This window comes from Zea mays, chromosome 3, assembly GCF_902167145.1.
Source record: "Zea mays cultivar B73 chromosome 3, Zm-B73-REFERENCE-NAM-5.0, whole genome shotgun sequence".
NCBI lineage: Eukaryota > Viridiplantae > Streptophyta > Magnoliopsida > Poales > Poaceae > Zea > Zea mays.
In genome coordinates, this window is record NC_050098.1 from 215,467,350 (window position 1) to 215,539,438 (window position 72,089).

The 72,089-nt window shown below is 45.7% G+C and overlaps 2 protein-coding genes across 2 annotated transcripts; both read right to left on the reverse strand.

Annotated features, from left to right (window-relative positions):
• Positions 1–25,129: 25,129 nt before the first annotated feature.
• Positions 25,130–34,046, reverse strand: LOC103651371 (terminal nucleotidyltransferase 4B). Its single transcript, XM_008676996.3, has 13 exons — positions 33,425–34,046; positions 32,152–32,264; positions 32,013–32,069; positions 30,684–30,779; positions 28,290–28,360; positions 28,159–28,201; positions 27,929–28,009; positions 27,787–27,846; positions 27,382–27,450; positions 27,100–27,197; positions 26,673–26,721; positions 26,545–26,589; positions 25,130–25,948 (listed from the first exon to the last, which is right to left on the reverse strand). The coding sequence occupies exons 1-13, from the start codon at positions 33,939–33,941 to the stop codon at positions 25,454–25,456; spliced, it is 1,794 nt and encodes a 597-aa protein (XP_008675218.1). The 5' UTR covers positions 33,942–34,046; the 3' UTR covers positions 25,130–25,453.
• Positions 34,047–40,043: 5,997 nt separating this feature from the next.
• On the reverse strand, positions 40,044–43,629 carry LOC118476824 (common plant regulatory factor 1-like). The gene is made up of 9 exons (XM_035966599.1): positions 43,314–43,629; positions 43,041–43,118; positions 42,791–42,916; positions 42,577–42,693; positions 42,043–42,106; positions 41,890–41,903; positions 41,547–41,619; positions 40,733–40,818; positions 40,044–40,055 (listed from the first exon to the last, which is right to left on the reverse strand). Exons 1-9 carry the CDS (start codon positions 43,533–43,535, stop codon positions 40,044–40,046), a joined length of 792 nt encoding a protein of 263 aa, XP_035822492.1. The 5' UTR covers positions 43,536–43,629.
• Between the last annotated feature and the right edge of the window lie 28,460 nt (positions 43,630–72,089).

Consider the following 72,089-nt stretch of genomic DNA (forward strand, 5'->3'; position numbering starts at 1 on the left):
GAAGAGAACGGCTCTGATACCAATTGAGAGCACCTAGAGGGGGGGGGTGAATAGGTGATCCTGTAAAACTTGAAAACTTAAGCCACAAAAACTTGGTTAAGCGTTAGCACAGTAAATGCCAAGTGGCTAGAGAGGAGTCTCAACAAAACACAATAACCACAAGAAATCAATCACAGAGATGGCACGGTGGTTATCCCGTGGTTCGGCCAAGACCAACGCTTGCCTACTCCACGTTGTGGCGTCCCAACGGACGAGGGTTGCAATCAACCCCTCTCAAGCGGTCCAAAGACCCACTTGAATACCACGGTGTTTTGCTTGCTTTTCTCAATCCCGTTTGCGAGGAATCTCCACAACTTGGAGCCTCTAGCCCTTATACTTGAAGTTCTCAAAGAAGCACAGAGCAAGGGAGGATTAGCAACGCACACAAGACACAAGAATCAGAGTGTCAACACACACACAAGTCGCAACAAGAGCTCGCAACACAACTCAATGAGTTCACAACTCCACTAGATGTAACACCCGGGTTTTAGGGGTCCAAAGCCCGGGCGTAAACATAATCACCAGGTGTGCTGGGACCAAGTCTCACACATATGATGAATCATGGCACAGGATCGAATGTCACATCTTTACTACATAACAGGAGTTCTATACAAAATAAGTAAATAATTACATTATAAGGAGACAACGGTCCAGCAACCCAAAGTTGACTGGGAGACGACGACCTAGACCTCTCACGAACACATCGCAGCATCCTCCAAGCGCTTCATCCTGTGGTACCTGTTCTTGACCTGTGGGGGGGTGTGAGACAGCAAGAGTGAGCTCACATACGTTCATCGCTCAACAAGTTGTGGGGAATAATGTGAATGATCTCGCCAAAGGTGGGAGCTCACGTGAAGTGTAAGGCTTACCAAAGAGGATGGTTAGAGCTGAGCATTGCTTTTAAAGTTGGTCAAAATTTTATTAGCAATTACTAAGTATAAGTAGATACCAACCCAATTAAATAGTAGAACAAAAGTAACAACCTCACCTGCGATGCAATGCATATGACAAATTGAGTTTAAGTTCCATAATTTAATCATCAGAGAGTCCTGAGCTGCTCATGACCGTGAGCTCGGCTAGTATACCAGTTTTACACTCTGCAGAGGTGGTACCCTTTACCCACAAGTCATGTTACCCATCTGCCAAGAGATCGCGACTTCCCATACACCTCTACCGAGGAGGCGAGGCAGGGTAACACTACGAGGCCTTTACAAAGTTCCACTAGCTTCAGAAAACCCGCTACAGTTTATAGGAAGCTCCAATGCAAGAATCCCTTGCAGGACCGCCATCGCAGCAAAATCCTCCCGAGGGCCTCCCTACACTGACCACTCCCCTACTGCCCTTGCCCCTTTCGGGTAAGGTAGTCCTCCACTAGCTTTCCTAATTAATCAGCCAAGGGCGTCCCATTAAACCCTTGTGGTGGCACGTGGTTCTCAAGTTAAGCTCTATGTTCCAATTAACATTAATGATCTTGTCATGAACATAAATAAAATAACAACATAATTGGATCATAGATATAATGAAATATTAACCCAAAACCATATAAAGCAGTAGCAGAACTTCCCAAGTGATTCAGGGGTAAACAAGGTATTCAGGATAAACAAACTAGGGTGACCTATTGGGTCCCATCAAAATTAAACCTATGCATGGTAAATGATTATAAAGAACATTATTGGGTACAAAGTGGACAAGGGCACAACTTGCCTGAGACTTGAGATTCCAGGTACCAGGATGATCTTCAGATTCTTGTGACCTCACTGCTAGTCGTAGTAATACAAACATACATGGTATAGGCAAAATTAACATCACACCAAACATAAGAACAACTGAATAATAATAATCTATGCGTTGCTACGAGACTAACGGAACTTGAACGGATCAAATCGGAGTTAAAACGGAGGAGATACGAATTTCCTAAGGTTTTATGTATTTGATACGATGTTAATTAAGAAATAAATTTTAATACCATTTTCATGTTAAAACAGAGACACAGGGTGATAAACAACATTATTACAAAATCATAGAAACTGAAATGGATTAATTTGGACTTAGTATGCATTTTCTATGAATTAAACAAATTCTGGCATTTATTTTTACACTAAAAATCAATTTCTAAATGATTTTATAGGTTTTTCTTCCCTGCCTGGGCTGCGCGCACTATTTACAGAGAACCCAGGGGTCTCGGGGAAAGATTCCCAAGACACAAAAAATCCTGGACTGGACCGCGGGTTAGTATCCTAAATCCAGAGGGGCTCTTTAGCAAAATACTACGGCCGAAGGGGTACAGAGAGATTTGGGCCGTTGGATTAGATGCGAACGAGCCAGATTAAATCCAGCTGCCCGCGAAGCGATACGCGACGTGGTCCGCCCGATCTAGGATCTACGGTACCGATTTAATTACCCCAGAATACGTTTGCATCCATCCGATCCTATACCTACGGCCACGATTCAATAAGGTGGGATCTAATCGTAACTGTCCGTATCCAAATCAACGGCAGTCGCCCACCACGCACCCCATGCCATTGCCGGGCGGCGGTGCCGCCCATGCCAACGACGGCGAGTTCGTCGGAGAGTGGCCAATAGGCGCCCCGAGGGCCTATTTTCTACCCCGGCTGGTGCTACGCGAAGAGGATAACTAGGCGAGCCATATGGGGTAGCGACATACCAGAATCCGAAGCCAGAGCTCCCTAGTCGCGGTGTAATGCGGACTGCGGCGCTCACCCTATTCCGGTGAGAAATTCCCCGTGCTCTGACCGGCCGTTCACCAAATTGGTGGTCGGGTTAGCTTCCCCGAGTCCAGTCGAAGCACCGCAGCGACCGGTGAGGATGAACCCGAGGTTCTCGGTGCGGCGCGACTACAGCTCCCCAAGCGGCGTTCCAAAGCTCCCTTTCACTCTTGCGTTGGTCAGCGATGGTTCTGTATGATGCGGCCCAGGGTGAGTTGCCAGCAGAGGGCGCGGCGACCCCGTTTTATGAGAAGGCCCGAGACCACGCCGAGGGGAAAAAGTCGTTGTGGCGCGCGGATCTCGGCGGGGACCTCCGTGACGGTCGCGCATTTGTTGCGGAGACGAAACTGACAGGAGTGAAGAGGCCAACGGGTGAGGTCCCACACGACAGACACGACCCACCAAGTCCGCGGAACTCGGCCCTGGCAAGGCGGGCGGGCAGTTGATGGCGTTCGGCCATGCGGAGTGGAGCGCGAGGTTCGCGGGAGGTGATGCAGGCGCGGAGAAGATTTCGGCGGTAGGTAGGAGATGGCGCTGACGGTCTGGGCCCGACTGCCAGGGTTTCAAGCGTGAGCGCTGGGAGACCGCCGTCACGGGCCCACCAGCCAGCACGCCCCGTGATCCTAGTGTCCGCTGCCTACCCTGCCCGCGGGACCCACCAGTCGGCGAGAAAACACCCAGGCGCGCGCAGGTGACTGAGTGCACGAGTTGGGCCAAGAGAGGAGATAAGTGGAGATGGGCCGAAATGTGCTTGCGCGAGCCCAGAACTGATTTTCTCCTTTTCTTTTTATTTTCTTGTTATTTTGTTTTTATTTGATATCCCAATTTCAAAATTGAGTTCGAATCTGGAGTTGAGATTTTAAATTTAGGTTTTTAATGCACAAACAAAAACACCAGTATAAAATTTGCCAATTTATTTATCTAAGTATTGGTTCACAAATGCAATGCACAAATAATTTTGAATGTGTGATCAAAGTTAAAAAGTTTAATTTAGAAGAACAAAAATATTCATTATATATTTCTTTTGTGAAAAGTAAGGTCCAATATAAAGAATTACCTTGGTGGGATATTTTTCTTTACAAGTATTTTATATATAGTTTATTCAAAAAGTACCTCTAGTCTTACGATGATTTTTTTTCTCTCCCATCTTTTCTTAGATAACATTTTTATTTAGTTCCTGAGATGATTTTTTTCTAGATCCCAAAAATAGAGTTTTAGGGTGTTACACTAGAGCTCTATATGCTATCACAATGAAACAAATGTGCGGAATCGAGGTCTTGGTGCTTAGAAATGTTGTAGGAATGCTTGGTGTTCTCCTCCATGCGCCTAGGGGTCCCTTTTATAGCCCCAAGGCAGCAAGGAGTCGTTGAGAGCATTCTAGGAAGGCTGATCTTGCCTTCTGTCGACTGGCGCACCAGACAGTCCGGTGCACACCGGACAGTGTCCGGTGCCTGATTTCTTTCCTTAAATGGTGAAGCCGACCGTTGCAGATTCGGGAGCCGTTGGCGCACCGGACATGTCCGGTGCACACCGGACATGTCCGGTGCACACCGGACAGTCTGGTGCCCCCTTCTAGCCGTTGGCTCGGCCATGTGTCCCGCGCAGATCGCGCGGCCGACCGTTGGCCCGGCCGACCGTTGGCTCACCGGACAGTCCGGTGCACACCGGACAGTCCGGTGAATTATAGCCGTACGTCGCCGGTGAATTCCCGAGAGCGGCCAGTTCGCTCGAGCCAGCCTGGCGCACCGGACACTGTCCGGTGCACCACCGGACAGTCCGGTGCTCCCAGACTGAGCAAAGTCTTGGCTGCTCGAGCCAAGACAATTCCAATTCGATTTTTCCTGTTTCCAGCACTTAGACACAATATATTAGTCTCTAAAACAATGTACTAAGTCTGAGAAACATACCTTTATCCTTGATTTGTACTTTGTCCACCATTTTACACTTAGGCACTTGTGTTGGACACTAAATCACCAAAACACTTAGAAATGGCCCAAGGGCACATTTCCCTTTCAGGACCCTCGTCGGAAATGCTTTCTGACAAGGTTTCTACTGGCCGACCGCAGTGGCCGACGCCACTAGGATTGTACGCTCCTGCAGAGGGTGTCAATTCTACGCGAGACAGACACACCTGTCCGCTCAGACCCTGCAAACAATACCCATCACTTGGTCGTTTGCCGTATGGGGTCTGGACCTCGTCGGTCCCTTGCAGAAGGCACCTGGGGGCTTCAAGCAACTGCTTGTCACCATCGACAAATTCTCCAAGTGGATCGAGGTTCGACCCTTAACCAGCATCGGGTCCGAGCGGGCGGTGGCGTTCTTCACAAATTTTATCCATCGCTTAGGGGTCCCGAACTCCATCATCACCGACAATGGCACGCAGTTCACTGGGAAGAAGTTCCTGGACTTCTGCGAAGACCACCACATCCGTGTGGACTGAGCCAACGTAGCTCACCCAATGACAAATGGGCAAGTGGAGCGCGCCAACGGTATGATTTTGCAGGGACTGAAGCTGAGGATCTACAACGACCTCAATAAGTTCGGCAAGCGGTGGATAAAAGAGCTACCCTCGGTGGTTTGTAGTCTGAGGACGACGCCAAGCCGGGCCACGGGTTTCTCGCCGTTCTTTCTAGTCTATGGGGTCGAGGTCATCCTACCCACGGACTTAGAATACGGTTCCCCGAGGACGAAGGCTTACGACGACCAAAACAACCAGACCAACCGGGAAGACTCGTTGGACCAGCTAGAAGAGGCTCGGGACGTGGCCTTACTACACTCGGCGCGGTATCAGCAGTCCCTGCGACGCTACCATGCCCGAAGGGTTCGGCCCCGAGGCTTCCAAGTGGGAGACTTGGTACTTCGGCTGCGACAAGACGCCCGAGGGCGCCACAAGCTTACTCTTCCCTGGGAAGGGCCCTTCATCATCGCCAAGGTTTTGAAGCCCGGGACATACAAGCTGGCCAACGATCAAGGCGAGGTCTACAGCAACGCTTGGAACATCCAACGGCTACGTCGCTTTTACCCTTAAAATGTTTCAAGTTGTTTATGTACCTCGCTTTCTTTCATGCATAAATAAAGTCTAACCATCAAGGAAGGATCAGCCTTGCCTCAGCAAATCCCGACCCTCCCTCGGAGGCTAGAAGGGGGAAACCCCCTCTACATCAAAAATTTTCCTCGGAAAAGTCTTTTGCCAGAACCTCTTTTCGTGCTTTTCGACTACGTCGGTAACAGAATCCTGAAGACGAGCAAGAGAGACCTTGAACGATAAGGCCGACCGAGCCGAGGGACTCCTACGCCTCCGGGATACGGATACCTCACTCGTCACCTTCCGTGAAAAGTAGCTCATGCTCGGATAAGCGATTCTGCTACCGAACAAGTCCTAACGCTCGGAAACTTTTCTGCCAGAACGACTTTCGTGCCGTTTCGACTGCGTCGATAACAGAATCCTAAAAACGACGAGGGACCACGTAAGCGGCAAGGTCGACCGAGCCGAGGGACTCCTACGCCTCCGGGATACGGATACCTCACTCATCACCTTCCGCGAAAAGTGACTCACGCTTGGACAAGGGATTCTGCTACCGAACAAGTCTTAACGCACGAAATGAGAGGAAAGAAAGCGCAGCTTTATAATCCAACGATTAAAATGTTTAGGCCTCAGTGGCCGCAAAAAACATATGCATACTTCAAGCAAACTGTTCTTGCAGGCTCAGACATCGGCAGGGGGAGGAGCGGCACCCTCGGCGTCGTTTCCACCTTCGACAGAATGTCGCACGGCCCCAGGCGGCGACACGGGCGGAAGGACCTTCACCTTGAAGGAGGAAGCCAGCGCCGCACTTGGACCCTCGACAGCCGCGTCAAGCCTCTGGACCTCGGCTAAGACAGCCTCTTCTTCGTCGGGTAAGCAGTACCCCTCGCTAACCCACTCTAGATCCACGTCGTAGTGGGAAGCGAGCACGGCGAAGGCCCGCCTGATGCCATGGTGCAGCGCCCCGCGGAGTCTGTTGCGCACATGACCGCCCAAGGCCTGCAGATGACTCTGGGGGGAGCTACCCGAGGGGACGCCGTCGAGGCCAAAGGCCTGGCAGAAAGCCGAAATGGCCTCAGACATGGCCACACGCTCGGCCTCCTTCTGCTCAGCCGCCTCGGCAAGCGCCTTGCAGTTCTTGACGGCCTCGTCAAGAGCCATCTCAAACCCTGCAGACAGCAGGACAACATTCTTCAGACGAAAGGTGAAGAATGGAGACAAAAACAAAGTCACAGAGCGGGCAAAATATACCCTCGGCCCGGGCACGCTGCTATGAGGCCATGCCTCGGGCAGACCCGACGACCACGGCCAGACCCTCCGCAAGGGTCCCGGCCCGAGCGGTCGCCTCGGGTCTAGAAAGGGGGAAGCCCCCTCTGTGTCAAAACTTTCCACGGAAAAGTTCTTCGCCAAAACAACTTTTGTGCCTTTCGACTGCGTCGATAGTGGAGTCCTAATGACGAGCGAGAGAGACCTTGAACGGCAAGGCCGACCGAGCCGAGGGACTCCTACGCCTCCGGGATACGGATACCTCACTCGTCACCTTCCGCGAAAGGTAGCTCACGCTCGGATAAGTGATTCTGCTACCGATGAATAAGTCCTAATGCTCGAAACAAGAGGAAAGAAACACGGCTTTATACCCAAATGTTCAGGCCTCAGCAGCCACAAAGAACAAACACACGTACTTGGGGTAACAATGGTACCTAGACTCAAAATCTTTTGCAAATAGTCAAAGGTATATGAATAAGATTTTGGGAAGCATTTTCAAGATTTGAAATTTTCTCCCCCTGTTTCAAATGATTTTCCTTTGACTAAACAAAACTCCCCCTTAATGAAATCCTCCTCTTAGTGTTCAAGTGTGTTTTAGATATTAGTCTTTAAGAGGGTATACCAATTTAAAATTATATCAAAAATAAGATACCAATTTGAAAAATCTTTAAAAACACTTCTTTAATACAAATTGAAAGACTACAAATTTTTGAAATTGGTGGTGGTGCGGTCCTTTTGCTTTGGGCTAATACTTTCTCCTCCTTTGGCATGAATCGCCAAAAACGGATACTTGTGAGTGAAATATAAGCCATTTTTCAAACTTTCTCCCCCTTTGGTAAATAATATAGGAGTGAAGATTATACCAAATTGGAGAGCGTTGTGGAGCGACGACGAAGGATGAATAATTCGATGGAGTGGAGTGGAAGCCTTTTGTCTTCGCCGAGGACTCCATTTCCCTTTCAATCTATGACTTAGCATAATATTCACTTGAAAACACATTAGTCATAGCACATGAAAGAGATATGATCAAAGGTATATAAATGAGCTATCTGTGCAAAATATCAATCAAAATTCCTAGAATCAAGAATATTTAGCTCATGCCTAAGTTTGGTAAATGTTTTCTCATCTAGTGGCTTGGTAAAGATATCGGCTAATTGTTATTTGGTATTAATATAAGCAATCTCCATATCCCCCCGTTGTTGGTGATCTCTCAAAAAGTGATACCGAATGGCTATGTGCTTAGTGCAGCTGTGCTCAACGGGATTATACGCCATGCGGATCGCACTCTCATTATCACATAGGAGAGGGACTTTGGTTAATTTGTAACCATAATCCCTAAGGGTTTGCCTCATCCAAAGCAATTGCGCGCAACAATGGCCTGCGGCAATGTACTCAGCTTCGGCGGTAGAAAGAGCTACGGAATTTTGTTTCTTTGAAGCCCAAGACACCAGAGATCTTCCCAAGAAGTGGCAAGTCCCTGATGTGCTCTTTCTATCAATCTTACACCCTTCCCAATCAGCATCTAAAAAACCAATTAAGTCAAAAGTGGATCCCCTGGGGTACCAAAGGCCAAACTTAGGAGTATAAACTAAATATCTCAAGATTCGTTTCACGTCCCTAAGGTGAACTTCCTTAGGATCGGCTTGGAATCTTGCACACATGCATACGGAAAGCATAATATCCGGTCGTGAAGCACATAAATAGAGTAAAGATCCTATCATCGATCGGTATACCTTTTGATCTAAGGATTTACCTCCCGTGTCGAGGTCGAGATGCCCATTAGTTCCCATGGGTGTCTTGATGGCCTTGGCATCCTTCATTCTAAACTTGGTGAGTATGTCTTGAATGTACTTTGTTTGGCTGATGAAGGTGCCCTCTTGGAGTTGCTTTACTTGAAATCCTAAGAAATACTTCAACTCCCACATCATAGACATCTCAAATTTTTAAATCATGATTCTACTAAACTCTTCACATGTAGATTTGTTAGTAGACCCAAATATGATATCATCAACATAAATTTGGCATACAAACAAATCATTTGCACTAGTTTTAGTAAATAGAGTAGGATCGGCTTTTCCGACTTTGAAGCCATTAGCGATAAGAAAATCTCTTAGGCATTCATACCATACTCTTGGGGCTTGCTTGAGCCCATAAAGCGCCTTAGAGAGTTTATAGACGTGATTAGGGTACTCACTATCTTCAAAGCCGGGAGGTTGCTCAACATAGACCTCCTCCTTGATTGGTCCATTGAGGAAGGCACTTTTCACGTCCATTTGATAAAGCTTAAAGCCATGGTATGTAGCATAGGCAAGTAATATACGAATTGACTCAAGCCTAGCTACGGGTGCATAGGTTTCACCGAAATCCAAACCTTCGACTTGTGAATACCCGTTGGCCACAAGTCGGGCTTTGTTCCTTGTCACCACACCATGCTCATCTTGTTTGTTGCGGAAGACCCACTTGGTTCCTACAACATTTTGGTTAGGATGTGGAACTAAATGTCATACCTCATTCCTCGTGAAGTTGTTGAGCTCCTCTTGCATCACCAGCACCCAATCCGAATCTTTAAGTGCATCCTCTACCCTGTGTGGCTCAATAGAGGAAACAAAAGAATAATGTTCACAAAAATGAGCAACACGAGATCGAGTGGTTACCCCCTTATGAATATCGCCAAGGATGGTGTTCATGGGGTGATCTCGTTGGATTGCTTGGTGGACTCTTGGGTGTGGCGGTCTTGGACAGTCATCATCTTTCTTGTCTTGATCATGGGCATCTCCCCCTTGATCATTGTCCTCCTCTTGAGGTGGCTCATCTTCTTGATCCTCATTTTCATCATCTTGAGCTTGATCCTCATCTTGTGTTGGTGGAGATGCTTGATTTGAAGATGATGGTTGATCTTGTGCTTGTGGAGGCTCTTCGGATTCCTTAGGACGCACATCCTCAATGGACATGTTCCTTAGCACGATGCACAGAGCCTCTTCATCATCTAGCTCATCAAGAGCAACTTGCTCTACTTGAGAGCCGTTAGTCTCATCAAACACAATGTCACAAGAAACTTCAACTAGTCCAGTGGACTTATTAAAGACTCTATATGCCATTGTGTTTGAGTCATAACCAAGTAAAAAGCCTTCTACAGCCTTAGGAGCAAATTTAGATTTTCTACCTCTTTTAACAAGAATAAAGCATTTGCTACCAAAGACTCTAAAATATGAAACATTGGGCTTTTTACCGGTGAGGAGTTCATAAGATGTCTTCTTGAGGATTCGATGAAGATATGACCGGTTGATTGCGTAGCAAGCTGTGTTGACCACCTCGGCCCAAAACCGATTCGAAGTCTTGTATTCATCAAGCATGGTCCTTGCCATGTCCAATAGAGTTCTATTCTTCCTCTCCACTACACCATTTTGTTGTGGCGTGTAGGGAGAAGAGAACTCATGCTTGATTCCCTCCTCCTCAAGAAAGCCTTCGATTTGTGAGTTCTTGAACTTCGTCCCGTTGTCGCTTCTTATTTTCTTGATCCTCAAGCCGAACTCATTTTGAGCTCATCTCAAGAATCCCTTTAAAGTCTCTTGGGTTTGAGATTTTTCCTGTAAAAAGAATACCCAAGTGAAGCGAGAATAATCATCCACAATAACTAGACAGTACTTACTCCCGCCGATGCTTATGTAAGCTATCGGGCCGAATAAATCCATGTGGAGTAGCTCCAGTGACCTGTCAGTCGTCATGATGTTCTTGTGTGGATGATGAACACCAACTTGCTTTCCTGCTTGGCATGCGCTATAAATCATGTCTTTCTCAAAATGAACATTTGTTAGTCCCAAAATGTGTTCTCCCTTTAGAAGCTTGTGAAGATTCTTCATCCCAACATGGGCTAGTCGGCGGTGCCAGAGCCAACCCATGTTAGTCTTAGCAATTAAGCAAGTATCGAGTTCAGCTCTATTGAAATCAACTAAGTACAGCTGACCCTCTAATACTCCCTTAAAAGCTACTGAATCATCACTTCTTCTAAAGACAGTAACACCTGTATCCGTAAAAAGACAGTTGTAACCCATTTTGCATAATTGAGAAACAGAAAGCAAATTGTAATCTAAAGAATCTACAAGAAAAACATTGGAAATAGAATGGTCAGGTGATATAGCAATTTTACCCAATCCTTTGACCAAACATTGATTTCCATCCCCGAATGTGATAGCTCTTTGGGGATCTTGGTTTTTCTCGTAGGAGAACATACTTTTCTCCCCAGTCATGTGGTTTGTGCACCCGCTGTCGATGATCCAACTTGAGCCCCCGGATGCATAAACCTACAAAACAAATTTAGGCCTTGTTCTTAGGTACCCAAACGGTCTTGGGTCCTTTCATATTAGAAACAAGCACCTTGGATACCAAAACACAAGTCTTTGAGCCCTTGTGTTTGGCCCCAACATATTTGGCAACTACTTTGCCTGATTTATTAGTTAAAACATATGATGCATCAAAAGTCTTAAATGAAATGTTATGATCATTTGATGCAATAGGAGTTTTCTTCTTAGGCATTTTAACATGTGTAGAACGCCTAGAGCTAGAAGCCTCATTCTTATAAATAAAAGCATGGTGAGAATGAGTCTTCTTTTCATGAATTCTCCTAATCTTATCCTCAGGATAACCAACAGGATATAAAATATAGCCCTCGTTATCCTAAGGCATGGGAGCTTTGCCATTAACAAAATTAGACAATCTTTTAGGAGGAGCATTAAGCTTGACATTATCTCCCTGTTGGAAGCCAATGTCATCCTTAATGCCAGGGCGTCTCCCACTATAAAGCATGCTACGAGCAAATTTAAATTTCTCATTTTCTAGTTCATGCTCGGCAATTTTAGTATCTAATTTAGCTATATGATAATTTTGTTGTTTAATCATAGCAAGGTGATCATGAATAGCATCAATGTTAACATCTCTACATCTAGTGCAAATAGAAACATGATCAAGCGTAGATGTAGAGGATTTGCAATCATTTAATTCAACAATCTTAGCATGTAAAATAGCATTCTCATCTCTAAGATTGGTAATATAAATATTGCAAACATCTAGTTCCTTAGCCTTAGCAATTAATTTTTCATTCTAATTATTAAGGCTAGCAAGAGATTCATTCAACATGTCAATCTTAGCAATTAGACTAGCATTATCATTTCTAAGATTAACAATAGAATCATCACAAACATTTGATTTCTCAACCTTAGCAATCAATTTGGCATTTTCATTTCTAAGGCTAGAAATAGTGTCATGGCAAGTGCTTAGCTCACTAGTTATTTTTTCATTTTTCTCTACTTCCTGAGCATAAGCATTTTTAGTCTTAACATGCCTTTTGTTTTCCTAAATAAGGAAGTCCTCTTGGTTATCCAAGAGTTCATCCTTCTCATGAATAGCACTAATCAATTCATTCAATTTCTCTTTTTGTTGCAGGTTAAGATTGGCAAAAAGAGTAAGCAAGTTATCCTCATCATCACTAGAATTATCCTCATCACTAGAGGTTGCATACTTAGTGGAGGATCTTGATTTTACCTTCTTCTTCTTGCCGTCCTTTGCCATAAGGCACTTGTGGCCGACGTTGGGGAAGAGAAGGCCTTTGGTGACGGTGATGTTTGCGACGTCCTCGTCGGAGGAGTCGGTGGAGCTCTCGTCGGAGTCCCACTCCCGGCAAACATGGGCATCGCCGCCCTTCTTCTTGTAGTACCTCTTCTTTTCTCTTCTCTTTCCCTTCTTATCGTTGCCCCTGTCACTATCACTTGATAATGGACATTTTGCAATAAAATGATCGGGCTTACCACATTTATAGCACACCTTCTTGGAACGGGGCTTGTAATCTTTCCCCTTCCTTTGTTTGAGGATTTGGCGAAAGCTCTTGATGATGAGCGCCATTTCCTCGTTGTCGAGCTTGGAGGCGTCGATGGGGATCCTACTTGGTGTAGAGTCTTTCTTTTCTTCTTTCGTCGCCTTGAATGCGACAGGTTGCACCTCAGGTGTTGAGGTGGCGCCTTGCTCGATGATTTTCTTGGAGCCTTTGATCATCAATTCAAAGCTCACAAATTTTCCTATCACTTCCTCGGGAGACATTAGTTTATATCTAGGATCACCACGAATTAATTGAACTTGAGTAGGGTTAAGAAATACGAGTGATCTAAGAATAACCTTGACCATTTCATGGTCATCCCATTTGGTGCTCCCGAGGTTGCGCACTTGGTTCACCAAGGTCTTGAGCCGGTTGTACATGGCTTGTGGCTCCTCTCCTTGGTGAAGCATGAAGCGACCGAGCTCCCCCTCGATCGTTTCCCTCTTGGTGATCTTGGTCACCTCGTCTCCTTCGTGTGCGGTCTTGAGCACGTCCCAAATCTCATTTGCACTCTTCAACCCTTGCACCTTATTATACTCCTCTCGACTTAGAGAGGCGAGGAGTATAGTAGTGGCTTGGGAGTTGAAGTGTTGGATTTGTTCGACCTCCTCCGAGTCGTAATCCTTGTCCCCCTTCTTTGGTACCTGCGCTCCATACTCAACAATATCCCATATGCTTTGTGGAGTGAGGTTAGGTGATGCCTCATTTTATCACTCCACATAGAATAATCTTCACCATCAAACATAAGTGGTTTGCCTAATGGGACAGAAAGTAATGGAGTGCGTTTTGAAATACGAGGATAGTGAAGGGGCATGTTACTATACTTCTTACGCTCATGGCGCTTAGAAGTGGCGGATGCCCATTCCGAGCCGGAGGTGGAGGGTGACGAAGAGTCGGTCTCGTAGTAGACCACCTTCTTCATCTTCTTCTTATTGTCACCCTTCCATTGGGACTTGATGGAGGAATAGGGTTCCTCCTTGTGCTTGTGGGCGGACTCTCTTGAGTGTGTTCTTCCCAATCTTGTGGACTTGTCGCCGGTCCCGATCTCCCTCATGGCGGATGCTCCCGACATCACTTCGAGTGGTTAGGTGAAAGGGAAATGTGCCTTTGGGCCATTTCTAAGTATTTTGGTGTTTGAGTGCCAACACAAATGCTTAAATGTGAATCTATGCCCATGAATGGACAAAGTGCAAATCAAGAGCAAAGGTATGCTTCTATATCTTAGTACATTGGTTTTGTGTACTAATATACTTGTCTAAGTATCAGAAACAGGAAGAAGAAGAAAAGAGGGGAGTTGGCTGTGTACTGCCAAGAGGCTGTTTCGGTCTGGGGCACCGGACTGTCCGGTGGTGCACCGGACAGTGTCCGGTGCGCCAGGCTGCCTCGGCCGAAGTAGCCGCTCTCGGGAATTCGCTGACGGCGTACGGCTAAAATTCACCAGACTGTCCGGTGTGCACCGGACTGTCCGGTGAGCCAACGGTCGGCCGGGCCAACGGTCGGCCGCGGATTCTGCGCGCGACACGTGGCCAAGCCAACGGTCGGAAGGGGGCACCGGACTGTCCGGTGTGCACCGGACATGTCCGGTGCACCAACGGCTCCCAGATCTACAACGGTCGGCTTCGCCATTTAAGGAAAGGAATCGGGCACCGGACAGTGTCCGGTGTGCACCGGACTGTCCGGTGCGCCCGATGACAGAAGGCAAGGATGGCCTTCCAGATTTGTTCTCAACGGCTCCTAGCTGCCTTGGGGCTATAAAAGGGACCCCTAGGCGCATGGAGGAGAACACCAAGCATTCCTACAACATTCCTAAGCACCAAGACATCGATCTCACGCATTCGTTTCATTGTGATAGCATCTAGAGCTCTTGTTGAGTTGCGAACTCTTTGAGTTGTGTTGCGAGCTCTTGTTGCGACTTGTGTGCGTGTTGTTGCTCTGATCTTTTGAAGTCTTGTGTGCGTTGCTCATTCCCCCTTTGCTCTGTGTTCTTTGTGAACTTCAATTGTAAGGGCGAGAGGCTCCAAGTTGTGGAGATTCCTCGCAAACGGGATTGAGAAAAAGCAAGCAAAACACCGTGGTATTCAAGTGGGTCTTTGGACCGCTTGAGAGGGGTTGATTGCAACCCTCGTCCGTTGGGACGCCACAACGTGGAGTAGGCAAGCGTTGGTCTTGGCCGAACCACGGGATAAACCACTGTGTCGTCTCTGTGATTGATCTCTTGTGGTATTGTGTTTTGTTGAGACTCCTTTCTAGCCACTTGGCATTTATTGTGCTAACACTTAACAAGTTTTTGTGGCTATAAGTTTAAGTTTTACAGGATCACCTATTCACCCCCCCCCTCTAGGTGCTCTCAATTGGTATCGGAGCCGTTCTCTTCAAGAAAGGGACTAACCGCCCGAAGAGATGGATCCTAAGGGGAAGGGAATCGTGATCAACGACAAGGAAAAGGAGTCCTTCGTCAACGAGCCAAAAGATGACAAATCCAACGACTCTGGCTCGGGCCACAGACGTAAAGATGGGAAGAAGAAGACAAGACGTATCAAGGAGATCGTCTACTACGACAGCGACGAGTCTACTTCTTCCCACAAGGACGACGACTACGACAAACAAAAGACGGTTAACTCAAACTTTTCTTTTGATTATTCGCGCATTCCGCACAGCTCAAATGCTCATTTGCTCCCCATTCCACTTGGCAAGCCTCCTCACTTTGATGGAGAGGACTACGGATTTTGGAGTTACAAAATGCGTACACACCTATTTTCTCTCCATCCAAGCATTTGGGAGATTGTGGAAAGTGGAATGAAATTTGATAGCTCGGATAGTCCTTCGTTTATTAATGAACAGATCCATAAAAATGCACAAGCTACTACTGTGTTGCTAGCCTCTTTGTGCAGGGACGAGTATCACAAGGTGAGCGGCTTGGACAATGCCAAGCAAATTTGGGACACCCTCAAGATCTCTCATGAGGGGAATGATGTCACCTTACTCACCAAAATGGAGTTGGTGGAGGGCGATCTCGGACGATTCGCGATGATAAGGGGCGAGGAGCCGACGCAAACATACAACCGGCTCAAGATCCTTATCAACAAAATAAGGAGCTACGGAAGCACGCGATGGACGGATCACGACGTTGTCTGCCTAATGCTAAGGTCATTTACCGTTCTTGATCCTCATCTCGTGAACAATATTCGTGAGAATCCCAGGTACACGAAGATGACGCCCGAGGAGGTACTCGGAAAATTCGTAAGCGGGCGGATGATGATCAAGGAGGCAAGATACGTGGACGACGCCTTGAATGGACCGATCAACGAGCCTCAACCCCTTGCTCTCAAGGCAACAAGAAGCAAGGAGGCGCTACCTAGCAGGGTGGCACAAATTGAGGCGGCCGGACTTAATGATGAAGAGATGGCCCTCATCATCAAAAGATTCAAGACGGCGCTTAAAGGTCGCAAGGGACAGCCAAGCAAGACCAAAGCCAAGGGGAAGCGTTCGTGCTTCAAATGCGGTAAGCTTGGTCATTTTATTGCTAACTGTCCCGACAATGATAGTGATCAGGACCAAGGGAACAAGAGGGAGAAGAAGAAGAATTATAAGAAGGCAAAGGGCGAGGCTCATCTTGGCAAGGAGTGGGATTCAGACTGCTCCTCGTCTGACTCCGACAATGAGGGACTCACCGCCACTGCATTCAACAAGTCATCCCTCTTCCCCAACGAGCGTCACACTTGCCTTATGGCAAGGGAGAAGAAGGTGAGTACTCAAGACTCCACTTATGCTTCTTCTAGTGATAATGAGTCTAGTGATGATGATGACATAGATTATTCATGCTTGTTCAAGGGCTTGATCTAAGATAGATAAAATTAATGAGTTGATTGATGCTTTGAATGATAAGAATAGATTACTAGAAAAACAAGAGGATCTTTTATATGAGGAGCATGATAAATTTGTTAGTGCACAAAATTCTCTTGCTCTAGAAATTAAAAGAAATGAAGTGCTTTCTAGTGAATTATCTTCTTGTCATGAAACCATTGCTACTTTAAAAGGTGTTAATAATGATTTAAATGCTAAACTAGAAGTGGCTAGTAAATCTAACTCTTGTGTAGAACAGGTTATGGTTTGCACTAGGTGTAAAGATTTTAATGTTGATGCTTGTAGTGAACACCTAGTTTCAATTTCTAAATTGAATGATGAAGTGGCTAGTCTTAATGCCCAACTTAAGACTAGCAAAAGCGAATTTGATAAATTAAAATTTGCAAGGGATGCCTATACGATTGGTAGACATCCCTCAATTAAGGATGGACTTGGCTACAAAAGGGAAGCCAAGAACTTGACAAGCCATAAGGCTCCCATCTCCGCCAAGGAGAAAGGGAAGGCCCCTATGGCTAGTAGTGTGCAAAAGAACCATGCCTTTATGTACTATGATAGAAGACAACCTAGAAATGCTTATAGGAGTTGTAATGCATATAATGCCTTTGATTCTCATGCCATGTTTGCTTCTAGCTCTTCTTATGTGCATGATAGAAATGTTGGTAGGAAAAATGTTGTTCATAATATGCCTAGGAGAAATGTTATTAATGTTCCTAGGAAAGTAAATGAACCTTCTACAATATATCATGCTTTGAATGCTTCCTTTGCAATTTGTAGAAAGGATAGAAAGGTGATTGCTAGGAAATTAGGGGCAAAATGCAAGGGTGATAAAACTTGCATTTGGATCCCTAAGGAAATTGTGACTAACCTTGTAGGACCCAACAAGAGTTGGGTACCTAAGTCCCAAGCCTAAATTTGCCTTGCAGGTTTATGCATCCGGGGGTTCAAGCTGGATTATTGATAGCGGATGCACAAACCATATGACGGGGGAGAAGAAGATGTTCACCTCCTATGTCAAGAATAAGGATTCCCAAGATTCAATTATATTCGGTGATGGGAATCAAGGCAAGGTAAAAGGGTTAGGTAAAATTGCAATTTCTAATGAGCACTCCATATCTAATGTGTTTTAGTAGAGTCTCTCGGATATAATTTGCTATCTGTTAGTCAATTATGCAACATGGGGTATAACTGTCTATTCACCAATGTAGATGTGTCTGTCTTTAGAAGAAGTGATGGTTCACTAGCCTTTAAGGGTGTATTAGACGGCAAACTTTATTTAGTTGATTTTGCAAAAGAAGAGGCCGGTCTAGATGCATGCTTAATAGCTAAGACTAGCATGGGCTGGCTGTGGCATCGCCGCTTAGCACATGTGGGGATGAAGAACCTTCACAAGCTTCTAAAGGGAGAACACGTGATAGGTTTGACTAACGTGCAATTCGAAAAAGATAGACCTTGTGCAGCTTGTCAAGCAGGTAAACAAGTGGGAGGAGCGCATCACAGCAAGAATGTGATGACCACTTCAAGACCCCTGGAGCTGCTGCATATGGACCTCTTCGGACCCGTCGCCTATCTGAGCATAGGAGGGAGTAAGTATGGTCTAGTTATTGTTGATGACTTTTCCCGCTTCACTTGGGTGTTCTTTTTACAGGATAAGTCTGAAACCCAAGGGACCCTCAAGCGCTTCCTCAGGAGAGCTCAAAATGAGTTTGAGCTCAAGGTGAAGAAGATAAGGAGCGACAACGGGTCCGAGTTCAAGAACCTTCAAGTGGACGAGTTCCTTGAGGAGGAAGGAATCAAGCACGAGTTCTCCGCTCCCTACACACCACAGCAAAATGGTGTGGTAGAGAGGAAGAACAGGACGCTAATCGATATGGCGAGGACGATGCTTGGAGAATTCAAGACTCCGAGTGTTTCTGGTCGGAAGCCGTGAACACAGCTTGCCACGCCATCAACAGGGTCTACCTTCATCGCCTCCTCAAGAAGACTTCGTATGAGCTTCTAACCGGTAACAAACCCAATGTATCTTACTTTCGTGTATTTGGGAGCAAATGCTACATTCTAGTGAAGAAGGGTAGAAATTCTAAGTTTGCTCCCAAAGCTGTAGAAGGGTTTTTGTTAGGTTATGACTCAAATACAAAGGCGTATAGAGTCTTCAACAAATCATCGGGTTTGGTTGAAGTCTCTAGCGACGTTGTATTTGATGAGACTAATGGCTCTCCAAGAGAGCAAGTTGTTGATTGTGATGATGTAGATGAAGAAGATGTTCTGACGGCAGCTATACGAACCATGGCCATTGGAGAAGTGCGGCCACAGGGACAAGATGGACGAGATCAACCTTCTTCCTCAACAACGGTACAACCCCCAACTCAAGACGATGAACAGGTTCATCAACAGGAGGTGTGTGATCAAGGGGGAGCACAAGATGATCACGTGATGGAGGAAGAAGCGCAACCGGCACCTCCAACCCAAGTTCGAGCGGTGATTCAAAGGGATCATCCCGTCGACCAAATTTTGGGTGACATTAGCAAGGGAGTAACTACTCGATCTCGATTAGTTAATTTTTGTGATCATTACTCCTTTGTCTCTTCTATTGAGCCTTTCAGGGTAGAAGAGGCCTTGCTAGATCCGGATTGGGTATTGGCCATGCAGGAGGAACTCAACAACTTCAAGCGCAATGAAGTTTGGACACTGGTGCCTCGTCCCAAGCAAAATGTTGTGGGAACCAAGTGGGTGTTCCGCAACAAACAGGACGAGCACGGGGTGGTGACGAGGAACAACGCTCGACTTGTGGCAAAAGGTTATGCCCAAGTCGCAGGTTTGGACTTTGAGGAGACTTTCGCTCCTGTGGCTAGGCTAGAATCAATTCGTATCTTGCTAGCATATGCCGCTCACCATTCTTTCAGGTTGTACCAAATGGATGTGAAGAGCGCGTTCCTCAACGGGCCGATCAAGGAGGAGGTGTACGTGGAGCAACCCCCTGGTTTCGAGGATGAACGGTACCCCGACCATGTGTGTAAGCTCTCTAAGGCGCTCTATGGACTTAAACAAGCCCCAAGAGCATGGTATGAATGCCTTAGAGACTTTCTAATTGTTAATGCTTTCAAGGTTGGGAAAGCCGATCCAACTCTTTTTACTAAGACATGTGATGATGATTTGTTTGTGTGCCAAATTTATGTCGATGACATAATATTTGGTTCTACTAACCAAAGGTCTTGTGAAGAGTTTAGCAGGGTGATGACGCAGAAATTCGAGATGTCGATGATGGGCGAGTTGAACTATTTCCTTGGGTTCCAAGTGAAGCAACTCAAGGACGGCACCTTCATCTCCCAAACGAAGTACACGCAAGATCTGTTAAAGCGGTTTGGGATGAAGGACGCCAAGCCCGCAAAGACTCCGATGGGGACCGACGGACACACCGACCTCAACAAAGGAGGTAAGTCCGTTGATCAAAAAGCATACCGGTCAATGATAGGTTCTTTACTTTACTTATGTGCTAGTAGACCGGATATTATGCTTAGCGTATGCATGTGTGCTAGATTTCAATCCGATCCTAAGGAGTGTCACTTAGTGGCGGTGAAGCGAATTCTTAGATATTTGGTTGCTACGCCTTGCTTCGGGCTCTAGTATCCAAAGGGGTCTACCTTTGACTTGGTTGGATACTCAGATTCCGACTATGCTGGATGTAAGGTCGATAGGAAGAGTACATCGGGGACGTGCCAATTCTTAGGAAGGTCCCTGGTGTCGTGGAACTCTAAGAAACAAACTTCCGTTGCCCTATCCACCGCTGAGGTCGAGTATGTTGCCGCAGGACAGTGTTGCGCGCAACTACTTTGGATGAGGCAAACCCTCCGGGACTTTGGCTACAATCTGAGCAAAGTCCCACTCCTATGTGACAATGAGAGTGCTATTCGCATGGCGGAAAATCCTGTTGAGCACAGCCGCACAAAGCACATAGACATCCGGCATCACTTTTTGAGAGACCACCAGCAAAAGGGAGATATCGAAGTGTTTCATGTTAGCACCGAGAACCAGCTAGCCGATATCTTTACCAAGCCTCTAGATGAGAAAACCTTTTGCAGGTTGCGTAGTGAGCTAAATGTCTTAGATTCGTGGAACTTGGATTGATTTGTAGCATACATGTGTTTATGCCTTTGATCATATTCCTTATGCATTTTAATGGTGCTCAAGTTGTACAAACACTCCCTGGACCTCACAAGTCCGTTGCAAAGTGATGCACATGTTTAGGGGGAGATGTGTTACAACTTGACCCTTTGAGACTAACCCTGTGCTTGAGTTTGATGCTTTAGTCTTAAAGAAGGATTGAAAGGGAAAAGGTGGACTTGGACCATGCAAGACTTCCACTGCACTCCGATGAAAAGAGTAACTTTTCCAAGTTCATCTTTATACTCTTATTGCCTATTTGCTCTCAGTTGAAGATTTTGGTGAGGCAATGGGGTTAAAGGGCCAAGATTGATCCCGTTTTGGTGCTTGATGCCAAAGGGGGAGAAAATAAAGGCCAAAGCAATAAATGGATCAGCTACCACTTGAGAAATTTTGAAAACAGTAGAATAGAGCTTTTGGTTTGTCAAATCTCTTTTGTTGTCTCTTTTGTCAAAAGTTGGCCTCTTGTGGGGAGAAGTGTTGATTATGGGAAAAAGGGGGAGTTTTTGAAATCTTTCTTTTGGAATGACTCTCTTTATGCTTCGACATGTGTGTTTGACTTAGAGATAGAGATTTGAGTTTGATTTGCAAAAACAAACCAAGTGGTGGCAAAGGATGATCCATATATGCCAAAATTGAATCAAAATAAATTTGAGTGTTTATTTGAAGTGATATTACACTTGTTTTAGTTGCTTTATGTTGTGTTGGCATAAATCACCAAAAAGGGGGAGATTGAAAGGGAAATGTGCCTTTGGGCCATTTCTAAGTATTTTGGTGTTTGAGTGCCAACACAAATGCTTAAATGTGAATCTATGCCCATGAATGGACAAAGTGCAAATCAAGAGCAAAGGTATGCTTCTATATCTTAGTACATTGGTTTTGTGTACTAATATACTTGTCTAAGTATCAGAAACAGGAAGAAGAAGAAAAGAGGGGAGTTGGCTGTGTACTGCCAAGAGGCTGTTTCGGTCTGGGGCACCGGACTGTCCGGTGGTGCACCGGACAGTGTCCGGTGGTGCACCGGACAGTGTCCGGTGCGCCAGGCTGCCTCGGCCGAAGTAGCCGCTCTCGGGAATTCGCTGACGGCGTACGGCTAAAATTCACCGGACTGTCCGGTGAGCCAACGGTCGGCCGCGGATTCTGCGCGCGACACGTGGCCAAGCCAACGGTCGGAAGGGGGCACCGGACTGTCCGGTGTGCACCGGACATGTCCGGTGCACCAACGGCTCCCAGATCTGCAACGGTCGGCTTCGCCATTTAAGGAAAGGAATCGGGCACCGGACATGGTCCGGTGTGCACCGGACTGTCCGGTGCGCCCGATGACAGAAGGCAAGGATGGCCTTCCAGATTTGTTCTCAACGGCTTCTAGCTGCCTTGGGGCTATAAAAGGGACCCCTAGGCGCATGGAGGAGAACACCAAGCATTCCTACAACATTCCTAAGCACCAAGACATCGATCTCACGCATTCGTTTCATTGTGATAGCATCTAGAGCTCTTGTTGAGTTGCGAACTCTTTGAGTTGTGTTGCGAGCTCTTGTTGCGACTTGTGTGCGTGTTGTTGCTCTGATCTTTTGAAGTCTTGTGTGCGTTGCTCATTCCCCCTTTGCTCTGTGTTCTTTGTGAACTTCAATTGTAAGGGCGAGAGGCTCCAAGTTGTGGAGATTCCTCGCAAACGGGATTGAGAAAAAGCAAGCAAAACACCGTGGTATTCAAGTGGGTCTTTGGACCGCTTGAGAGGGGTTGATTGCAACCCTCGTCCGTTGGGACGCCACAACGTGGAGTAGGCAAGCGTTGGTCTTGGCCGAACCACGGGATAAACCACTGTGTCGTCTCTGTGATTGATCTCTTGTGGTATTGTGTTTTGTTGAGACTCCTTTCTAGCCACTTGGCATTTATTGTGCTAACACTTAACAAGTTTTTGTGGCTATAAGTTTAAGTTTTACAGGATCACCTATTCACACCCCCTCTAGGTGCTCTCATTAGGCTCTAATGAAGTACCGGGCTCTGATACCAATTGAAAGTCGCCTAGAGGGGGGTGAATAGGCAAATCTGAATTTTACAAAGTTTAAGCACTACTACAAGTCGAGGTTAGCGTTAGAAATATAATCGAGTCCGAAAGAGGGAAAAAACAAATCAACAAAGAAATAAAGAGGATGAACACGGTGATTTGTTTTACCGAGGTTCGGTTCTTGCAAACCTACTCCCCGTTGAGGTGGTTACAAAGACCGGGTCTCTTTCAACCCTTTCCCTCTCTCAAACGATCACTTAGACCGAGTGAGCCTTTCTCTTCAATCAAATGGGACACTAAGTCCACTACAAGGACCACCACAACTTGGTGTCTCTTGTTTTGATTACAAGTGAGTTGAACACAAGAATAGAGGAAGAAGAAAAGCAATCCAAGCGCAAGAGCTCAAAAGAACACAAAAGTCTCTCTCTAGTCACTAATTTGTTTGGAGTGATTCCGGACTTGGGAGAGGATTTGATCTCTTTGTTTGTGTCTTGGAGTGAAGTCTAGAGCTCTTGTATGAGGTTTGAAGGCTGAAAACTTGGATGCATTGAAGTGTGGTGGTTGGGGTATTTATAGCCCCAACCACCAAAAGGACCGTTGGTGAGGGCTTCTGTCGTATGGCGCAAGCCACGTCACCAGGCCGTTGGGTTCCGACCGTTGGAGCTTCTGACAACTGGGCCACCGGACAGTCCGGTGGTGCACCAGACATGTCCTGTTCATTGTCCGGTGCGCCACCTGACGCCTGCTCTGACTTCTGCGCTCGCAGGCGCGCACTGTAGCGTTTCACTGTAGCGTTGCAGACGACCGTTGGCGCGGACGACCGTTGCTCCGCTTGGCACACCGGACAGTCCGGTGCTACACCGGACAGTCCAGTGAATTATAGCGGAGCGGCCACCCCGAATTCCCGAATGTGGCAAGTTTGGAGTTGGGTTCCCTAGTGCACCGGACACTGTCCGGTGGTGCACCGGACAGTCCGGTGCGCCAGACCAGGCGCTGCCTTTGGGTTGTCTTTTGCTCTTTTTATTTGAACCCTTTCTTGGACTTTTATTGGTTTGTGTTGAACCTTTGGCACCTGTAGAACTCATAATCTAGAGCAAACTAGTTAGTCCAATTAATTTGTGTTGGGCAATTCAACCACCAAAATTCATATAGGAAAAGGTGTAAGTCTATTTCCCTTTCACATTCAAACACCACTTAAGATATATAGTACATATGTAACTTTTACGTTTGTATTTTATTTACTGTGCACAGGGAAACCAGTCAATAATTATCCGTATGTGAAATACTATTGGAAACACAGTAAGACCTTGTTCGGTTATTTCCATTACACGTGAATTGGATGGGATTAAAAAATTTAGAAAGAAGTTTGATTTGCTTGGAATTTAAACTTAACAAACCTCACTCAGGGTGTGTTCGTTTCTTCAGGATCGAGGTTAAGAATAGTTCCAGGTGATCAAAGTTTATAAAAATTAGGTAAGCATTTATGGTTGGATTGGTTCTAGGTGATGGTTCCAGAACAACTGAACACACCATCAATTTATATAGATTGAGAGCGAACGGAACATGCTCTAATTGGGTTATGTGTAGGAATCTCGGCCTATATATGTTGTGCAGTACTAGATATCTGCTTGTGCGGTCATTTGTCGCTGAAGACGCAATGTGCATCTTGAGATTGATCAGTCCAGTATGCTCAGGTCTTGCTGTAGTCACTGTCAATGGCCTCCGGCTGGCGAGTGTTCTAGCAGCCTGGCCCAGACAACTCATGAAGTCAAGATTCATCCAGCAGCCAAAGGTTCTCACACAAGGAGAGATGGGATCTGGAATGGAGGCTACGTGAAACCTGCGAAATAGGTGCGCTCCTCGCCGTGGATTCGCACGTCACCGTTTTGTTGCAATGCAATGAGGACGAAGAGCTCCTCTATGCCACAACAAGTGTGCGCCGATACCTTTGCCCAGGTGAAAGCGTGTAAACCAGCCTCTTAGACTCTTATTACCACATCGCACAACTTTATACTACAGCTTTGCACACTTGCACCTAAGGCTTGCTTGCAGCCTTGCACAGCGGTCGTTACCTCCTAAATTAGGATTTCTGGAGCAAAGGTCTCTCATATCCTAAAGCTATTTTTCAGAGTTCTACATTTTTGATTGAAAAATAATGTTTTGAACACATTGTTCAGTGATTAAGGCCATCAGACCATCAATTAAATATGTTTGAACGTACATAATCTCATCGTCACCAACCCATACCGTTACAAAAAGAATACAAGCTAGTCGCCAAAACTGCTGCAGCATAAATAAAATAACCAAAACATCATTTAATCTAGTGTGATCTCTGTTACGTAAAGTACAGCAATTAAACAGACCAACAAGCAAACCATGCGATGGCGCTTCTGGTGCTGCTGATGACTTCCGTCATTCACATCGCATGCCATAATGTGACATGATACTCTTCTCACTGTCAAATTGCTGGACCTTTGCGACCAGACTATAAATGCTATAAGTTACCACTTGCTAACATGTGTGTACTTTGGGAGTGTATTCGTGAATCTGTCGTACTCCTTTGGCCCTTTCCTCCGTTTGCTGCTTCCCGCTTCCCGCTTGGATGATCTATCCTTTCTGAACCCATTTGCAACATCACTACTGCCTGAGGCAGTAGCCTTCGACTTCTTTCGCGATTTCCGTCTTGATTTTGGGGACTTCCGTTTTTTAGATGGTGACGAACTAGTGTCCTCGGATGTGGATTGACTATTTCTGGGCAATGGTTCATCCTCGTCTATCACATGCCAATTGTATACTGCATCATTCTCGGTGTCAAACTGTTGGGTGATCGGCTCCCAGGGTTCCGCTAACATATCTTCATTGTTCCAGCCTTTCCGGTCAAGGAGAACTGAATCTGGTCTCACAATGGTACCCAGAATGCTCCTATTATGTCCCAAACTAATAAACAAGTTTGCATCAGTTAACACAGAGTACGCCTTGGAAAATGCTGATTTCACCTGAAAAAAGGGGGGATTTATTCAATGTTTTCTTATGTCGAAATATTCCAGAGTAACAGTATCATCAAAGCAAAAGGCAAAATGAGTTAAAGCATCAAACAGTTCCAGTATCATTTCGTTCAGAAATTTCGGGTAGCAACTTACAAAACCCTAAATTATTTTGGGTAATTCGGGTATCATAATCGGGTATCCAAATTACCCGAACTTTTATGTGTCAAGTACTCATGTCATTCTTAATTATTAACTTGTACATCTATAATTATGTGTAAATGTGCATGACTTGTGGTTGTAGATTGGTTGTGTTTTTTATGTCCATCTATATCATTATTCAAACTGTACTTTTATAATAATTTAATAGGGTACATGCGTTTTTATGAAGCTGACACAACAGATCGGTAGTTCGGCAATACCCGAATTTTCGGGTATTGTAAAACCCGTTGTAATTTCAGGTATCGATTCTCAAAACCAGAAATTTTAAATACCCGAATTACCCGCCCCGAAATTTTCGGGTAACCCAAACGCCCACCCTACTTTCATATCCACAGCATCGGCAACATGCCCTGCAGAAGCATCAGTAAAAAATCAATAGTGATTACCTTAAAGTAGTTAAAGGAATTCTTTCCGATATCATTATCTGGTGCCTGGACATCATGAGTTGAATGAGTTAATCAATTGCGACTCAAGATCCTCAAGTTAGGTGAAAAAGAAAGGACAGGTATTTTACCATAGGATCCTGAATCGCTAAAAGATGTGGCCGGTCATGATTCATAAAGCTACAAAATCATAATAAAAGAATCAGAGAAGCGCAGAAATAAACTAGTATAAAAAGCTTAGGACCTGGAGAAACTAAATAATAATTTTGACTTACCACCTGACAAGTTTTTTAATCATTAAAGGAATTAAAGAAATTCACATATCTGTGTCTACTGTTAATCTACAAACAGCAACATAATACTCCCTCCATTCTTTTTTATTTGTCGCGATTTAGTTCAAAAATAAACTAACGGGCGACAAATATTCGAGAACGGAGGTAGTGTTTTTTAACAATGACCAAACTAAATGAAAACAAGATATGTTGCCAGCTCAACAATTGCAAGTCAATAATCAGTGAGTTGTCTGGCATAAGTTCATCTAGTAAATCATCAGCTTACTCTTTATCACTCTTCAAGAAAAAGGTCCTTGAAGAATTGCATGATACTCCGACATCCCAGTTGTTCAACTTGCGTCCATAAAAATCAAAAAACCTGACCTGCCATAAAAGAGCAGGAAAATATGAAGGGGAGTCCTTTGACTTTTCTTCACCATCATAAAGAGAAATCTCAAGTGAGAATGAAACAAAATTTGAAGAAAAGGAAAATAAAGCTCACAGTTTGCAGTGAGCCAATATGAAAATATTCTAAGCCCGGAACAATAACAACAAAAGTATCACTTACCAAAAGAATTCCCAGATTGTGCTCCTTGGACCGATGATACCCGAGAATATCTTTTCCTCCCCAGACCAACTAAGAACAAAAAAAACACACTGGTAAATGTTTATTAGAAAGAATGAATTTTCAGGCCCAAAAATAATATGATATTTCAGACAAGCAAAGAATAACACTGCAAGTACAATGCAGCTGAAATAGCTGTGTTACAAGTGTTTAGAGCTAAACAATTCAGTTCTATTAATTGAACTTCAACATTTTTTAGGAAAACTAAAACAGCTAACAAAAAAACATCTTTGTTTCCAACCATTTATTAAAGAATTATAGGTTTATACAAGTTTCAAATATCAACTCAAATCATGTTTGAAAGATAGTAAGGAAAAGGCTTTCCAGATCAAAAAGCAAAATGAACACCTGTAAATGTGTAATCAACATCGTAAGAAGAGCATATGATCCAATTCCACCGGTATAGACCTACCAAAAAAGTGTAATGGTTGTTAGAAATCTGGGTCGACACAACAATTCAAGATAACCACTGACTTTTGTTCAATTGTACCTCGTTGAGCTCTCTCTGATGCAGAAAAACTTTCAGAATCATACATAAAGGTCTTAAAGCAGGCAACTTCTTCACAGCATCCTACAGTACAAAATGGAAAAGATCATTGTTGTACTCCAAAACAATCAGGTGAGCCAAAGTACACGTTGAAAGTCTGCCACAGATAGCTTCAAACAGAGTACATGTTGCCTCAGTTACTGAACTAGTTAGTTGCCTAGTTGAACAAGTACCTTGATGAAATCTGCTGCCTGTGGGCCACCATCTATATCAAAGCTGGAATAGAAAAGGAATATTATTAACAGAGAACTGGGACAACAGAAGAAGTCGGGTATCGGTCTGAGCGATTAAAACAAAACTGCACCTGATGTCAAAAGCTATTCCACTCTTTCTTTCCACAAACTTCACAATTGGCACACGTGCCTTTGCTATTACCTGCCACAAAACAAAAACAGTAGTCCATTGACAATAAGCAACTCAGTAACTAATAGTTGACAAAGCGGTAATGTTCAATGTTCCTGACAATGGCATTTGGTTACTGCTGGTGATGGAAGGCAAATTAGATTTGAGGTATCACAGGGTTGGTAGTGTTGTGGCATTGGCGGCTTGGCAAGTCGATTTAGGCTAGCAATCCAGCCTTTACGAATGGGGGGTGGTAAGCAGATGGGCAAAACACTTGGCCACTGGCACAGAGAGAGAGGAGAGCAGAGCTCAAGTGTCAAGACTCACAAAACTGGCTGATTCATTGGGGTGGCAGAGAGAAAGAGAGAGAGGAGAGCAGAGCTGAAGTGTCAAGACTCACGAAACTGGACTGATTCATTGGGGATACCTTGACCAGTTGGCATTGGTAGTTCAGGGGATGGGAGTGGGAGTGATTTGCCATTTTGTGAGACAGGTGAATGTGAGAAGGATTAGGTGGGCCATGCTAATAGCGGCAAAAAGTTCAATGCCCCGATTCACTGACTCAAGCCTAGCCTCTCTTGCTCTTGCATTGCTAATTAGTTACTCCTACGGTCCTACCTACCAAATTAGGCGCAGCAGCAGCCAGCTATTTGTTGATGCAACTTACAAAACTTTCCTCTATCTCTAGCTTGTTTATTTGCTTCACACTTCTCAAGTGTTTGTGCTGGTGTCATGGGGCGGCAACCCAGAGCATAGAGGCCATAGGGATAGGTAGGGTTAGGATTAGTGGATAAAGGTTAGGTTAGATAAGATTGAGTTGGTTACTTGGGATTAGATTAGATAAGATTGAGTTAGTTACTTGGGGCCAAGTCTTCTATCTATATAAGGATGGGTTGTACCTCCTTAAGGAGAAATGAATCAATGAAGGAAGAAGAATTAGTCTCAGATCTCTCTAATACTCTAGTCCCCCCAAGCCGACTCCATCGCGTTGTTTATCCCCCTATGAACTAGGATCCATAACATCTGGTATTGTGAGTCAGAGATCCTTTCCCATGACTTCTGTTGCGGACGATGTACGCACCTGGCGTGAGGAGCTCGCTCGTGCCATGATATATCTGGAGCAGACCCGATCTGCTATCCTCCAGCTCTATGATGTGGAGTCTGACCGCCGATCAGCGGCGGCAACGCGACTGCAGGCAGCTGCACGTGGCTTCCTAGCGCGGCGTCAAGCACGGCAAGCGGCGGCGTGACTGCAGGCAGCGGCTTGCCGTCTTTAGGCCGCGGCACGTGACTTCCTGGCGCGGCGTCAAGCGCGGCAAGCGGCGGTGCGGCTGCGGTCTGCCATTCCCTGGCACAATGACTTGAATTGATATAGCGCATTGAACAACACGCGGTACATGGGGAGGCAAGGCCTTCAGCAAGGTTGGTCAATCCTCCACTCCAGTTTACCGTCCTAATCCATAGCCATGTGGACAGCAAGAACGTGTCTGGTTGGGTGGCACTGTCTCCACTAGAACTCGTGGCAGCTCCGGCCGTAGGACTGGTGAGCTGCCACGTCTTGGCCTTTGCAGTCTGGACAAGGTTGTTTCCATAGGATCCAGGGGGGCCAACCTTGGCATATATTAGGTTCTTTATTTTATTTGCAAACAAATTAAAGCCAAGATGTAAGAGGCTTCTAGTTAGGGTTGCACTTTCACGTGCAGATCAAGTTAGATAGCAAGGTTGTTGCCATGCACCCCATTACAGCTCGAGGACGAGCTGTCTTAGAATGGTGGGGGAATGTTATGGGGTGGCAGCCCAGAGCATGGAGGCCATAGGGATGGGCTCAAGGTTAGGATTAGTGAATAAAGGTTAGATTAGATAAGATTGAGTTAGTTACTTAGGATTAGATTAGATAAGATTGAGTTAGTTACTTGGGATTATATTAGATAAGATTGAGTTAGTTACTTGGATTAGATTAGATAAGATTGAGTTAGTTACTTTGGGGCCAAGTCTTCCTATCTATATATGGATGGGTTGTACCTCCTTAAGGAGAAATGAATCAATGAAGGAAGAAGAATTAGTCCCATATCTCTCCAATAATCTAGTCCCCCCCAAGCCGACTCTGCCCGGCTATCTTCCCGGCGCTGTTTATCCCCCTATGAACTAGGATTCATAACATCTGGTCACTGATCCTGCTTGTGATGCTCGTGCGACACATTCCTCATGCAGTTCAATGACACCACAGGCTCCACACTTTTCACTCTCCTTAAGTGTTTTGCCCTCAAGAAACTCTTGCTGTGAGTAGTTTATGAAGCATAAAAGAAACTCTCAGATTCTTGCATAATTTTTTTTTAAAAAAAAGTGAGAACTGGACCTGTATTTTTTTAGCAACACCTTTCTGGGATAATGCTTTTGCAAGAGCATATAGACCAACTTGAGGAGTCTTAACTCTGGATTCAAATATCACAACCTGCAACAACAAACCTAATATGAACTTAAGCCAATAAAGGAAATAGGCAGACCCAGTGCCAGAGGCTCCCACATGAGTGGGTTCTGGGGAAGGAATAAACTAAGGCAATGCTTCCCACGCAAATGCAGAGAGGCTGCTTCGAACCTGCGACCTAGCGCCTCAGTGAGACAAATCTTACCACTGCACCAGGCCAGCCCTTCAAGATAAAGGAAATAGGCATTTCATAAAAAGAAGGTGCATGACCCTGTGTGTCCAAGTGAAATATGGGAAGTACAAGTTTACAACAAGCTTAGGTGATGTACCCTAGAAACTTTCTTTATCAATTACACCACCCATGCCACTATGTTTGTCTATAGCACACCAGTCACCAGCGCACTAACCTAGTATGTGTTTCAAGAAAATTCAATGTGAAATGATTGTCCATGCACCTGTTAAATAGCATGATTCAACCATTTCTCTTTTTCCAAAGCACTTGATTGAGGGTAGAAAATGAAAATGTTGTAATAACTACTCTCTCAATGAACAAACATGGTGAGACATTCTCTCCAGGTTATGGACAAACATAGTGAAACGGAGAGAGTGTTACAAAGAACAAATAAAGTAGGTCTGTCGATATCGAATTAGCTAGTGCAAATACAAGGAATTTCTCTCCCTTGTACTAGGAGGAGACCCTTGCCTCTCCTTTGTATCCTTTCTCTTCTTAATGAAATACACACAGCTCTCCAGTTTCGTTCGAGAAAAAAGTACAAGGTGAAGATAGGTCCATACAAAAATAGCATGCCCTTCTGACCTTCGCATGGCAATACTGCTCGCGTGAACTGAAACATATACCACTTTTCAGCCTCCCTATATGGCAGTTTTGCTGTTTTTTTATGCAATTGTAACAGCAGAAACATAGGATCGAAGTCCACCTTTACCCTTTTCTGTTACTATATGCTCCCCTACTATTTATTCCATTATCTCAATTATATTGTTACTTATACTAAAAGCACTTTCTATTGTTTTAAATCTGAGTGAATAGTTACCGCTATAAGGACATCAACTAATGTGCCGTTAAACAAAATTAGAAGACACAAAATAAATCTCAGCTCTTCCTTCTCCCTCATAGTATGATAGAAACTAATACTGTCTAACAAAGTAAGCACTATGATCCAGCAATTAATACAACACAATGGAACAGATAAAATGAAGCACCAAGCTAGAAAAATAGAAAGAGGAAACAAGAATGCTTACATCTATATCACTTGTTGGTAGATAGAGACCTGTCCTGAAAGATCCAAAAACTTCCACCTGCCACACAACACAAGAGTGGGAATCACCAAAATAGTTCACAGCTATTTGACACAAACTAGAGGGGGAAAGAGTGTGATGCCTTGCACTGTGGCCATATATGTTTGACAACATCAGAGACATCTTGCACAGCAGCTGCTCGTGAAGATTGCTCTTCAGTAGAAGGTGAGATAAAATCACAGAAGTCCAGGATCTCTACAACAAATATACAATACCTTAGAACTGCAGTCAAATTGTCCATCATAAAACCATATACACATACGTTAGTTCTTATTGGTCTCAAGTTCTACTAGTTGAAGTGCTAAACGTAAATGTGATTTGAATGTCTAGATCAACTGCATAAGTAGCTTTACTATTTTTTAAGTATAATATCAAACTGGTCCTTGAGACTGCTGTCTAACAAATTCCAACTAACAATCAGGAATCAGCTCTATCGGGACGGAAAATAGGTGTTTGGCATCATACACTATCTACACAGTTTCTGCATGCAAATACATGAAGACCACTACAAGGTACTCCCTCCATTTCAAACTATAATTCACTTCAGTTTTGTCCTAAGTCAAATTTCTCTAACTTTGTTTTTAGAGAAAAAGCATATCTAAAGTTCAAAAAAATCAAGACATATTTCATGGAGAACTGAATGTAACTATCTTGTCACTCTAGCTGTATTTTTCTATAAACTTGGTCAAAGTTAAAGAAGTCTGATTTAGGACAAAAGGGCAGACCCAAGTACCCAACGGCGAAGGCTCTCACATCAATGGGGTCTGGGGAAGGGATAAATCAAGGTAAACCTTCCCCTGCAATGCAGAGAGGCTGTTTCCAACACGCGATCTGGTGACTCAATGAGATAGCTCTCACCACTGCATCAGACCTGCCCTTATAGGACAAACCTAAAATAAAATGAACTATAATTTTGAACTGTAGTTATAGTTTTGTTCATCATTTGTAACTGCTGGATTGTTAACTGTCAAGAAGAATGTAGGAAAAACCTAAACCCTAAACCTAAAACCTAAACCCAAATCACCAAAAACCTCATGCAGGTTTCAAGTAGACACTAGAGGTTCCTGAAGCTCCCGTATAGCAACCTATGATTTGCACTCGCCTTAAATACTATGTAAAACACCATAATTACCAAGTCCAGACTATTCGGATTTATTTACTTAATAAAATGTGGTCTTGAATCAGTTATATCTGATCACATCACTCCATCAATAATTTAACCAAAGTGTGCCACGGCAGAGCAAAGGCTAATTACTTGCGCAATAATTTAGGCACGAGAAGCCACGAAATTGAAAGCAATTCCAAAATTTGAGCTACCAAAACCACGGCGCAAAGCACCAAGACAAAACCCTCACCCTTGTGTAGCTGAAGCATGGGGCTCCTGAACCGCCTCCCTCCCCTGAACCACGCGCGCTCCGAGCCCTGCGGCGGCTGGTCCTCCAAAGCACGGGAGATAGAGGGCGTTGCCGCGGCAGCTGTGGGCGCCGGGGATGGCGGCTCGGGCTCGGGCTCGGGCTCGACGGAGGCAGAGGTGGAGACGTCGAGTGAGAAGAAGTCCGCAGCAGGGATGTCCGCGAGCACATCTCCAGCCTCCGTTATCTCGTTGCGGAAGACGGCGTATGTCGCGGTCGCATCGTCCTCGTCCTGCCCCGCGGCGGCGTCATCGAGCGTCTCCTCCGGTGAGAAGGCCAGGTGCAGGCCCGGGAGCGCGTCGTAGACGTAGTCCGTGGCGGGGACGGACGCCTCGGCCTCCATCTCCGTGGCGGCTGCTTGCGTCGGCGGCGCGGGGGAGAGAACGGCTCGTTTGCCCTTGCTTCGTTTCCGCGCTGACGGTGACGGCCGAGGCCACGCGTTCGTCGCTTCGCGAGCCATGGTCCATGGATTTAGGGCTTCTGATGCGCGCGCTGGCTGGAGCCTAGAGTCGAGCAGGCGGGCCGGCCAAGTTTGCTGCCGGGTTTTATTCGCTAGGTTCGGTAGAAGTCGTAGCTCTGGAGGATTTATCCGCGGCCCACAAGGCCACAGACAGCAAACCTACCGGGATCGACTTTTTTTATTCAGGGGGGGTGTTCGATTAAAATTAATAATTACAGATATTAAATATAGTTTAATTATAAAAATTAATTACACATATCAAAAATAAAAGATGAAACTAATTTATTGAATCTAATCAAACATATATTTAACATTTGTAATTAATATTTAAATATTTAATGCAACATGAACCAAATACTTCCTTAGAAGTACTTATGCTTTTTCACAAAACGTGTGGTTTTAGACGCGGGCGTACGTTGTTACCGGTTTCTAAGTTGACATGTACAACTTAGATACTGCGGTGTGGTTTTTTAAATAGAGGATAGAGCTAAGATATTGCGGTTATAAGGGCATGTAAAATGGATGTTTTGAGTTGGTAAAAAAAAATCAAAACATATATCTTAACATATATCTTAACGAAGATATTGTGTCTTAGCTCTATATTCGAGATAGATGATTAACTGATTGGTCAATTTAATTCATTAAATGTTACAATAAATATAGCAAAACACATGTTTTAGACACGTCAAATGTATTATATTATGTTTTAACTGTGTTTTATACTTGTAGTTCCGTGCAACAGTGTCAGGGTTGTATATGCCCTAACGTGGTGTATCTAAATTTTATGTCTTATATAATAAAAAATTCTCTAAGACATGATTTATTTGTGTGTTGTACTAGCGAAGTTGTGTCTTTATAACCTCTCTAGACACACCTCAAGACATGATGCATTAATATCAGAGGTAAAGCCTGGCAACAAAGTTATTAGAGTCAGTTTCACTAATCATCATCTAAATACATTAGTTAACAATACATTTATATAGGATTTGCCAAATTTTATGTAGACATGCCCTAAAATATCCTCTGCTTTTTACCCACCTCGAGATGGCAACGAAGACCGGACCCTTGAGTACTTGACTTCATCAATGGGAACCTTTTGCTCCATCGAGCTCCAAACCGCAGGTCAATTAACAGGAGTCATGATGCGCCATGCAGCACCTCGAGAGTCGAGACCACGAACAAGGCCTCCACCTAGATACATACTTTATTAGAGTATATTAGAGTATATACTCCCTCCGGTGCAGTAAAGGTAGTTATTTAGGACATGGAGTAATTGTACATACCAAGGAGTGATTAATTATCATGGAGTTTTTCTTGTTTTCCCTTATTAAATAGGGATATGAGTACATTGACATCACCAGAACAATCAGGCTTGATTGGTTGCGGTTACACCTCCCGAGGCATTCTAGACTGGAGTTATCAAGCTTGATTCCTCTTGAGTGCACGCTCGGTCACACGTAGGATGACTTTCTTTACTGCACCAGAGGGAGTATACATGCTAAATATTCTATATATGGGTATCTTACATAGCAAAAAAAAAAACTTCACGGAATGTGCACGGATGATCTTAGGATGTGGACGAAACTGCCCAGCTAGCCATAGGAGCTGCCGAACTGATGAGCACAGTTCACTGAGTCTGGCCCCGGCAAAATTCAGTTAGGTCAACAGCTCCCATGTGAACAGACATGCAAATCGGCAGCAGTCTCTGCCCCACCCAATCCTACACTAAGAGCAAAAGCATCGACTCGGTGAGTCTAATTGAATTGCTAGCTTGTGAATGCGTGAGTTGTTAATCTCTGAGTATTTGAGGCGATGGAAGTCGAGTCAACCTTCTAGGTTGTTGCACATGGATCATGGACATGAGGAATTACTTACAAAGAAACTTGAACTCGCTTGGAGCCTTGACTTGTTCAGAGAGAACGGTTTTGGGTTTTGGATCTTCCGCGTGCCACTTCGGATGAAGATGGCAACGAGTCAAGCAATCGTGTAAGTACGTTGTATAAGTTGAAGTGATAGAGCCATCTTGTATTTTTCACCGTGTGGAAACTGGAAAGCTGCTACGCTTCAATCTTGTGAACGAGAAGCATCGCCTCGCGCCCTCGCCTCGCATCGTTTTTAGTTACAAGTGGGATTCTGGTTGCGTCAAAAACGGCGGCGGCGGCAACTGAAGCAAGAGCAATGCAGATGCTACCACTTCCATTCCATACCCGGATATCCCAAAGGCCCAAAGCAGAATCCCACTTGCTTCCTTCACGACGACGAGCGTGCCCTGTATGTAGACGGCCCCCAACCTGATTGGACACTGAGTACGCTCTCGCGGTCTCGCCTTGTGCGCTCATGACGGGATTCTTTTCGCCGTTGGCGGTCCGCAATCAGCTGGCAACCGGCCGGCAACATGCGCAAAAGCGGTGAAGGCGCCTGCCGGTTTTGAGCTGCCTTGCCAGTTGCCACTTGCACTTGCAGGCGAATCGAATCGCCCTACAGGATGCCTTCTTTTTTTGCCCCGGTGCAGTGCCCAATGGAACGGGAATCCCGTGGCATGCGACCTGCGTAGCCAGAGTCGTCGTCGAGTACAGCTACGAGCAGCGCCACGTTAGGGCATGTACAGTTCAGCCGTGTCCAATCTAATCCAACCCAACCCAATCGACGATTAGCTAAGCTACACGTCGCCAGATATTGCATGCGACTAGAGATGTCCAAACGGTGGGCCGTGCCGGCCCGGTACGGGCCCGCCTTCGGCCCGGCACGTTTCGGCCCGTTAGGTTGACGGGCCGTGCCGGATTGGGCCACCGTGCCACATCCTAGGCCCAAGCACGGCCCGCACATAGCCGTGCCGTGCCGGGCCGGCCCGCAGCCCGTTAAGGCCTGCCGTGCTTTGACCGGGTGGAAAGAAAAATAAGTAACAAAAAGACTAAAAATAAGCTTTGCTAAGATTTGAACCTTGGTTGGAGGGTTTAAAATGCTTAGCTACACCACTCTAGCCAACTAAACCAAACTTATTTTGTGTCTAAACTATTAAAATTGCTTCTAATATACAAATAAATGCACTGGAAAATAAAATAAAAAAACCGGGCCGTGCTCGGGCCGGCACGGCGTGCCACGGCAGCGGCCCAAGCCCGGCCCGACTAACGGGCCGTGCCGTGTTCGTGACGGGCCAAAATCGTGCCGTGCCACGGGCCGCCCGACGGGCACGGCCCATTTGGACATCTCTACATGCGACTCAAGTTTATTACTACACCATGGGGGCCTACGCCTACCTCGCCTGCCCGTTGAGAATTTGGGACTGTTTGGTTTGTGGCTAAATGTGTCACACTTTGTCTAAGGTTAGTCGTCCGAATTGAATAACTAACCTTAGACAAAAAAAAATAGACAAAGTGTGGTAACTTAGATAGTGAACCAAACATGCGTTCGTCTCTCACCGAAGCCGCTCTCTCAGAGCGCGACGCGTTGGAGACGTACTACACAAACAAACAAAGAACGAGTTTTGTCATCAGCCTCATCCAACGCGTCGATCTCTCATATCTGATCTACATCTACCAGGGGATCTCAAAGCAACGATTCGCCAAGGGGGAGAAAGGTGTCTGAGAGGGATAGTTGACGTGACGTTCCTAGCTAGCTGCTCGTAGCTCTCGCTCGTCTTCCGATGGTGTCAGCTCGTCTTAGGCTGTCCGCAGTGACTAGCTGTATCCCCTACTCTATCGATATAGAGTTCGGTATACAGTAAAAATTTGCTGCAGCAAGCTACTTCACCGGCAACTGTAAACTTGGAGAGAGCACTGGAAACGGCATTTTCAGAGTCTGTACTTTTTCTACTCCAAATCTCTCTCCTATCCGTCAACGACAGTGCACGCGCCTGCTCCACACGTGCGAGGCAGCAAATTTGGTGTAGCGAAGTGAAAAAAATATTGATAAAAAATGTGGTGGTTTGTATAGGGTTAAGATATAGAGTAGTTATGGATGCGGGAGTTTGGCTACTGTATTTTAAAATGTTGATGACTAGGACAAAATATTCTTTTTAGAGTAGAAATTTAGAGTAGGATGAGTGCGGATAGCCTTAGACGGGGAAAGAAACTGTACAGTATTTTTTTTCTTAAAAAAAGGAGATGCGGATGCGGCTTCTTTTTTTTTCGTTACAAGATGCGGCTTCTTTTCTAAGAAAAATAGAGCTGATAAAAGTGCCTGTACTTTGTGTTGTTAATAATAGCACCGTCGCCCCCCCCCCCCCCCCCCCCCCCCCCCGTCCTGAAATGACAACCTGGGTCGATCATGGTTGCACGCATCAGCACCTGTCCGGGCAAAGATGAAACAGCTGCCTTCCGGATCTGGGCTCGGGGGTGGCCCCAAAGGAGCCCCGCCGGTCCAGTTGAACTGTGTCGTTTTGCAACGACTGCTGGATCATCTCTAGTAGCTTTTTATACCCATACCCAGCATGCAGGTCGATAAAAACGATGCGAGGCGAGGCGATTCTTCTCGTTCACAAAGATTGAAGCGTAGCAGCTTTTCCACACGGTTTGCGTGGCCACCCGGGCTCACAAGTAACCGTGCCGCGTCTGTCTCTGACGGGTTCCCGTCGTTTTCCCGGGCCTACCCTCCAACCCACGCAGCCTCGCAGGCGAACAAGAGAGACGCCTGCAGTTGCAGCTCAACAAACCGAGGTGTGGTCGGGTCCCACCGCCGAGATCACATGGCATGGCAGCGCCGACCGCGATTCATCCGCCCGCCCGTATGATCGGGATCTGAACAAAACACAGACGATGCTTCTCTTTTTTCTTTCCTAGCCTATATAGTCTGACTGGGACACTGGAGTGACCAGAGATGCTTCGCGCCTCTGAATTCTGCGTTTTGTTTTCTAGCGGCGCCGGCTCAACCGCATGGAGAAAATTTTGTATGATCGATGGGATAATAGACTAATAGAAGTAAATTGACTCTTATACCTGTGAAAACTGCATCCTTCAAAAAGAAGAAACAGCTCCCCCACCTCTTCTTGAAGTGTAATTACTCTCGAAGATGCTGGCACCTGATTGGAGTTACAACACCCCCGCACCATTGACATGTCATATGCGGTCCAAAGGATTCGTGCGTAGATAACATAAACATGGAGAATGGAAGCTACGGTAGTTATGCTCTAGTGCATATGGAAATGTAGGAGCAACTGGGTCTTTGAGAACGTTCCGCCCACGGTGACCCACGGTGACCAACCGCAAGGAAATGTTCAAGAAAGAGATTATGTACATCTATCACAGGGTTAAACCCGAGACATGAGATGGGATTCAAGGTGGCTTCAAACTCTATAACATAGTATATTTCTCCTTTGTACATATAAAACAACTAGGTGAGTGCCCGTGCGTTGCAACGGAAACGTATAATGTCACGATAATTTATGTAAAAATATGTGTTATATTGTTAAGAGAACCAGTTTCGTAATCTATTTGTGATTCTAGTGATAAGATGAAGAGCGAGAAAATTCAATCTATGGAAATACAGAAGATGAAGAACTGGTCGAAGGTTACAACGCTTTCCGTTTTGTGGGCATCAGAGAACCAAGTTCAAAATTTGCATACCCATGAAGTGTTGTTCAATAATGATCGAAACTTAGAGTAGATGAATAAAGAAGCATGCATGAAACAAAGACAAAGAAGAAAAAAGCCATGCAAGTCGAAAGCAGCTAGCCAGCTAGTGATCTGTCAACAGCATCAGCACACTGCACTGGTTCACGTGAGGTGCTCAACTGCTCGTCTGCTCATGAGATGGAGGACGGATTGGCGCTTGTATAATTGTATTTTATACATGGTCAAATAAAAATTTCAAGTATAGTGTTTAACACGGCTAGATACAAAGTTAGTTGAGCCTAACTATCTAACCGGTACACGCATGGACACATTGGTGCAGGATATGAATTGTGTCACCTCTTTATGACTCTTTGCAATCAACTCAATGATTATTTAGGTGACAATGAAGCATCTAAACACATACATTTATATGTAAGTACGTACATACATGCATGCATTCAGGCTATAGTAACTTGTAACCAAGCATTGTAAGTTGTTGGTTTCGATCCATTGGATGATTATAAGTGGCCTAGCTAACAAAGAGCTATAGCAGTCACCACTCTGCCTGCATAACAAGAGAAGAGTTAAGTACAATAGTTTTAAAACCCATTGATCTGGAGAACCATCTATTTAATAATGATCAATAAACATGGAGCAACCTACTGCTACTCTGCCACTTAATAAGCAACCCACATGGCAAGGACTTACTATGAGGACATTCACCTGGGCCCCAAGAACCCAGCAATTCACATTCTTCCTAAACAAAAAAATGGTTACATTATGTATGTAATGAAGGTGGTTGTTGACATGTGTGACTTTTTTATATGGATAGATTCAAAAAAAAATACAACATATATTTAGAGAGCTATTGGAGAACTCACAATTTTTTACTACCAAAGTTATTTAGCAACTCCTTAAATCAGTGAATTAGAGAGTTAAAATTTATATAAGAAGTTGCTCTAACAGATATGACCCAAGTAGGTATGATTTAATTTCTCAAAAACTCCAACCATTTTTAGTATCACATCTAGTAATTGATATGCTTTGCAAACACAAATCTAGAAGTAGGATTTTTGAGCTTATGAACCAGAACTTCTGTTAGCATGGTCATCTTATAGAAATGGTACATTTCATTTTATTACAGCTATCATATGGTGTTAATACTTCACGGTTGTGTGTGGCATCGCAACACACGTCCCAATACCATTTTATGCATTCGAGAGAAAAATATTTACTACTCACCATTATGTAATCTGCATTTTCTGTCCAAGATTCACTCACATCCGTAGGATAGCTTGAGAGAACTCTTATAAAAAGGTTGTAAACTCCTAAAATAAAAGCAACATTAGCATAGTTTACACTCATGAGATTGTATTGACAAAGAAAGAGCACCTTCAGATTTCCAATAACATTATGAGTCTATGGATCATCGTAGAGCGGTGTGACATTACTAAATATTTTGCAGCTTCATAATCAAAATGAAAGAAAAGAACATGTGACTAAATGATGAAAGGGTGAGGAACAAATGGACAAAAAATCATAGAAAGCTCCCTTCCAAGCCTTGATTTATGACAAAGCACACCTAAAGTTAACTAAGAGCACGTCCTAATCTCGGCCACTGGCGCTGCCACACTGTGCTGGCTTACATGAAGCTAGTGTCGATGATTCATTATCAAGGAGAGGGAAAAATGTTTTAACAAATAACTACAAACATACCTGAAAAAGACGGGCCAAGCAGAGTAGTGTGGTACCATCATCTAGAATCTCAAATGTTGAGAACAGGTAAATGGTAACAAAAAATATACAAGTAATCAGATTCATGGGTTAATGGTAACGGAAGGGGAAGAACAGGTATAAATTAATTTAAAATGGAAAACTAAGTCATTTTTAGGCTTTAGAATTTACAAAGAGCATACATGACACAATAGGAAATTAATTTAAATACCACTTGCATCCAGTTCTAAAAATTGTAAATAAATCACAAGAAAATGCGATTTTATTTCACAATTATGATATTATACTTTGAAGAGAGCATGACAGAAGTGGAAGGACTCACCTGAAGAGCCATTACTCTCGTGGTAAACTGTGTCATAGGATGTGCATCTATTGTCTATATACATGAGCTGCAACTGCAACCATATCAAGTATCAGCTGCTGGAGAGCAAAGTGGCAAGATAGAACATATAAACTTAACACAGTCATACTAAGAGAAACATATAGAACTCTCTATGATCTGTGACTACCATTGAATTTGAGAACAGGGAGACAATTGCATCGATTTAGCAGATAAATTATAGATTTTATTGGTCAAAACAATAACACAAGTAGCCAACAGTGTGCTTAAAATACCTGTGACAGTTGAAAGCGCAAACAATTCCTTTGATAGTGCATCAACTTGCCCTTTGGCTGAGACCTGAAACAAGGGGAAAATCACATGCATAAATATGTGAATTTTAGAACAGGGAGACAATTGCATCAATTTGTTCAGATAAATTATAGATTTTATTGGTCAAAACAATAACACAAGATAGCCATCAGTGTGCTCAGAATACCTGTGACACTTGAAAGCGCAAACAATTCCTTTGATAGTGCATTAACTTGCTCTTTGGCTGGGACCTGAAACAATGGAAAAATCACATGCATAAACCTTATAGAAATAGGATGAGTAGTACTTTCCTAGTTTTACGGGGAAAATCACATGCATAAATATGTGAATTTTAGAACAGGGAGACAATTACATCGACTTAGAATTGGACATGTACCATATACATTGCCCAAGAAAAGAATAAGCAGTGTCTTATGAATACTGAAAAAATATGCTTTCTAACCACGAGATCGGGAAAATAATTCACCTCGGTATAAAACATGTGACCCAAGATAGATTATAATCAAAACATGGTGCCCTACATATACATTATTATTATTTCTAAGAAAATTGGAAGGTAAATCTGAAAACATGGATTATAAATTAATCTGCATCTCAAATTTTGAATGGCTCAACAGTGGAATCCATCCAACGGAAGCAAATCAGTTGCTCTTTATCTTGAACTTGGTCAGCAAATCAGTTGCTCCGTGTGCCTGCTGACGCTCGGCGCGTTGGCACTGTCGATCATGGAAAGGAAGTTCTCTGCGGAGGCACGGGGAGAGGACGGGGATGCGGCTGCTTTGCTTGGAGACGGTTCTGCAGTGTCCTTCAGCTTCACCTGATAAGTGACAGTGCACCTCGCGTCAGAGGAAAGGCTGATTGACATGAAATCGCCTGAATGTAGTATACAGAGGCATTGGAAAAAAGTTCATTACCATTAGAGCTGAATTCTCTCGTCTGAGCTTCTCTGAGCTCTCTGTTAGCCGGCCGATTTCAGATCTAAGGGACGTGTTCTCTGCTGCAAGAGACTCCACTTGTGTAGCCAACTCCTCTGTCTCAGCCTACACCAAGGGAGGGCATAAGTATAAGATTGAAGATATGTTGTTAGGACAAATAATCCAAGCCAGACTCCACTCCCATGTTTCAGGATGCTGCTTCATTGTACAACTGTATCACACAGCACACCTGTTTTCTCAGCCTTGATCGTCTAGCAGACTCCCTATTTGATTGCTTCCTCTTTTCGCGCTTCAATTCCCTCTCATCCTGCAATCGATGAACCACAAAACAGTTATTGCCTAAACATGATAGGTTCTAGGTAGAAATACTAAGGTTATAAGGAAAAAAACTTTCTCAAAATTCAAAAATAATCTATTGAAATTCAGTCCTTCAATATATCTACTTTTTTTTAACTGCCAGTTTGCAACCACTCCTATGCAATAACAGATGGGACATACATACCTTAACTGATAAGTCAGATGGTACTGCATTATGAACTGGAACCATCACACCAGGTGGTGGAGATAATGTTGTGCCTATCGCCCTCGAGTTCGCGACATTTGTAGCACTGGGCTTAATTACTGGAGCTGAAAAGCAGTGTTGTGGCAAAATGGTAGCATTCCCCAGCGTATGGTTAGGAGCTAAAACACAAGTACTCAAGCATTGATTGTACTTATCACTCATTAGATGCACCTCTTTCTTCCCGCTGTCTTAGTTTCACAATCAATCATTTTAACAAACGAGCATGCGATGCGAAATAATGATCACCTCTTTCTAACTGCAGTACCATACAGAACACCAGCATATGGACGGTTCAGTCCTTTAGTTCCTTGACAACATGGACCTCTTGTACCCAGTAGGTCTCAAGAGTAGAATTTGCAATTCAAGCATATGTGATATTTATGAGAAGCAGATAAATATGATGTAAATGACAAACCCATACTCCAGATTGAACCTAAGACTGCATAATCTGGTTAATCAATGTAGTTACCAATTTACCATGCCTACACTTGTCATGTAGGAATAATATGCAACATACTGTTATGCCTATAAGGTGGACAATCATTTGCATAGTCACACATATATGAACATGGTGTCACCAGAACCCAAAAACTATTCCCACATGAGTTGAGGAAATGCTAGAATGCAGAGCATTTGTTTTTTCTTTTCTTTTTTAATCAATGCATGCAAGCATATAGAGAAATCAAATCAATATTTGGCCATCTACTGCAACTATAGTTACTGAATATCTGTATTAGGACCCAAGTTTAGCATCTAACAGTAGAGTACAATTAACCACTGCTGGTCTGACTGACTGAATGATCTCCATTTCAGTAACGGACATATTTCTTAATTGAAGGAAGGTTCTAAATTTTCAAGGACTGTTTTTTGTCGATGGCTGCTATGGAGATGATTAATGGGGCTGCGAAAGGATGTTTCTTGGTGCATAATCAGCATGCACCGACTTTTCGTAAAAAAATAAAAAGTTATAGATAAATGAGAACAACCTCTAAAAAAATTATACTACAATGAACAAAAATGAGTTCAAAGATAAAAATCTCACCATCTAAATTTTTCTACAATGCATTTCTGACCAAACAAAGCTCAAATAGACATTGATTCCTAAAAGGAAAATCAGAATTCTTCTAGTTCCAGACTATGGGGTAGGACTCTACCTAGCAAGAAGAGACAGTGCAAGTGCAAAAGTACCAGTATCCTGTACAATGCTGCTTAGTTTAGCCTATTACATAGAGGCATGCAAGTGCAAGATCAACAATGTCTGTATTAGTATGTTTCTCAATAGCTCAAATGCTCAATATGACATAAGTCAAGAAGTATTCAAGGCAAGGAAAACCTTCTTCTCTGAGAGTATATTTGGTTGCTTGCAAAAGTCTAGTGTATTTGGAAGGTCCATATACATCCCTTTGAAGAACATGCAAATATAGGATAGAAAGCTTGGTTAGAAACAATATTTATCCACGCTGAATAATCAGTTATCTTCTAACTCAGTTCAACTTACCATTTCTGCTTGTAGCCTAGGATAGCCAATTCATTGAAAATACATCCAGGGACCACTGTTGCACAAGCTCGCATGGCACTCTACACCGTCAACCTCGCGACAGTCTCCTCCCCGTTGCATGCCCTCTCGCGCAGCCTACCCCAGTGCCCAGGCCTGCCTTCCTCCCCTTCTCGTCAATTAAATAACTCAATTTTATCTTAGATCCAAACTTTGCGACTGTGAAGCAAAACTGCTGCTCAAACAAATCGTGCTAGTAGATGGAAAGCCAGAATTTGAATCTTACCGTCATGGGTGAGTGAAGCAGTCCCACCTCGACATCGAGCCAGAGCATCGCGGTGGCCACATGGAGTGTGGCAACGAGGCCAAAGGAGCCCATTGGGTGCCTACAGGCTACAACAAAAATTACCAGATTACAAAAAAATACCAAAGGACATAGATCTAGACGGCAGCGGCGACGCGAAGCATGCGCGCCGGATCTATGGGACTGTCGCTCACTTGGGGATAACATTCAACCCAACCTGGTATAACTAAGTATATGGGACATGTCTAGAACAAACCAAAACACATCCATACAGTGATTAGAGAACAACCATAGTGAATTCCAACAATTGCCAGTGAAGTGAGAGCAGACCAACAAAGGTATCGGGTGATAAATCTAATTGATGGGGGAGTTTCTAGCTCAGAAATAAATGCTCTAGTCCCGCAGGAAATAACACAAATGTTAGATGGTTATACCGAAAATAATCTATTGATTTTCTTTATTCATCATGCCCCTACTATACACCAAGCACTACCTTCGCTATTGGTTTCCAGTGCTTGACCTTCTCGAATCCATTGGCCTAGCATCAGTGTCCATGGTGAACAAAGAAGAGTGTGACACGCCCACTGAGGCCTGTCCAAGCCTCCAAGGGGCTTCCCTAAAGGCATGATGCACGTGATCCACCTACCAAGAGCAAGATTACAGGAAGTAATACGGAAACACAGCTACAGTTTTTCCCCTAGCAACAGAAACTAACTAATTGCATGGTCATGAATTGGTACAAACTATGAACTAATAGATAAACATAGCTAGAATTTTCCAGTTAGCATTGTATGATTTCACTTGATCGACCATGGCTGGTTTTGAGAGGATTTCTGAAACATTATATTAGTCCTAAACAATAAGGTCGCATGCTCATGAACTGCCCCAACATAAGAGAAATGGTAAAACACAATGAAGACTTAGGATTTGTAATCAATTTATTTAGAATACAACAACCTAGAAGAGCAAAGCTACAGTCAATCAGAGAAAATGAGGGTATCCTAAAACTTAGAAACACATACCTCTCGGGTGCTTATATGTAAGATCTAGAAACATCTTGTTGCTCCCATAGGATACCCTTCTGTTTGGTGTAGTTCTATTTGCAAGATTAAAAGTATGTGTAGATGCCCATTGACCAAAATCAGGATCGAAAACGTACTAAACAAGGAAAGGTTACCTTGATGCTGGAAGGAGAGAGGCGGATGGTCTGACCGACGCCGCTAAGAGCACACTGCACACATCCGGAGCCAAGTATGGTTCGTGAGCACGAGCCCTTCTGTTTGGTGTAGTTCTATTTGCAAGATTAAAAGTATGTGTAGATGCCCATTGACCAAAATCAGGATCGAAAACGTACTAAACAAGGAAAGGTTACCTTGATGCTGGAAGGAGAGAGGCGGATGGTCTGACCGACGCCGCTAAGAGCACACTGCACACATCCGGATCCAAGTATGGTTCGTGAGCACGAGCCCACTTTCCTCATGCCATCCTCTCAGGAGAACGTGGGACCCAGCCCGAGAAGGCTCGCGCGCAGGGCGAGCGGAACCACCTCTCACCGGGGGGACACATTGGGATGGGTGGGGGCCTTACCATGTGCGGCGGACGGAGGTCGCCGAGGCCTGCCAATGGGCACGACGACGGGGTGACAAGGACCGGCGGCGAGGGTTAGGGTTTGAGAGCAGTCCAGTGCGGAAGGACGGACGGGCGTGGGGGGAGCTAGGTATGAACCGAATAGGGTGGGCCATGAGACGGCGGACGGCGGAGGATCTCCTCTGCAAAGATGCACGGTGGGATGGGCAGGACCTTACCTCACGCGGCGGACGGATGTTGCCGACGCCTGCTCCTTTCTCCCTGCAGCGGACCGACGTCGCGCGCGACGGGTGACGAGGAACGGCGGTGAGGGCGTGAGGCGGGGGCACCCGAGGACTGGTGGGGGCGTATGGGTGCTGGTCAGTGCCTGATCCAGACTTCTCACTGCATCGTCACGGTCTTCCTCCCCATGCCTCGAAAGCATCGCGGCGCGCGCGCGCGGCGAGGGAGGAGCTCGGCGGCGCCTTGGTTCAGGCGAGACAGGGGCGGGGGCTATGTGCCTGTGGGGGAGGGGAACCCGTGGCGGGGCATCAGGAGGCGGGTGTAGTGGGCGGGGGCATGGAGGTAGGAGAGCGCGACAGGGGCACGGACGCCGAACCGGGGGATGGGGCACAATATTGCGTGGGGGAGGGCGAGATTGCCGCAGGGGACGGCGGGATTGCCGCGGGGGAGGGAGATTGTCGCGGGGACGCCGAGATTGCCGCTGGGGCGAGCGCCGAGATTGCCGGGGGAGGGCGAGGCGGGCGGGATGCGGGGTGCCCCACGGCAGAACCGTGCACCACTGACGGGCTGTGAACGTCTACAATACTTACTTATGTAGTAGTAGAGATATAATAAAAGAATATTGTAGGACTAATTTACATCAAAAACCATAGTTCGGATCCACGTTTCTGCGTATCTTTTTTTTATTTTTACTATTTAAATGTGGGGGAGCACGATGACGGTGGAAACCATATAACCAGAAAAATTGGTGCTTTAATTTAGTATAAAAGAGATACACTCCTCTATCAAAAAATATGCAATTTTCACCTACTAGAAAGTATTTGTAAGTTTGATCAAACGTATATAAAAATACAAAGATTTACAACATCACCAATTATTTTTTAGGAGAGAGTAAGTAGCTCAGAATCAATTTGTTTTTCATATGGTAAACATGAAACCAAGAAAAAAAACTTCATTCGAAAAGAAGTTTTAAGGGCATCTCCGACATATTTCAATTTTTTTCTCTTATAACTAGTTTGGAAATATTTCAAAAGTAACTTCATGATCCGAGATAACCTTTCTCCAACAAATTGCCAAAATCTCATCTCGATTTAGAAGATATCACACATAAATCAAATATAGTCTTGCAAAATACAAGTGAAGTACAATTTATGTATTTGGGTTAATTGAGAGTATGAACTAAAAATTCTTAGGTTATTTGAGTTCCTCTTAATTTAGAACCAAATAAGGACTCATTTTTTTGCTACTCTCAATGTGCGAATGAGCCTGCTAAACACGCGATTGTTAGCACTTAAGCTCCTCACTAGACAAAGCCTCCTTATCACTCTCAAATGTTCCTTCAACGGTTGAAATGGACAAGATGCCTCGGATGGTTGAGATGGGGGGTATAAGTAACCCCAAGCAAAGGAACTAGTCATTACAACCCCACTCAACACACTAGGGTGCACTAGGCATGTCCAGTGCACACCAACTCTATACATTAGAAACAATTGGTGCTTTTCAACATTTAGTTTCTAAAACTAGTTGTTATTGTATCGGTATCTAGTGCTCACATCGGTACCACACCGAACACGTCAAATGAGTACAACGCTCGAGTGCACACTTGCAAACCCCTTTGCGTACCCTGTTCGATGCTATACTAGTGCACACCAAACATGTCTAATGAATACTCAACCTCTCAAGCACAATTTACAAGCTCTCCTAGACAAGTACAATATACACACTTGATGAGTGTGTTGTGTTTAAGGCCAAATTTACAAGCTCTAATGGTGACCTATCTGGCGCGTCCTACCCAGTACACACCAAACACACCAGTGCTGCACTCATTCACAATAGGGCTCACTCATGTTCTATTGCCCATTTCTTGTGCCCACGAAACACGTTTAGTAATGCTACAACATCACCAATTCACTTGTTTTGATTGCTTTTCAAGTTGGGTTTTGTTTTAGACTTTCCATGGGGTCTCATGGGTTTACCTATCACTAGTTTTCACAAATGTGCATCACTACTTCTAACTATATTTAACTAGGTCAAGTTACCCATTTCATGCCATCCTTTATAGTATCACTAGAGGAAAACAAGGTCCTAGTGCCTCTACTTTAAGTGTCCAACAACTCCTTTGACACTTAGAACTAGCTTATCCTTAATCTTCTTGCTCATTCTTTGAAAACCAACAAGTGATTTCCATCAATAAGGGTATTAATATCACATAATCCCAGTAACTCTTTATTATAATGATCTAACTTACAATGCTTTTATAAAACACACGGTAGTCATAATAATCTTATGTATTATTAATAGCCAGAACTCAACTAGGAGCCTAGATGTGGTTTCCCGTTTCAGGCCCGATCAAGAGTAGACCTTGTTGGGTCACTCACTGTCGGTGTTTTGGGTCCGACCGCACACCCGGGGTTGCCCCTTGAGGTGTTTTTAGGAGTAGGACGGTGTCGACGACTGTAGCAAAATGGTTTGTGCCAGATGCACGAGGGACAGTGGACAATGTTTACAGGTTCGGGCCGCTTAGAGATGCGTAACACCCTACGTCCTGGTGAGTATGCTTGGTGAATGAGGTTACAAGGGAGCTCTCCGAATTGAGAATGCAGGGAGTTGAGGTGGGTGGCTGAGTAATAGGGTCGATCGTTCTGAAGGGGTGCCCCCTAGGCCTTATATACTCGACCGTGGGGCAATACACGCGGATATGATAACAATGTGTAGCTAAAAGATAGTGAACTGTTTTAGTTTATCTCCCTATAATTCTGCCGACCTATCCTCGCATGGCTCCGTTGCATGGGAGCTCCAGCGCGGGAAAGTCGGATCTCTGTTGTGATCGCTCGCTCGACGTTGTGGGCCGTCCGGGTTTGCACCAATCCGGCCTCGTGTCAACCTGCTTTGCTGATTGTCCCTCCCCAGGCCCACGAAAGAATGACCTTACGATTTATTGGGCCCTTGGGCCTTTCGTGAGGTCTTTTACTCTTCCAGTGGACCCGGGGGATATCTGTCCCCCACAAGCCCCCGATCTTTGGGTTGATTTTGAGGTAATAAGCCCAAAGATTCCTAGGTCCAGCTTGCAGGTAATTTGAAAACGATTTCTTACTGTCTCCTCCTGCTTTGATCACTCGTAAACTGAGGCTTTGTTTCGTGCTTGTGCCTTAGAGGTCGACATTTCATTTTGCAGGACCCTGAACTTCATTGGGTGCACCGGAGGTGCACCCAATGGGTGTAGCCCCCGAGCTTCTAGTAGATTGTAGAAAATAATCTACTCGAAGGTCTTCGTCAGAAATTACTTTCATCTTATTCTTGTGCTTTGGTTGAGGGCCAGCCTTGCCTTTAATCTTGTCCCATGCCTTAGAAGTCGACACTATCTTGGCTTGGAATGATGGTCCATGGGGTGCACCGAAGGTGCACCTAATGGGTGTAGCCCCCGACCTTCAAGTGGATTTTTGAGGATAATCCATTCGAAGGTCTTCCTTTTGTGTCTTTTTGCTAAAGATTATCCTTTCTTTTTGTGAAAATCGGCATGATGCCATCAGCATTATGCTTTGGAGGTCAGCATTATGTCATCAATATTATGCTTCAGAGGTCAGCATGTATTTTGTCTTTTGCAGCCGAGTTCACAATCCGTCCATATCTTGCTAGGTGGTGTAATTTATTTGCTCTGCAACTGATTGGACATTTGATGGACGTTCTCTGTCTAGTCTTCACGTCGCTTTTGTCGGCCATATTTTGTACTTCACCGGCTATATTTGGCTTTCCTCTGATCCTTACTGATATCTCATTTTTGTCTTGAGGTATTCACTGCATGCTCTGCACGGATGTGACAGTTTTGAAAAATATACTGATAATTCCTGGGTGTCCCCCCAATGGGTGTGGGCAAGGGACGGCTTGGTACGCCGAGTGTTTTAGCCGGCTGCTTCTGAGTAGTAATGTGATGTGACGGCGGGTATAATCATATCCTCCGCGTTGTTGACTGGAGTCCCAATGGGTGTTGTGTTGCGTGAAACGGCGTCAGTCGCCTGACGTGTCTTCAGACGGGTTGAAGTGCTTATTGAATGCTTTGCGACTGTTGAGTGACCGCGGTGAGCGGTTGCCTTCTCCTTCTATAAATAATGTCGTTGTCTCTCCGGCTTTTTCACATCTCTTGCTGTTCTCTGTTGCTTGCTTTTCTTCTCTCCCTTTCGCTTCCACCATGGGCAAGAACAACAAGCGCAAGCGTGAGCCAACTCCTCCATCGGAGGATTTTGGTGACTCGGAGTACTCAGAGGAGGAGTTCTCCTCTGAGTCTGAGGGGTCTCCGGCTCCCATCCCCTGCATGAGTCGTCTGACGACTCAGACGACTCCCAGGGGCTCGCGGCGGAGGTCTGGACGTACATCCGGGCCGTCGAGCGCTCCAGGCTCGAGGGCTCGGATGAGGAGGACTCGTCCGAGGAGGACGGTGGCGGCGACGGCGAGGACGACGACGACGACGACGACGACGAAGGCGGTGGTGGCGGTGACGGTGACGGCAGCGGCAGGGGCGGCAGCAGCGGCGGCAAGGATGGCGACGGCGGCGGCAGCAGGGGCGGCAGCGGTGGCGGCGGTAGCAACAGGGCCAGTGGCTAGATGCCACTGGTCATTAGATGTTAGTATAGTATAGTTAGAATAATGTAGTAGTATTTAGTAGTGTAGAGTAATATAGTGTAGTGTAGTTGTAGTAGTAGTAGTATAATGTAATGTAGTAATAGTAGTAGTAGGGAAGTATCAACTCATAATGAGTTGATTTGTAAGTATGATATCTTCCCTTTAATGAAGAAATGATGTTGGCTTCTCTATGATGATTGCTCGTTGATATTCATAACTCGAAGTTCTTGAATCATTCCTCTTCCCACCTTTTTCGTGAAGTTGATTCCCTTGGAATAGTAAGTGAATAACTCGGGCATCATATCGATGCTTTTAGAGATAGCTGCCGAGCGACTTGTAGATGATGTCAGAGTTTTAGAGATAACTGCCGAGTGACTGAACACGATGTCGGAGTTTTTGAGGTAACGCCGAGTGACTTGAAGACAACGTCAGCGTTTTAGAGGTAGCGCCGAGTGACTTGAGGGCGACGTCAGCGTTTTAGAGGTAACGCCGAGCGACTGGAGACGACGTCAGCGTTTTAGAGGTAACGCCGAGTGACTTGAGGGCAACGTCAGCGTTTTAGAGGTAGCGTCGAGTGACTTGAGGGCGACATCAGCGTTTTAGAGGTAACGCCGGGCGACTGGAGACGACGTCAGCGTTTTAGAGGTAACACCGAGTGATTTGAGGGCGACGTCAGCGTTTTAGAGGTGACGCCGAGCGATAGCGGGCTAAGCGGGCCACTTTGAGGATAATAGCCGAGTGATAATGTGGCGCACCGGTGTTCTGGAAATAACTGCCGGGTGATGACGTGGCACGTCGGCGTTTTGGAAATAACCGTCGGGTGCTGACTGGGCGCTTTTTGAAACGGTATCTGGCTCGGGAATATCCCATAAGTGCTGCGCTTTTAGCCGCCTCTGCTTTCCGTGCCCTAGTTCTTGCTTACTTGCTTCCGAATCCTCTCTGCAATTCGCCTCCCACTCTGCTCGCCGGTAGAATCGAGATGGCGCCCAAGAGGAAGGCCTCGAGTTCGTCTGCCGTGGTGATTCCTCCAATCGACCCCAACAGCCAGTTGCCTTTCGCAGGTAACCACATGTCCGTCATCTCTGAACCCGAACTTCTCCACCTCGTGTCCATCGGGGTTCTTCCCCTGAGGGAACTCTGTTCTTGGCGGATTTGCCATGGGGTTACTGTCCCGACTGAGGATACCCATGAGTCCGTGATTTACGCTCCTTTCCTTCTCCGCGGCCTCAGTCTTCCCATTTCTCCCTTTTTTCGCGGCCTCCTTGATTTCTACCATCTTAACTTGACCCATCTGAATCCCAATTCTATCCTGCAAATTTCCATTTTCGTTCATTTATGCGAAGCCTTTCTTGGCGTGCTGCCACATTTTGGGTTGTGGAAGTATTTGTATCACTGCCGCCCTGGGATGGCCGGAGGACAACATCAGTTAGTTGGGGGTGCTAGCTTGGAGATGCGCCGTGAGAGGAAGACTGAGTATCTTGAAATCCCTCTCAAAGACAACATCAAGGGATGGCGCTTGGAGTGGTTCATTATTGAGAATTATGGAAACTCTCTCCCCCCTCGGTCGGGAAGACAGCCGGACGTTCGCACCCTAAGTTGGACCGAGTCCCCCACGGATCAGGAGGTAGCTGAGGCAGGTGCTTTGCTAGCTGAAGTTGGATTGCTGAAGGAGAGGGGTCTGACTGCTGAAGCTGTGGTTGCTGATTTTGTCTTCAAGAATATTCAGCCGTTGAAAGACAGGGCGTACCCGGCTTATCTGTATCGAGGCCTAGCCGACTCAACTCGGGTTACCAACAGAAGAATTCCCTCTGCAGACTTGGTGAACCGACTTGAGATGATCCTTAGAGGCAAGGTGTCAAATGTTGGTGCCCCAGTGGCCTGGAACCTGCCTCCTCCCAAAGCCTTCACCCTTTTTGCGTCGAATCCACCTGTCACTGATGGCAGTTTGGGCCTTAGAGTGCGACCATCTGCTGAAGAAGTTAGTGCCTCGGTTGCCTCGCTCGAGGAGATTCCTGATGATGAACGGCAGGTCCATTTTGAGGTGCCCCTGAATCTTAGCGATGCAGAGATAAGTGCTATGCTTGATTTGCTGGCTGAGGACTCTTCTTATGCTGCTCCTGCTGGGACATTGGTGGTGGCGCCCCTCCCAGAGGCTGGTACGACCTTGGATACTCAGAAGCCTGCCAGTACTCGCCCGAGGCGTCCTTGCCGAGCCAATCAACCTGATCCTTCTGCTGATGAGCAGAAAAAGAAAAGGAGACGCCTCCGGCGAGTATCCAGTTTGGATCGGGACGTTGGTACTTCGGTTCCTGCTGCTGAAGAAGTGCCTGTAACTGAATTTATTGACGCTGACCCCAATGGGTGTACCCAATCTGCTGCTGATCCCAATGTGGGTGCTCCATCTGTTGCTGATCCCAATGGGGGTGTGAGAGCACCTAGAGGGGGGGTGAATAGGTGATCCTGTTAAACTTAAAGTTATAGCCACAAAAACTTGTTAAGTGTTAGCACAATAATTGCCAAGTGGCTAGAGAGAAGGTCTTGCACAATACGATAATCACAAAGAATTCAACACAGAGAAGACACAGTGATTTATCCCGTGGTTCGGCCAAGTACAAAACTTGCCTACTCCACGTTGTGGCGTCCCAACGGACGAGAGTTGCACTCAACTCCTCTCAAGTGATCCAATGATCAACTTGAATACCACAGTGTTATGCTTTTCTTTTCTTATCCCGTTCGCGAGGAATCTCCACAACTTGGAGCCTCTCGCCCTTACACTTTTGATGTTCACAAAGAATCACGGAGTAAGGAAGGGAAGCAACACACACAAATCCACAGCAAGATGCGCACACACACGGCCAAGAATCGAGCTCAAAGACTATCTCAGAGTTCTCACTAGAACGGAGCTCGAATCACTGAGAATGACAAACAAATGCGCAAAGACTGAGTGTGGATGATCAAGAATGCTCTAAGGTTGCTTGGTTTTCTCCTCCATGCGCCTAGGGGTCCCTTTTATAGCCCCAAGGCAGCTAGGAGCCGTTGAGAACAAATCTGGAAGGCCATCCTTGCCTTCTGTCATCGGGCGCACCGGACAGTCCGGTGCACACCGGACACTGTCCGGTGCCTGATTTCCTTCCTTAAATGGCGAAGCCGACCGTTGCTGATCTGGGAGCCGTTGGCGCACCGGACATGTCCGGTGCACACCGGACAGTCCGGTGTTCCCTTCCGACCGTTGGTCCGGCCACGTGTCGCGCGCAGATTCCGCGGCCGACCGTTGGCTTAGTCGACCGTTGGCTCACCGGACAGTCCGGTGCACACCGGACAGTCCGGTGAATTTTAGTCGTACGTCGTCCGCGAATTCCCGAAAGCGGCCACTTCGCTCGAGCCAGCCTGGCGCACCGGACACTGTCCGGTGCACCACCGGACAGTCCGGTGCCCAGACCGAAACAGCCTCTTGGCTGTACACAGCCAACTCTTCTCTTTTCTTCTTCTTTCTGTTTCTGATACTTAGACAAGTATATTAGTACACAAAACCAATGTACTAAGACTTAGAAACATACCTTTGCTCTTGATTTGCACTTTGTCCATTCATGGGCATAGATTTACATTTAAGCACTTGTGTTGGCACTCAATTACCAAAATACTTAGAAATGGCCCAAGGGCACATTTCCCTTTCAATCTCCCCCTTTTTGGTGATTTATGCCAACACAACATAAAGCAACTAGAACAAGTGCAATATCACTTCAAATAAAAACTCAAATTCATTTTGATTCACTTTGGCATATATGGATCATCCTTTGCCACCACTTGGTTTGTTTTTGCAAATCAAACACAAAATCCTATCTCTAAGTCAAATCCACTTGTAGAGACATAAAGAGAGGTTTTCCAAAGAAAATTGATTCAAGATTCCAAAAACTCCCCCTTTTTCCCATAATCAACACTTCTCCCCACAAGAGGCCAACTTTTGACAAGAGAGACAATGCAAGAGTTTTGACAAACCAAAAGCTCTATCCTACTGTTTTCAAAGTTTCTCAAGTGGTAGCTGATCCATTTATTTCTTTGGCCTTTATTTTCTCCCCCTTTGGCATCAAGCACCAAAACGGGATCAATCTTGGCCCTTTAACCCCATTGCCTCACCAAAATCTTCAATTAAGAGCAAATAGGCAATAAGAGTTTTAAAGATGAACTTGGAAAAGTTACTCTTTTCATCGGAGTGCAGTGGAAGTCTTGCATGGTCCAAGTCCACCTTTTCCCTTTTAATTCTCCTTCGAGACTAAAACAAGCAAACTCAAGCATATGGTTAGACTCAAAGGGTCAAGTTGTAACACATCTCCCCCTAAAACTGTGCATCACTTTGCAACGGACTTGTGAGGTCCAGGGAGTGTCTGTACAACTTGAGCACCATACTAAACAACAACATGCAAAAAGGAACATGATCAAAAGCATAAATACATGTATGCTACATTTCAATCCAAGTTCCGCAAATCTAAGATATTGAGCTCACTACGCAGCCTGCAAAAGGTCTTCTCATCTAGAGGCTTGGTAAAGATATCGGCTAGCTGGTTCTCGGTGCTTACATGAAACACTTCGATATCCCCCTTTTGCTGGTGGTCTCTCAAAAAGTGATGCCGGATGTCAATGTGCTTTGTGCGGCTGTGCTCAACAGGATTTTCCGCCATGCGGATAGCACTCTCATTATCACATAGGAGTGGGACTTTACTCAGATTGTAGCCAAAGTCCCGGAGGGTTTGCCTCATCCAAAGTAGTTGCGCGCAACACTGTCCTGCAGCAACATACTCGGCCTCAGCAGTGGATAGGGCAACGGAGGTTTGTTTCTTAGAGTTCCATGACACCAGGGACCTTCCTAAGAATTGGCACGTCCCCGATGTACTCTTCCTATCGACCTTACATCTAGCATAGTCGGAATCTGAGTATCCAACCAAGTCAAAGGTAGACCCCTTTGGATACCAGAGCCCGAAGCAAGGCGTAGCAACCAAATACCTAAGAATTCGCTTCACCGCCACTAAGTGACACTCCTTAGGATCGGATTGAAATCTAGCACACATGCATACGCTAAGCATAATATCCGGTCTACTAGCACATAAGTAAAGCAAAGAACCTATCATTGACCGGTATGCTTTTTGATCAACGGACTTACCTCCTTTGTTGAGGTCGGTGTGTCCGTCGGTCCCCATCGGACTCTTTGCGGGCTTGGCGTCCTTCATCCCAAACCGCTTCAGCAAGTCTTGCGTGTACTTTGTTTGGGAGATGAAGGTGCCGTCCTTGAGTTGCTTCACTTGAAACCCAAGGAAGTAGTTCAATTCACCCATCATCGACATCTCGAATTTCTGTGTCATCACCCTGCTAAACTCTTCACAAGACTTTTGGTTAGTAGAACCAAATATTATGTCATCGACATAAATTTGGCACACAAACAAATCACCATCACATGTCTTAGTAAAAAGAGTTGGATCGGCTTTCCCAACCTTGAAAGCATTAACAATTAGAAAGTCTCTAAGGCATTCATACCATGCTCTTGGGGCTTGCTTAAGTCCATAGAGCGCCTTAGAGAGCTTACACACGTGGTCGGGGTATCGTTCATCCTCGAAGCCAGGGGGTTGCTCCACGTACACCTCCTCCTTGATTGGCCCGTTGAGGAAAGCGCTCTTCACATCCATTTGGTACAACCTGAAAGAATGGTGAGCGGCATATGCTAGCAAGATACGAATTGATTCTAGCCTAGCCACAGGAGCAAACGTCTCCTCAAAGTCCAAACCTGCGACTTGGGCATAACCTTTTGCCACAAGTCGAGCCTTGTTCCTCGTCACCACCCCGTGCTCGTCCTGTTTGTTGCGGAACACCCACTTGGTTCCCACAACATTTTGCTTGGGACGAGGCACCAGTGTCCAAACTTCATTGCGCTTGAAGTTGTTGAGTTCCTCCTGCATGGCCAATACCCAATCCGGATCTAGCAAGGCCTCCTCTACCCTGAAAGGCTCAATAGAAGAGACAAAGGAGTAATGCTCACAAAAATTAACTAATCGAGATCGAGTAGTTACTCCCTTGCTAATGTCACCCAGAATTTGGTCGACGGGATGATCCCTTTGAATCATCGCTCGAACTTGGGTTGGAGGTGCCGGTTGCGCTTCTTCCTCCATCACGTGAACATCTTGTGCTCCCCCTTGATCACACGCCTCCTTTTGATGAACCTGTTCATCATCTTGAGGTGGGGGATGCACCGTTGTTGAGGAAGAAGGTTGATCTCGTTCATCTTGTTCCTGTGGCCGCACTTCTCCAATCGCCATGGTTCGTATAGCGGTCGTCGGAACATCTTCTTCATCTACATCATCACAATCAACAACTTGCTCTCTTGGAGAGCCATTAGTCTCATCAAATACAACATCGCTAGAGACTTCAACCAAACCCGATGATTTGTTAAAGACTCTATATGCCTTTGTATTTGAGTCATAACCTAACAAAAACCCTTCTACAGCTTTGGGAGCAAATTTAGAATTTCTACCCTTCTTCACTAGAATGTAGCACTTGCTCCCAAATACACGAAAGTAAGATACATTGGGTTTGTTACCGGTTAGTAGCTCATACGAAGTCTTCTTGAGGAGGCGATGAAGGTAGACCTTGTTGATGGCGTGGCAAGCCGTGTTCACGGCTTCCGACCAGAAACACTCGGGGGTCTTGAATTCTCCAAGCATCGTCCTCGCCATATCGATTAGCGTCCTGTTCTTCCTCTCTACCACACCATTTTGCTGTGGTGTGTAGGGAGCGGAGAACTCGTGCTTGATCCCTTCCTCCTCAAGGAACTCCTCCACTTGAAGGTTCTTGAACTCGGACCCGTTGTCGCTCCTTATCTTCTTCACCTTGAGCTCAAACTCATTTTGAGCTCTCCTGAGGAAGCGCTTGAGGGTCCCTTGGGTTTCAGACTTATCCTACAAAAAGAACACCCAAGTGAAGCGGGAAAAGTCATCAACGATAACTAGACCATACTTACTTCCTCCTATGCTCACATAGGCGACGGGTCCGAAGAGGTCCATATGTAGCAGCTCCAGGGGTCTTGATGTTGTCATCACATTTTTGGTGTGATGAGAGCCTCCCACCTGTTTCCCTGCTTGACAAGCTGCACAAGGTCTATCTTTTTCGAAATGAACATTGGTTAGACCTATCACGTGTTCTCCCTTTAGAAGCTTGTGGAGGTTCTTCATCCCCACATGTGCTAAGCGGCGATGCCACAGCCAGCCCATGCAAGTCTTAGCCATTAAGCATGCATCTAGACCGGCCTCTTCTTTTGCAAAATCAACTAAGTAAAGCTTGCCGTCTAGAATACCCTTGAAAGCTAGTGAACCATCACATCTTCTAAACACAGACACATCTATATTTGTAAACAAACAGTTATATCCCATATTGCATAATTGACTAACAGATAGCAAATTATATCCAAGAGACTCTACTAAAAACACATTAGAGATAGAGTGCTCATTTGAGATTGTAATTTTACCTAACCCTTTTACCTTGCCTTGATTCCCATCACCGAATATTATTGAATCTTGGGAATCCTTATTCTTGACGTAGGAGGTGAACATCTTCTTCTCCCCCGTCATATGGTTTGTGCATCCGCTGTCGATAATCCAGCTTGAACCTCCGGATGCATAAACCTGCAAGGCAAATTTAGGCTTGGGACTTAGGTACCCAACTCTTGTTGGGTCCTACAAGGTTAGTCACAATTTCCTTAGGGATCCAAATGCAAGTTTTATCACCCTTGCATTTTGCCCCTAACTTCCTAGCAATCACCTTTCTATCATTTCTACAAATTGCAAAGGAAGCATTCAAAGCATGATATATTGTAGAAGGTTCATTAACTTTCCTACGGACATTAACAACATTTCTCCTAGGCATATTATGAACAACATTTCTCCTACCAACATTCCTATTATGCACATAGAAAGAACTAGAAGCAAACATGTCATGAGAATCATAAACATATGAATCAAAAACATTATAACTTCTATTTGCATTTCCAGTATGTCTCCTATCATGGTACATAAAAGCATGGTTCTTTTTAGCACTACTAGCCATAGGAGCCTTCCCTTTCTCCTTGGCGGAGATAGGAGCCTTATGGCTTGTCAAGTCCTTGGCTTCCCTCTTGTAGCCAAGTCCATCCTTAATTGAGGGGTGTCTACCAATTGTGTAGGCATCCCTTGCAAATTTTAGCTTATCAAAATTACTCTTGCTAGTCTTAAGTTGAGCATTAAGACTAGCCAATTCATCATTAAGTTTGGAAATTGAAACTAGGTGTTCACTACAAGCATCAATGTCAAAATCTTTACACCTATTACAAGTTTCAACAATTTCTACACAAGAATTAGATTTACTAGCTACTTCTAGTCTAGCATTTAAATCATCATTAAAACTCTTTAACTTAGCAATAGTTTCATGACAAGAAGATAGTTCACTAGAGAGCATTTCATTTCTCTTAATTTCTAGAGCAAGAGATTTCTGAGCTTCTACAAATTTATCATGTTCTTCATACAACAAATCCTCTTGCTTTTCTAAAAGTATATTCCTATCATTCAAGGCATCAATCAATTCATTAATTTTGTCTACCTTGGTTCTATCTAATCCCTTGAATAAGCATGAGTAATCTATCTCATCATCATCACTAGACTCATCCTCACTTGAAGAAGCATAAGTACTAGTATTATGAGTGCTTACTTTCTTCTCCCTTGCCATGAGGCAAGTGTGTCGCTCGTTGGGGAAGAGGGATGACTTGTTGAAGGCAGTGGCGGCGAGTCCTTCATTGTCGGAGTCGGACGAAGAGCAGTCCGAATCCCACTCCTTGCCAAGATGAGCCTCGCCCTTTACCTTCTTATAGTTCTTCTTTTTCTCCCTCTTGTTCCCTTGATCCTGATCACTATCATTGTCGGGACAGTTAGCAATAAAATGACCAAGCTTACCGCATTTGAAGCATGAGCGCTTCCCCTTGGCTTTAGTCTTGCTTGGCTGTCCCTTGCGACCTTTAAGCACCGTCTTGAATCTTTTGATGATGAGAGCCATTTCTTCATCATTAAGTCCGGCCGCCTCAATCTGTGCCACCTTGCTAGGTAGCGCCTCCTTGCTTCGTGTTGCTTTGAGAGCAAGGGGTTGCAGCTCGTTGATCGGACCATTCAAGGCGTCGTCCACGTACCTTGCCTCCTTGATCATCATTCGCCCACTAACGAATTTCCCAAGAACTTCTTCGGGCGACATCTTGGTGTACCTGGGATTTTCACGTATGTTGTTCACCAAATGAGGATCAAGAACGGTAAATGACCTTAGCATTAGGCGGACGACGTCGTGGTCCGTCCATCGCGTGCTCCCATAGCTCCTTATTTTGTTGATCAGGGTCTTGAGCCGGTTATATGTTTGCGTCGGCTCCTCCCCCCTTATCATCGCGAACCGTCCAAGTTCGCCTTCCACCAACTCCATTTTGGTGAGCAAGGTGACGTCGTTTCCCTCATGAGAGATCTTGAGGGTGTCCCAGATCTGCTTGGCATTGTCCAAGCCGCTCACCTTGTGATACTCGTCCCTGCACAAAGAGGCTAGCAATACAGTGGTAGCTTGTGCATTTCTATGAATCTGTTCATTAATAAACATAGGGCTATCCGAGCTATCAAATTTCATTCCACTTTCCACAATCTCCCAAATGCTTGGATGGAGAGAAAACATGTGAGTACGCATTTTGTGGCTCCAAAATCCGTAATCCTCTCCATCAAAGTGAGGGGGCTTGCCAAGTGGAATGGGAAGCAATTGAGCATTTGAACTATGCGGGATGCGCGAATAATCGAAAGAAAAGTTTGAGTTAACCGTCTTTCGTTTATCGTAGTCGTCGTCGTCCTTTTGGGAGGAGGAAGATTCGTCGCTGTCGTAGTAGACAATTTCCTTGATGCGCCTTGCCCTCTTCTTTCTCCCGTCTTTTCTTTTGTGGCCTGAGCCTAAGTCGGTGAGCTTGTCATCATTGGGCTCGTTGACGAAGGACTCCTTTTCCTTGTCGTTGATCACCATCCCCTTGCCTTTAGGATCCATCTCTTCGGGCGGTTAGTCCCTTTCTTGAAGAGAACGGCTCTGATACCAATTGAGAGCACCTAGAGGGGGGGGGGTGAATAGGTGATCCTGTGAAACTTAAAGTTATAGCCACAAAAACTTGTTAAGTGTTAGCACAATAATTGCCAAGTGGCTAGAGAGAAGGTCTTGCACAATACGATAATCACAAAGAATTCAACACAGAGAAGACACAGTGATTTATCCCGTGGTTCGGCCAAGTACAAAACTTGCCTACTCCACGTTGTGGCGTCCCAACGGACGAGAGTTGCACTCAACTCCTCTCAAGTGATCCAATGATCAACTTGAATACCACAATGTTATGCTTTTCTTTTCTTATCCCGTTCGCGAGGAATCTCCACAACTTGGAGCCTCTCGCCCTTACACTTTTGATGTTCACAAAGAATCACGGAGTAAGGAAGGGAAGCAACACACACAAATCCACAGCAAGATGCGCACACACACGGCCAAGAATCGAGCTCAAAGACTATCTCAGAGTTCTCACTAGAACGGAGCTCGAATCACTGAGAATGACAAACAAATGCGCAAAGACTGAGTGTGGATGATCAAGAATGCTCTAAGGTTGCTTGGTTTTCTCCTCCATGCGCCTAGGGGTCCCTTTTATAGCCCCAAGGCAGCTAGGAGCCGTTGAGAACAAATATGGAAGGCCATCCTTGCCTTCTATCGTCGGGCGCACCGGACAGTCCGGTGCACACCGGACACTGTCCGGTGCCCGATTTCCTTCTTTAAATGGCGAAGCCGACCGTTGCTGATCTGGGAGCCGTTGGCGCACCGGACATGTCCGGTGCACACCGGACAGTCCGGTGTTCCCTTCCGACCGTTGGTCCGGCCACGTGTCGCGCGCAGATTCCGCGGCCGACCGTTGGCTTAGCCGACCGTTGGCTCACCGGACAGTCCGGTGCACATCGGACAGTCCGGTGAATTTTAGCCGTACGTCGTCGGCGAATTCCCGAGAGCGACCACTTCGCTCGAGCCAGCCTGGCGCACCGGACACTGTCCGGTGCACCACCGGACAGTCCGGTGCCCCAGACCGAAACAGCCTCTTGGCTGTACACAGCCAACTCTTCTCTTTTCTTCTTCTTTCTGTTTCTGATACTTAGACAAGTATATTAGTACACAAAACCAATGTACTAAGACTTAGAAACATACCTTTGCTCTTGATTTGCACTTTGTCCATTCATGGGCATAGATTTACATTTAAGCACTTGTGTTGGCACTCAATTACCAAAATACTTAGAAATGGCCCAAGGGCACATTTCCCTTTCAGGGTGCTCCTTCTGTTGCTGATCCCAATGGGGGTGCTGCCTGTGTTGCTAATGTAGACGACGAGGAAGAAGAGGATGGAGTTCCTTTGACTCGGAAAAACAGTCGGCAGTTCATCGCTAGTGGTGAAAGTAGTGGAGTTCCTTCTCCTGCTTTGTCTGCTCTCATTGGTCTGCAAGAATTGTCCCTGGCGAATTTTGATCAGACTCTTGAGGATATGGTTCCAGAGGATTTGTTATCGGAGCCAGCAGATGGTGGTGTGATGGAGGTTTGTGCTGATGTGCTTGATGCTGGGTTGAGGTCATCCCGTGTCTCGTCGACCTTAGAGCGCGATCTCGAGGGTCAGGAGACTGTCTTGGATCGTCCTGGTCCCATGGAAGTAACTGAGGGCGCATCAGCCTTAGAAGTGGCTACCGCAGAGAACTTGGACCCCAAGGATGGTGTTGACACATGCCCAGCCCCCGAGGATGTCGCCGGGGATGACTTGGTTCGGGTGGGAAGTGTAAGCCACTGCCCAGCCCCCGAGGGTGCTGCCGGGGATGATCCGACTCAAGTGGGCAGTGCAAACTATGACCCAGCCCCCGAGGGTGTCCGAGCGGGGTCTCCCTCCTGTACTTCCATGGACGTTCACGCGGGATCGCCTCCGCACTCCGGCTGCATGGTGGTAGCCCAAGCTTTGGACCAGGGGGCCGCCTTAGAGGGCAGCGTCCCCGCTGACCAAGTTGTGGGCTCTGTTAATGGCACTGAGTTGGTTCCGGCTGGTTCGTTGCGAGCTGCTTCGGGTGGCGGCCTTACGCCCGGTCATCCATTGATCTCTCATGATTTGGGGGCCCCTTCGTTCTTTTCCAACCTCCAGGTACTGTGGTATACTTCAGCTTGATTTTTACACCGCATGAACTGTTGTCATTACACTCATCTGCTCCCCTTATCAGGCTTTGGTGGACGGGATGGCTAGCCAGCTGAGGTTACAGGGTGCTCCTGTTCCAGAAGTAGCTTCGTCTCTTGCACGTTGGAATCCAGTGTTACTTCAACATCGTGTCTCTGACTTGGAGGCGACCAACGCTGGTTAGTGCTTTTTTTGCTTTTCTTTGTCTTCACTATTAAACTGCTTTACATTCTGACCCCTTTGTTTGGTTGTCTCCTGCTAGGTATGACTCGCCAAATTTCTACTCTTGAAGAAAAACATTCTCGAGATCAAGCCGAATTGGTCCAGCGGTGCTCTGACTTTGAAGAAAAGTATTCTCAAAGTCAGACTGAACTAGCTTAGGTCTCTGCTGCCTTAGATGACGCCAATGCACTGAGCTCTTCCCTTCACGCTCAGCTTAACTCTGAAAAGGTGACTTATGAAACTGTGCCTTGCCTTGTTGTGCTCCTACTACCTGTTTGATGTTTGAGGAAGTTGACTTTTGTTTGCAGGAAGAAAAACGTATCCTTGCTGCTTCTCGTGACAGTCTCGACAGATTGTATCGCGATTCTAGCAACTCGCTGACCATCCTAGAGAGGAGTCATCGCTTCACCATGGAAGAGTTGGACAACCAACGCTGTAAGCTGCAGGAATCTACGGATGAGGTGACCCGGCTCAAGCAGTTGATTTCAGCGAAGGACGCTACTATCAAAGAACTCCGAGCTTCCAAGAAATCCATCGCCCAAGAGTTAGAAACTGCTCGGCTGGCTGCCAAGGTTGCTGAAGAAACTTCCGTTACTCTCAGAGCCCAGCGCGACAGAGCCATGGATAAGGCCATTCGGGCGGGGCGAATCTTGATGAGGAGACCCGGCGTGGTTGTTCCCGAAGATATAAGGGCTGACGTGAATGCTGCCCCTGATTCCTCGAGTCGCCCTTCCTCATCGATTGCTCCTAAGAAAAACATCACAAAATAGAGAAACATTCTGCGTGCTTTGAGCGCGCGGTTAGCATGGTCAGACATTTGTTAGAGGACGTCATTTCAGTACTTGAACAATATTGTTATTCTCATATTGTTTCAGAATTCATCAGTTCGTAAATTTGCAATAGTAAAATGATGTGTGATGGTTTTGAAACTTGTTTGCGGGATTTAGAAGTCATCCCTATATGAATAATTATAAGCGCATCAGATCACCTTAAGTCGCTGCTGACTTAAGTCGATTGCTTCCGTTAATAGGGTGTAGTGGTCACCCTGAGTTAAGTAAGCGCGAGCATGTTGCACCGCCTTAAGTCGTTGCCGACTTAAGCCGATTGCTCCGTTAGCAGGGCATAGTGGTCACCCCGAGTTAAGTAAGCGCGAGCATGTTGCACCACCTTAAGTCGTTGCCGACTTAAGCCGATTGCTCCGTTAGCAGGGCATAGTGGTCACCCTGAGTTAAGTAAGCGCGAGCATGTTGCACCGCCTTAAGTCGTTGCCGACTTAAGCCGATTGCTCCGTTAGCAGGGCATAGTGGTCACCCCGAGTTAAGTAAGCGCGAGCATGTTGCACCGCCTTAAGTCGTTGCCAACTTAAGTCGATTGCTCCGTTAGCAGGGCATAGTGGGAGTTAAGTAAGCGCGAGCATGTTGCACCGCCTTAAGTCGTTGCCGACTTAAGCCGATTGCTCAGTTAGCAGGGCATAGTGGTCATCCCGAGTTAAGTAAGAATGCAAGTCAATCGTGAACAAACTGAGTATCTTTGAAGCCCTTTTTTATTGATGACATATTTCCATTTTACAGAGTACATCGTCGTCCCAATAGCTTTTGAAATACAGCTTAGGGATAAAATTTCCTGAGGTGTTCTATATTCCAGGAGTTCCCGACTTCTGTGCCGTCCATCTGAGTGAGACGATATGATCCTGGCCGAGTGACTTCTGCTACTACGAAGGGTCCTTCCCATAAGGGTGATAACTTGTGCCGTCCCTCCCCCGTTAGAATTTGGCGGAGGACGAGATCTCCTACTGAGAAGGATCGCTGCCGCACGGCCTTGTCGTGATGGTGCCTTAGAGTCTGCTGGTATCGTGCTGATTGGATTACTGCATTCAGCCGCTCTTCCTCGAGTACATCAATGTCCTCCAGCCTGGTGGCTTCGACTTCTGCTATGTTTTCGAAGATCAACCTTGGCGCTCCGAACTTGAGGTCGGCTGGTAATACTGCCTCTGACCCATAGACCATGAAGAAAGGAGTGTTTCCATGCAGAGCTCGGCTAGGCTGGGTTCTTAGGCTCCAAACGACATAGGGCAATTCTCTTATCCATTTTCCTGCGAACTTTTCATTCTTATCGAAGACCTTTTTCCTGAGTGCCTCCAGTATCATCCTGTTGGCTCGCTCAACCTGCCAGTTGGCTCTTGGATGTGCTACAGAAGCATACTTGATCTGAATGCTTTTTTGCTCGCAGAAGTCGAAGAATTCTGAACTTGTGAAGTTGGATCCCAGGTCAGTTATGATGCTGTTTGGTATCCCGAATCTGAATATTATGTCTTGTATGAATTCCACGGCCTTAGCTGAGGTCAAAGAGGCAATGGGTTTGAATTCTATCCATTTAGTGAATTTGTCGATTGCTACCAGTACATGAGTGTATCCTCCCTGAGCCTTCTTGAAAGGTCCGATCATATCCAGTCCTCAGCACGCGAAGGGCCAGGTCACTGGTATGGTCTGCAGTTGTTGTGCTGGTAAATGTTGTTGTTTTGACAAGTACTGGCAAGCTTCGCACCTCTGAACTAAGTCGGCTGCATCACTTTTCGCCGTTGGCCAATAGAATCCTGACCTGAAAACCTTCCCGACTAACGTCTTGGATGCCGCATGTATTCCACATTGCCCGACATGGACCTCTTCCAAAAGTCGCTTCCCAGTAGATGAGAGAATGCACTTCATGAGGACGCCTAATGCACCCCTCCTGTATAATGTCTCCCCAATGAGTGTGTAGTGGGCCGACTGTCTGGCAATGCGCTCAGCTGAATTTTTGTCATCTGATTCCTCTTCATTCTTTATATACCTGATGATTGGCCTCCTCCAGTCATCAGAGTCTGAATCTAATTGATTCACAATATTACACTCTTCTACTTGATCCATTGAGATGCTCGGCTGTAGTATTTCTTGTACAAAGATTCCAGGTGGGACCTGAGTTCGACTGGATCCTAGCTTGGACAATACATCGGCTGCCGTGTTCCGATCTCTTTCTACATGATGAAATTCCAGACCCTCAAATTTATCTTCCAGCTTTCGGACGGCAGTGCAGTACTTTCCCATTGAATCGCTTGAACAATCTCACTCCTTGTTTATCTGGCTAATGACTACCAGAGAGTCTCCGTACACCATCAATCTCTTGATGCCCAATGATATGGCGATGTTCAATCCATGGATCGGAGCTTCATACTCGGCTGCATTGTTGGAGGCCGGAAATAGTAACTGGAGGGCATATTTGAGGTGCTCACTTCCAGGTGCGGTGAAGAGAATTCCTGCTCCTGCTCCCTGCAGCTTCAGCGAGCCATCAAAATACATTCGCCATACTTCTGCAGTCTCTGGGTTATCTGGTACTTGCTGCTCAGTCCACTCTGATACGAAATCAACCAACGCTTGAGTTTTGATGGCAGTGCGAGGTCAAAATTCGATGTCATGAGATCCCAGCTCACAAGCCCACTTGGCTATTCGGCCAATGGTTTCCTTGTTGTGAAGAATATCCCCTATCGGAAAACCAGTGACTACTATGACTTTGTGGTCATCAAAGTAGTGACGTAGCTTGCGGGCAGTTAGAAGTACTGCATATAATAGTTTCTGAACTTGAGGATACTTTTTCTTCGAGGGACCCAGAACTTCACTGATGAAGTAAACAGGATGTTGCACTGGGTAGGCATGTCCTTCTTCTGCTCGCTCGACTACCAACGCGGTGCTTACCACGTGAGTCGTGCAAGAGATATACAGTAGCAGATCTTCAGCTGGTTGAGTTGACGTAGCTCGTCGTGGCGGCTTCAGTACTGGTGGTGTTGTCAAGAATTTCTTCAGTGCATCTAGAGATTCCTGTGCTTCTGAAGTCCACTGAAACTTATCCACCTTCTTGAGTAGCTTGTAAAATGGTAAACCTTTTCCCCCCAGCCTGGATATAAATCTGCTCAGAGCTGCCATACATCCAGTAAGTCGCTGAACCTTCTTTTGTGATCGAGGTGCTTCCATCTTCATGATAGCTTCAATCTTATCCGGATTAGCCTCAATTCCCCGGTGGCTGACAATAAACCCGAGTAACTTTCCTGCTGGTACCCCAAAAACACATTTTTCGGGGTTAAGCTTCCATCGATACCGCCTCACACTGTTGAAAACCAGATGTAAGTCTTCAATGAAGTTTTCCGAATTCTCCATTTTGATTACCACATCATCTACGTAGGCCTCCACACGCTTGCCCCAGTGACCGGCTAAGCATGTTTGAATAGCTCTCTGATAAGTTGCTCCAGCATTTTTGAGACCGAACGACATGGAGGTATAACAGAAAGCACCAAACAGAGTGATGAACGCTGTTTTTTCCTCGTCTTCCTTTGCCAAACTAATTTGATGGTATCCAGAATAGCAATCCAGGAAAGACAGCACAGAACATCCAGCGGTGGAGTCCACCACCTGATCTATCCTCGGGAGCCCGAAGGGATCCTTCGGACAGTGCTTGTTGAGATCAGTATAGTCGACGCACATGCGCCAATCCACTTTATTCTTTTTGAGTACAAGAACAGGGTTGGCTAATCACTCAGGATGTAACACCTCTCTAATAAATCCAGCCACGACCAAGCGAGCTAACTCGGCGCGAATGGCTTCTCTCTTGTCGGGCGTGAAACGACGTAGTTTTTGCCGAATCGGCCTTGCCTGGGGATAGACCTTCAGTTTGTGCTCGGCCAGTTCTCTTGGGACTCCCGGCATATCCGCAGGTTGCCATGCGAATACATCTCGGTTATCTTGCAGAAACTGGACGAGCACGCTTTCCTATTTGTCGTCCAGGCTGGAGCTGATGATGGCAGTCTTGCGTTCATCAGCGAACCCCAGGTTGATCATTTTAGTTTCTTCAGTCGGCCGCATAGAGGTCGCGGTCTGAGCTTCGTTTGCTGGTACTGCAAGGTCCTCCTAAGGCTTAGAGTTCGCCTGTGTTGAAGAAATCGTCAACGACTTGGTGGTGAGGGCCGCTTGGATGGCCACTCGGAAACACTCTGCGGCGCCTTGGAAGTCGGCGCGCACAGTTATGATTCCTTGTGGTCCTGGCATCTTCAGTATCATGTATGTGTAATGCGGAATGGCCATGAATTTGGCCAATCCCGGCCTCCCGATGATGGCGTTGTACCCGCAGTCGAAGTTCGCCACTTCGAACCTCTGAGAGCACCTAGAGGGGGGGGTGAATAGGTGATCCTGTAAAAACTTAACTTATAGCCACAAAAACTTGTTAAGGGTTAGCACAATAGTTGCCAAGTGGCTAAAGAGGAAATCTTGCACAATACGATAATCACAGAGAATTCAACACAGAGGAGACACGGTAATTTATCCCGTGGTTCGGCCAAGTACAAAACTTGCCTACTCCACGTTGTGGCGTCCCAACGGACGAGGGTTGCAATCAACCCCTCTCAAGCGGTCCAAAGACCCACTTGAATACCACAGTATTTTGCCTTGCTTATCTTTATCCCACTTGCGAGGAATCTCCACAAATTGGAGTCTCTCGCCCTTACACTTAAGATTCACAAAGAAGCACGGAGTAAGGGAGGGAAGCAACACACACAAATCCACAGCGAAATGCGCACACACACGGCCAAGAATCGAGCTCAAAGACTATCTCTCAGTTTCTCACAAGAACAGAGCTCGAATCACTTAGAATCACAAACGGATGCGCAAAGACTGAGTGTGGATGATCAAGAATGCTCAAGAGTTGCTTGGGTGTCCTCCTCCATGCGCCTAGGGGTCCCTTTTATAGCCCCAAGGCAGCTAGGAGCCGTTGAGAACAAATCTGGAAGGCCATCTTTGCCTTCTGTCGTCGGGCGCACCGGACAGTGTCCGGTGCCCGATTCCTTTCCTTAACAGGCGCAGCCGACCGTTGCCGACCGTTGCAGATCTGGCGCACCGGACAGTCCGGTGCACACCGGACAGTCCGGTGCTTCCTTCCGACCGTTGGCTCGGCCACGTGTCGCGCGCCGATCGCGCGGCCGACCGTTGGCCCGGCCGACCGTTGGCTCACCGGACAGTCCGGTGCACACCGGACAGTCCGGTGAATTTTAGCCGAAGTCGCCGGAGAAAAACCCGAGAGCGGCCTCTTCGGCCGAGGCAGCCTGGCGCACCGGACACTGTCCGGTGCACCACCGGACACTGTCCGGTGCACCACCGGACAGTCCGGTGCCCCAGACCGAAACAGCCCCTTGGCTGTACACAGCCAAGTCTCTTCTTCTTTCTGTTTCTAACACTTAGACAAGATATTAGTACACAAAACCAATGTACTAAGGCTTAGAAACATACCTTTACTTGTGATTTGCACTTTGTTCAACCATGGGCACATTTTCACATTTAAGCACTTGTGTTTGCACTCAATCACCAAAATACTTAGAAATGGCCCAAGGGCACATTTCCCTTTCAATCTCCCCCTTTTTGGTGATTTATGCCAACACAACATAAAGCAACTAGAACAAGTGCAAAATCACTTCAAATAAAAACTAACTTTGAGTTTTATCCAATTTTGGCATATATGGATCATCTTTTGCCACCACTTGGTTTGTTTTTGCAAATCAAACTCAAATCTCTATCTCTAAGTCAAACACACATGTTGAATCATAAAGAGAGTCATTTCAAAAGAGATTGATCAAAGATTTCAAAAACTCCCCCTAAATCCCATAATCAATACTTCTCCCCACAAGAAGCCAACTTTTCACAAAAGAGACAACAAGAGAGTTTTGACAAAACAAAAGCTCTACTCTACTATTTTCAAATCTCTCAAGTGGTAGCTGATCCATTTATCGCTTTGGCCTTTATTTTCTCCCCCTTTGGCATCAAGCACCAAAACGGGATCAATTTTGGCCTAATAACCCCATTGCCTCACCAAAATCTTCAATTAAGAGCAAATGGCAATAAGAGTTCATGAGATGAACTTGGAATTAGTTACCCTCTCATCGGAGTGCAGTGGAAGTCTTTCATGGTCCAAGTCCACCGTTTTCCTTTCAATCCTCCTTCGAGACTAAATCATCAAACTCAAGCACATGGTTAGTCTCAAGGGGTCAAGTTGTAACACATCTCCCCCTAAATATGTGCAGCACTTTGCAACGGACTTGTGAGGTCCAGGGAGTGTTTGTACAACTTGAGCACCATAATAAGCAACAAAATGCAAAGAGGAACATGATCAAAAGCATAAATACATGTATGCTACAATTCAATCCAAGTTCCGCGAATCTAAGACATTTAGCTCACTACGCAGCCTGCAAAAGGTCTTCTCATCTAGAGGCTTGGTAAAGATATCGGCTAGCTGGTTCTCGGTGCTAACATGAAACACTTCGATATCCCCTTTTGTTGGTGGTCTCTCAAAAAGTGATGTCGGATGTCTATGTGCTTTGTGCGGCTGTGCTCAACAGGATTCTCCGCCATGCGGATAGCACTCTCATTATCACATAGGAGTGGGACTTTGCTCAGATTGTAGCCAAAGTCCCGGAGGGTTTGCCTCATCCAAAGTAGTTGCGCGCAACACTGTCCTGCGGCAACATACTCGGCCTCAGCGGTGGATAGGGCAACGGAAGTTTGTTTCTTAGAATTCCATGACACCAGGGACCTTCCTAAGAATTGGCACGTCCCCGATGTACTCTTCCTATCGACCTTACATCCAGCATAGTCGGAATCTGAGTATCCAACCAAGTCAAAGGTAGACCCCTTTGGATACCAGAGCCCGAAGCAAGGCGTAGCAACCAAATATCTAAGAATCCGCTTCACCGCCACTAAGTGACACTCCTTAGGATCGGATTGAAATCTAGCACACATGCATACGCTAAGCATAATATTCGGTCTACTAGCACATAAGTAAAGTAATGACCCTATCATTGACCGGTATGCTTTTTGATCAACGGACTTACCTCCTTTGTTGAGGTCGGTGTGTCCGTCGGTTCCCATCGGAGTCTTTGCGGGCTTGGCGTCCTTCATCCCAAACCGCTTTAGCAGATCTTGCGTGTACTTCGTTTGGGAGATGAAG

Bases quoted from the DNA above. Each gene is read 5' to 3' on its own strand.
- LOC103651371 (XM_008676996.3), bottom strand. From the start codon at position 33,941: ATGGCTCGCGAAGCGACGAACGCGTGGCCTCGGCCGTCACCGTCAGCG. The intron at 27,198-27,381 runs GTAAGTGATACT...CTTTTATGGCAG, and splicing joins ACAATCTGGGAATTCTTTTG to GTCAGGTTTTTTGATTTTTA. The intron at 26,590-26,672 runs GTAAAATACCTG...CATGATGTCCAG, and splicing joins TAGCGATTCAGGATCCTATG to GCACCAGATAATGATATCGG.
- LOC118476824 (XM_035966599.1), bottom strand. From the start codon at position 43,535: ATGAGTGATAAGTACAATCAATGCTTGAGTACTTGTGTTTTAGCTCCT. The intron at 43,119-43,313 runs GTATGTATGTCC...CATCGATTGCAG, and splicing joins CATCTGACTTATCAGTTAAG to GATGAGAGGGAATTGAAGCG. The intron at 42,107-42,576 runs GTCAGCAGGCAC...CCATTGTTTCAG, and splicing joins ACAGTGCCAACGCGCCGAGC to GTCCCAGCCAAAGAGCAAGT.